This window comes from Rhipicephalus microplus, unplaced genomic scaffold, assembly GCF_043290135.1.
Source record: "Rhipicephalus microplus isolate Deutch F79 unplaced genomic scaffold, USDA_Rmic scaffold_44, whole genome shotgun sequence".
Classification (NCBI taxonomy): Eukaryota; Metazoa; Arthropoda; class Arachnida; order Ixodida; family Ixodidae; genus Rhipicephalus; species Rhipicephalus microplus.
In genome coordinates, this window is record NW_027464617.1 from 2,180,488 (window position 1) to 2,248,780 (window position 68,293).

The 68,293-nt window shown below is 53.2% G+C and overlaps 2 non-coding genes across 2 annotated transcripts; both read left to right on the forward strand.

Annotated features, from left to right (window-relative positions):
• The first annotated feature begins 23,363 nt into the window (after nt 1–23,363).
• On the forward strand, nt 23,364–23,437 carry TRNAN-GUU (transfer RNA asparagine (anticodon GUU)). The gene has a single exon. It is a non-coding gene; the product is annotated as a tRNA-Asn (tRNA).
• A 2,565-nt stretch (nt 23,438–26,002) lies between these two features.
• TRNAN-GUU (transfer RNA asparagine (anticodon GUU)) lies at nt 26,003–26,076 on the forward strand. The gene has a single exon. It is a non-coding gene; the product is annotated as a tRNA-Asn (tRNA).
• Nucleotides 26,077–68,293: the final 42,217 nt, after the last annotated feature.

Consider the following 68,293-nt stretch of genomic DNA (forward strand, 5'->3'; position numbering starts at 1 on the left):
CTTTGGGCTGATAGCTCTGAAGAAATGTTCTGACGGTGGTGAGAGCGGAGCACGACTGTCTCCGTGGCGCCATTGGCTAGCGCGACCGGCTGTTAACCGAAAGGTTTGAGGTTCGAGCCCACCCGGTGGTGGTGAAGCGTTTCTTTTTCATTGGGCTGATAGCTCTGAAGAAATGTTCTGACAGTGTGGTGAGAGTGGAGCACGACTGCCTCCGTGGCCCAATTGGCTAGCGCGATCGGCTGTTAACCGAAAGGTTGGAGGTTCGAGCCCACCCCGTGGTGGTGCGGCGCTTTTTCTTACTTGAGCTGATAGCTCTGAAGAAACGTTCTGACGGTGGTGAGAGTGGAGCACGACTGTCTCCGTGGCGCAATTGGCTAGCGCGTTCGGCTGTTAACCGAAAGATTGGAGGTTCGAGCCCACCCGGTGGTGGTGCGGCGCTTTTTTTCTTTGGGCTGATAGTCTGAAGAAATGTTCTGCGGTGGTGAGAGTGGTGCTCGACTGTCTCCGTGGCGCAATTGGCTAGCGCAATGGGCCCTTAACCGAAAGGTTAGAGGTTCGAGCCCACTCGGTGGAGGCGCGGCGCTTTTTTTTCCTTTGGGCTGATAGCTCTGAGGAAATGTTCTGACGGTGGTGAGAGTTTAGCACGACTGTCTCCGTGGCGCAATTGGCTAGCGCGATCGGCTGTTAACCGAAATGTTGGAGGTTCGATCCCTCCCGGGAGTGATGTGTTGCTTTTTTCTTTGCGCTGATAGCTTTGAAGATATGTTCTGATGGTGGTGAGAGTGGAGCACGACTGTCTCCGTGGCACAAATGGCTAGCGCGTTCGGCCGTTAACCGAAAGGCTGGAAGTTCGAGCCCACCCGGTGCTGGTGTGGCGCTTTTTTTTTCTTTGGGCTGATAGCTCTGAAGAAATGTACTGACGGTGGTGAGAGTGGTGCACGACTGTCCCCGTGGCGCAATTGGCTAGCGCAATGGGCCCTTAACCGAAAGGTTGGAGGTTCGAGACCACTTGGTGGAGGTGCGGCGCTTTTTTTTCTTTGGGCTGATAGCTCTAAGGAAATGTTCTGACGGTGGTGAGAGTGGAGCACGACTGTCTCCGTGGCGCAATTGGCTAGCGCGATCGGCTGTTAACCGAAAAGTTGGAGGTTCAATCCCTCCCGGAAGTGGTGTGTTGCTTTTTTTTTGCGCTGATAGCTTTGAAAATATGTTCTGATGGTGGGGAGATTGGAGCACGACTGTCTCCGTGGCGCAATTGGCTAGCGCGATCGGCTGTTAACCGAAAGGTTGGAATTTCGAGCCCTCCCGTGAGTGGTGTGTTGCTTTTTTTCTTTGCGCTGATTGCTTTGAAGATATGTTCTGATGGTGGTGAGAGTGGAGCACGACTGTCTCCGTGGCGCAATTGGCTAGCGCGTTCGGCCGTTAACCGAAAGGCTGGAGGTTCGAGCCCACCCGGTGGTGGTGTGGCGCTTTATTTTCTTTGGGCTGATAGCTCTGAAGAAATGTTGTGACGGTGGTGAGAGCGGAGCACGACTGTCTCCGTGGCGCCATTGGCTAGCGCGATCAGCTGTTAACCGAAAGGTTGGAGGTTCGAGCCCACCCGGTGGTGGTGCGGCGCTTTTTATTCTTTGAGCTGATAGCTCTGAAGAAATGTTCTGACGGTGGTGAGAGTGGAGCACGACTGTCTCCATGGCGCAATTGGCTAGCGCGATCGGCTGTTAACCGAAAGGTTGTAGTTTCGAGCCTTCCCGGGAGTGGTGTGTTGCTCTTTTCTTTTCGCTGATAGCTTTGGAGATATGTTCTGATGGTGGTGAGAGTGGAGCACGATTGTCTCCGTGGCGCAATTGGCTAGCGCGATCGGCTGTTAACCGAAAGGCTGGAGGTTCAAGCCCACCCGGTGGAGGTGCGACGCTTTTATTTTCTTTGGGCTGATAGCTCTGAAGAAATGTTCTGACGGTGGTGAGAGCGGAGCACGACTGTCTCCGTGGCGCCATTGGCTAGCGCGACCGGCTGTTAACCGAAAGGTTTGAGGTTCGAGCCCACCCGGTGGTGGTGAAGCGTTTCTTTTTCATTGGGCTGATAGCTCTGAAGAAATGTTCTGACAGTGTGGTGAGAGTGGAGCACGACTGCCTCCGTGGCCCAATTGGCTAGCGCGATCGGCTGTTAACCGAAAGGTTGGAGGTTCGAGCCCACCCCGTGGTGGTGCGGCGCTTTTTCTTACTTGAGCTGATAGCTCTGAAGAAACGTTCTGACGGTGGTGAGAGTGGAGCACGACTGTCTCCGTGGCGCAATTGGCTAGCGCGTTCGGCTGTTAACCGAAAGATTGGAGGTTCGAGCCCACCCGGTGGTGGTGCGGCGCTTTTTTTCTTTGGGCTGATAGTCTGAAGAAATGTTCTGCGGTGGTGAGAGTGGTGCTCGACTGTCTCCGTGGCGCAATTGGCTAGCGCAATGGGCCCTTAACCGAAAGGTTAGAGGTTCGAGCCCACTCGGTGGAGGCGCGGCGCTTTTTTTTCCTTTGGGCTGATAGCTCTGAGGAAATGTTCTGACGGTGGTGAGAGTTTAGCACGACTGTCTCCGTGGCGCAATTGGCTAGCGCGATCGGCTGTTAACCGAAAAGTTGGAGGTTCGATCCCTCCCGGGAGTGGTGTGTTGCTTATTTCTTTGCGCTGATAGCTTTGAAGATATGTTCTGATGGTGGGGAGATTGGAGCACGACTGTCTCCGTGGCGCTATTGGCTAGCGCAATCGGCTGTTAACCGAAAGGTTAGAATTTCGAGCCCTCCCGGGAGTGGTGTGTTGCTTTTTTCTTTGTGCTGATAGCTTTGAAGATATGTTCTGATGGTGGTGAGAGTGGAGCACGACTGTCTCCGTGGCACAATTGGCTAGCGCGTTCGGCCGTTAACCGAAAGGCTGGAAGTTCGAGCCCACCCGGTGGTGGTGTGGCGCTTTTTTTCTTTGGGCTGATAGCTCTGAAGAAATGTACTGACGGTGGTGAGAGCGGAGCACGACTGTCTCCGTGGCGCAATTGGCTAGCGCAACGGGCCCTTAACCGAAAGGTTGGAGGTTCGAGACCACTCGGTGGAGGTGCGGCGCTTTTTTTCCTTTGGGCTTATAGCTCTGAGGAAATGTTCTGACGGTGGTGAGAGTGGAGCACGACTGTCTCCGTGGCGCAATTGGCTAGCGCGTTCGGCTGTTGACCGAAAGGTTGGAGGTTCGAGCCCACCCGGTGGTGGTGCGGCGCTTTTTTTCTTTGGGCTGATAGTCTGAAGAAATGTTCTGCGGTGGTGAGAGTGGTGCACGACTGTCTCCGTTGCGCAATTGGCTAGCGCGTTCGGCCGTTAACCGAAAGGCTGGAGGTTCGAGCCCACCCGGTGGTGGTGTGGCGCTTTTTTTTCTTTGGGCTGATAGCTCTGAATAAATGTTCTGACAGTGTGGTGAGAGTGGAGCACGACTGCCTCCGTAGCCCAATTGGCTAGCGCGTTCGGCCGTTAACCGAAAGGCTGGAGGTTCGAACCCACCCGGTGGTGGTGTGGCGCTTTTTTTTCTTTGGGCTGATAGCTCTGAAGAAATGTTCTGACGGTGGCGAGAGCGGAGCACGACTGTCTCCGTGGCGCCATTGGCTAGCGCGACCGGCTGTTAACCGAGAGTTTTCAGGTTCGAGCCCACCCGATGGTGGTGCGGCGTTTCTTTTTCTTTGGGCTGATAGCTCTGAAGAAATGTTCTGACAGTGTGGTGAGAGTGGAGCACGACTGCCTCCGTGGCCCAATTGGCTAGCGCGATCGGCTGTTAACCGAAAGGTTCGAGGTTCAAGCGCTCCCGGGAGTGGTGTGTTGCTCTTTTCTTTTCGCTGATAGCTTTGGAGATATGTTCTGATGGTGGTGAGAGTGGAGCACGACTGTCTCCGTGGCGCAATTGGCTAGCGCGATCGGCTGTTAACCGAAAGGCTGGAGGTTCGAGCCCACCCGGTGGAGGTGCGGCGCTTTTTTTTTGTTTCGGCTGATAGCTCTGAAGAAATGTTCTGACGGTGGTGAGAGCGGAGCACGACTGTCTCCGTGGCGCCATTGGCTAGCGCGACCAGCTGTTAACCGAGAGGTTTGAGGTTCGAGCCCACCCGGTGGTGGTGCGGCGTTTCTTTTTCTTTGGGCTGATAGCTCTGAATAAATGTTCTGACAGTGTGGTGAGAGTGGAGCACGACTGCCTCCGTGGCCCAATTGGCTAGCGCGATCGGCTGTTAACCGAATGGTTGGAGGTTCGAGCCCACCCGGTGGTGGTGCGGCGCTTTTTCTTCTTTGAGCTGATAGCTCTGAAGAAATGTTCTGACGGTGGTGAGAGTGGAGCACGATTGTCTCCGTGGCGCGATTGGCTAGCGCGTTCGGCTGTTAACCGAAAGCTTGGAGGTTCGAGCCCACCCGGTGGTGGTGCGGCGCTTTATTTTCTTTGGGCTGATAGTCTGAAGAAATGTTCTGTGGTGGTTAGAGTGGTGCACGACTGTCTCCGTGGCGCAAATGGCTAGCTCAATGGGCCCTTAACCGAAAGGTTGGAGGATCGAGCCCACTCGGTGGGGGCGCGGCGCTTTTTTTCCTTTGGGCTGATAGCTCTGAGGAAATGTTCTGACGGTGGTGAGAGTGGAGCACGACTGTCTCCGTGGCGCAATTGGCTAGCGCGATCGGCTGTTAACCGAAATGTTGGAGGTTCGATCCCTCCCGGGAGTGATGTGTTGCTTTTTTCTTTGCGCTGATAGCTTGGAAGATATGTTCTGATGGTGGTGAGAGTGGAGCACGACTGTCTCCGTGGCACAAATGGCTAGCGCGTTCGGCCGTTAACCGAAAGGCTGGAAGTTCGAGCCCACCCGGTGCTGGTGTGGCGCTTTTTTTTCTTTGGGCTTATAGCTCTGAAGAAATGTACTGACGGTGGTGAGAGTGGTTCACGACTGTCCCCGTGGCGCAATTGGCTAGCGCAATGGGCCCTTAACCGAAAGGTTGGAGGTTCGAGACCACTCGGTGGAGGTGCGGCGCTTTTTTTCCTTTGGGCTGATAGCTCTAAGGAAATGTTCTGACGGTGGTGAGAGTGGAGCACGACTGTCTCCGTGGCGCAATTGGCTAGCGCGATCGGCTGTTAACCGAAAAGTTGGAGGTTCAATCCCTCCCTGAAGTGGTGTGTTGCTTTTTTCTTTGCGCTGATAGCTTTGAAGATATGTTCTGATGGTGGGGAGATTGGAGCACGACTGTCTCCGTGGCGCAATTGGCTAGCGCGATCGGCTGTTAACCGAAAGGTTGGAATTTCGAGCCCTCCCGTGAGTGGTGTGTTGCTTTTTTCTTTGCGCTGATTGCTTTTAAGATATGTTCTGATGGTGGTGAGAGTGGAGCACGACTGTCTCCGTGGCGCAATTGGCTAGCGCGTTCGGCCGTTAACCGAAAGGCTGGAGGTTCGAGCCCACCCGGTGGTGGTGTGGCGCTTTATTTTCTTTGGGCTGATAGCTCTGAAGAAATGTTCTGACGGTGGTGAGAGCGGAGCTCGACTGTCTCCGTGGCGCCATTGGCTAGCGCGATCGGCTGTTAACCGAAAGGTTGGAGGTTCGAGCCCACCCGGTGGAGGTGCGGCGCTTTTTATTCTTTGAGCTGATAGCTCTGAAGAAATGTTCTGACGGTGGTGAGAGTGGAGCACGACTGTCTCCGTGGCGCAATTGGCTAGCGCGATCGGCTGTTAACCGAAAGGTTGTAGTTTCGAGCCTTCCCGGGAGTGGTGTGTTGCTCTTTTCTTTTCGCTGATAGCTTTGGAGATATGTTCTGATGGTGGTGAGAGTGGAGTACGATTGTCTCCGTGGCGCGATTGGCTAGCGCGTTCGGCTGTTAACCGAAAGGTTGGAGGTTCGAGCCCACCCGGTGGTGGTGCGGCGCTTTTTTTTCTTTGGGCTGATAGTCTGAAGAAATGTTCTGTGGTGGTGAGAGTGGTGCACGACTGTCTCCGTGGCGCAAATGGCTAGCACAATGGGCCCTTAACCGAAAGGTTGGAGGATCGAGCCCACTCGGTGGAGGCGTGGCGCTTTTTTTCCTTTGGGCTGATAGCTCTGAGGAAATGTTCTGACGGTGGTGAGAGTGGAGCACGACTGTCTCCGTGGCGCAATTGGCTAGCGCGATCGGCTGTTAACCGAAATGTTGGAGGTTCGATCCCTCCCGGAAGTGGTATGTTGCTTTTTTCTTTGCGCTGATAGCTTTGAAAATATGTTCTGATGGTGGGGAGATTGGAGAACGACTGTCTCCGTGGCGCAATGGGCTAGCGCGATCGGCTGTTAACCGAAAGGTTGGAATTTCGAGCCCTCCCGTGAGTGGTGTGTTGCTTTTTTTCTTAGCGCTGATTGCTTTGAAGATATGTTCTGATGGTGGTGAGAGTGGAGCACGACTGTCTCCGTGGCGCAATTGGCTAGCGCGTTCGGCCGTTAACCGAAAGGCTGGAGGTTCGAGCCCACCCGGTGGTGGTGTGGCACTTTATTTTCTTTGGGCTGATAGCTCTGAAGAAATGTTCTGACGGTGGTGAGAGTGGAGCACGACTGTCTCCGTGGCGCCATTGGCTAGCGCGATCAGCTGTTAACCGAAAGGTTGGAGGTTCGAGCCCACCCGGTGGTGGTGCGGCGCTTTTTATTCTTTGAGCTGATAGCTCTGAAGAAATGTTCTGACGGTAGTGAGAGTGGAGCACGACTGTCTCCATGGCGCAATTGGCTAGCGCGATCGGCTGTTAACCGAAAGGTTGTAGTTTCGAGCCTTCCCGGGAGTGGTGTGTTGCTCTTTTCTTTTCGCTGATAGCTTTGGAGATATGTTCTGATGGTGGTGAGAGTGGAGCACGATTGTCTCCGTGGCGCAATTGGCTTGCGCGATCGGCTGTTAACCGAAAGGCTGGAGGTTCAAGCCCACCCGGTGGAGGTGCGACGCTTTTATTTTCTTTGGGCTGATAGCTCTGAAGAAATGTTCTGACGGTGGTGAGAGCGGAGCACGACTGTCTCCGTGGCGCCATTGGCTAGCGCGACCGGCTGTTAACCGAAAGGTTTGAGGTTCGAGCCCACCCGGTGGTGGTGCAGCGTTTCTTTTTCATTGGGCTGATAGCTCTGAAGAAATGTTCTGACAGTGTGGTGAGAGTGGAGCACGACTGCCTCCGTGGCCCAATTGGCTAGCGCGATCGGCTGTTAACCGAAAGGTTGGAGGTTCGAGCCCACCCCGTGGTGGTGCGGCGCTTTTTCTTACTTGAGCTGATAGCTCTGAAGAAACGTTCTGACGGTGGTGAGAGTGGAGCACGACTGTCTCCGTGGCACAATTGGCTAGCGCGTTCGGCCGTTAACCGAAAGGCTGGAAGTTCGAGCCCACCCGGTGGTGGTGTGGCGCTTTTTTTTCTTTGGGCTGATAGCTCTGAAGAAATGTACTGACGGTGGTGAGAGCGGAGCACGTCTGTCTCCGTGGCGCCATTGGCTAGCGCGATCGGCTGTTAACCGAGAGGTTGGAGGTTCGAGCCCACCCGGTGGTGGTGCGGCGTTTCTTTTTCTTCGGGCTGATAGCTCTGAAGAAATGTTCTGACAGTGGTCAGAGTGGAGCACGACTGTCTCCGTGGCGCAATTGGCTAGCGCAACGGGCCCTTAACCGAAAGGTTGGTGGTTCGAGACCACTCGGTGGAGGTGCGGCGCTTTTTTTCCTTTGGGCTTATAGCTCTGAGGAAATGTTCTGACGGTGGTGAGAGTGGAGCACGACTGTCTCCGTGGCGCAATTGGCTAGCGCGATCGGCTGTTAACCGAAAAGTTGGAGGTTCGATCCCTCCCGGGAGTGGTGTGTTGCTTTTTTCTTTGCGCTGATAGCTTTGAAGATACGTTCTGATGGTGGTGAGAGTGGAGCACGACTGTCTCCGTGGCGCAATTGGCTAGCGCGTTCGGCCGTTAACCGAAAGGCTGGTGGTTCGAGACCACTCGGTGGAGGTGCGGCGCTTTTTTTCCTTTGGGCTTATAGCTCTGAGGAAATGTTCTGAAGGTGGGGAGATTGGAGCACGACTGTCTCCGTGGCGCAATTGGCTAGCGCTATCGGCTGTTAACCAAAAGGTTGGAATTTCGAGCCCTCCCGTGAGTAGTGTGTTGCTTTTTTCTTTGCGCTGATAGCTTTGAAGATACGTTCTGATGGTGGTGAGAGTGGAGCACGACTGTCTCCGTGGCGCAATTGGCTAGCGCGTTCGGCCGTTAACCGAAAGGCTGGAGGTTCGAGCCCACCCGGTGGTGGTGTGGCGCTTTTTTTTCTTTGGGCTGATAGCTCTGAAGAAATGTTCTGACGGTGGTGAGAGCGGAGCACGACTGTCACCGTGGCGCCACTGGCTAGCGCGACCGGCTGTTAACCGAGAGTTTTCAGGTTCGAACCCACCCGGTGGTGGTGCGCCGTTTCTTTTTCTTTGGGCTGATAGCTCTGAAGAAATGTTCTGACAGTGTGGTGAGAGTGGAGCACGACTGCCTCCGTGGCCCAATTGGCTAGCGCGATCGGCTGTTAACCGAAAGGTTCGAGGTTCAAGCGCTCCCGGGAGTGGTGTGTTGCTCTTTTCTTTTCGCTGATAGCTTTGGAGATATGTTCTGATGGTGGTGAGAGTGGAGCACGACTGTCTCCGTGGCGCAATTGGCTAGCGCGATCGGCTGTTAACCGAAAGGCTGGAGGTTCGAGCCCACCCGGTGGAGGTGCGGCGCTTCTTTTTTCTTTCGGCTGGTAGCTCTGAAGAAATGTTCTGACGGTGGTGAGAGCGGAGCACGACTGTCTCCGTGGCGCCATTGGCTAGCGCGACCAGCTGTTAACCGAGAGGTTTGAGGTTCGAGCCCACCCGGTGGTGGTGCGGCGTTTCTTTTTCTTTGGGCTGATAGCTCTGAATAAATGTTCTGACAGTGTGGTGAGAGTGGAGCACGACTGCCTCCGTGGCCCAATTGGCTAGCGCGATCGGCTGTTAACCGAATGGTTGGAGGTTCGAGCCCACCCGGTGGTGGTGCGGCGCTTTTTCTTCTTTGAGCTGATAGCTCTGAAGAAATGTTCTGACGGTGGTGAGAGTGGAGCACGATTGTCTCCGTGGCGCGATTGGCTAGCGCGTTCGGCTGTTAACCGAAAGGTTGGAGGTTCGAGCCCACTCGGTGGTGGTGCGGCGCTTTTTTTTCTTTGGGCTGATAGTCTGAAGAAATGTTCTGTGGTGGTGAGAGTGGTGCACGACTGTCTCCGTGGCGCAAATGGCTTGCACAATGGGCCCTTAACCGAAAGGTTGGAGGATCGAGCCCACTCGGTGGAGGCGCGGCGCTTTTTTTCCTTTGGGCTGATAGCTCTGAGGAAATGTTCTGACGGTGGTGAGAGTGGAGCACGACTGTCTCCGTGGCGCAATTGGCTAGCGCGATCGGCTGTTAACCGAAATGTTGGAGGTTCGAGCCCACCCGGTGGTGGTGTGGCGCTTTTTTTTCTTTGGGCTGATAGCTCTGAAGAAATGTTCTGACGGTGGTGAGAGCGGAGCGCGACTGTCTCCGTGGCACCATTGGCTAGTGCGACCGGCTGTTAACCGAAAGGTTGGAGGTTCGAGCCCACCCGGTGGTGGTGCGGCGCTTTTTTTCTTTGGGCTGATAGTCTGAAGAAATGTTCTGGCGGTGGTGAGAGTGGAGCACGACTGTCTCCGTGGCGCAATTGGCTAGCGCATTCGGCTGTTAACCGAAAGGTTGGAGGTTCGAGCCCACCCGGTGTTGGTGCGGCGCTTTTTTTTTCTTTGGGCTGATAGCTCTGAAAAAATATCCTGACGGAGGTGGGAGTGCTGCGCTACTGTCTCCGTGGCGCAATTGGCTAGCGCGATCGGCTGTTAACCGAAAGGTTGTAGTTTCGAGCCTTCCCGGGAGTGGTGTGTATCTTTTTTCTTTGCGCTGATAGATTTGAAGATATGTTCTGTTGGTGGTGAGAGTGGAGCACGACTCTCTCCTTTGCGCAATTGGCTAGCGCGATCTGGTGTTAACCAAAATGTTGGAGGTTCAAGCCCACCCGGTGGTGGTGCGGCGCTTTTTTTCCTTTGGGCTGATAGCTCTGAAGAATTGTTCTGACGGTGGTGAGAGTGGAGCAGGACTGTCTCCGTGGCGCCATTGGCTAGCGCAATCGGCTGTTAATCGAAAGTTTAGAGGTTCGACCTCTCCCGGGAGTGGTGTGTTGCTTCTTTCTTTGCGCTGATAGCTTTGAAGCTATGTTCTGATGGTGGTGGGAGTGGAGCACGACTGTCTCCGTGGCGCAATTGGCTAGCGCGATCGGCTGTTAACCGAAAGGTTGGAGGTTCAAGCCCTCCCGGGAGTGGTGTGTTGCTTTTTTTTCTTTGCGCTGATAGCTTTGAAGATATGTTCTGACGATGGTGAGAGTGGAGCATGACTGTCTCCGTGGCGCAATTGGCTAGCGCGATGGGCTCTTAACCGAAAGGTTGGAGGTTCGAGCCCACCCGATGGTGGTGCGGCGATTTTTTTTCTTTGGGCTGATAGCTCTGAAGAAATGTTCTGAAGGTGGTGAGAGTGAAGCATGACTGTCTCCGTGGCGCAATTGGCTAGCGCGATCGGCTGTTAACCGAAAGGTTGGACGTTCGAGCCCTCCCGGGAGTGGTGTGTTGCTTTTTTCTTTGCGCTGATAGCTTTGAAGTTATGTTCTGATGGTAGTGAGAGTGGAGCACGACTGTCTCCGTGGCGTAATTGGCTAGCGCGATAGGCTATTAACCGAAAGGTTGGAGGCTAGAGCCCACCCGGTAGTGGTGCGGCGCTTTTTTTCCTTTGGGCTGATAGCTCTGAAGAAATGTTCTGACGGTGGTGAGAGTGGAGAAAGACTGTCTCCGTGGCGCAATTGGCTAGCGCGATCGGCTGTTAACTGAAAGGTTGGATGTTCGAGCCCTCCCGGGAGTGGTGTGTTGCTTTTTTTTCTTTGGGCTGATAGCTTTGAAGATATGTTCTGATGGTGATTAGAGTGGAGCAGGACTGTCTCCGTGGTGCCATTGGCTAGCGCGATCGGCTGTTAACCGAAAGGTTGGAGGTTTGAGCCCTCCCAGGAATGGTGTGTTGCTTTTTTTTCTTTGGGCTGATAGCTTTGAAGATATGTTCTGATGGTGGTGAGAGTGGAGCAGGACTGTCTTCATGGCGCAATTGGCTAGCGCGATCGGCTGTTAAGCGAAAGGTTGGAGGTTCGAGCCCACGCGGTGGTGGTGCGGCGCTTTTTTTTCTTTGGGCTGATAGCTTTGAAGATATGTTCTGATGGTGGTGAGAGTGGAGCAGGACTGTCTCCGTGGCGGAAGTGGCTAGCGCGATCGGCTGTTAACCGAAAGGTTGGAGGTTCGAGCCCACCCGAGAGTGGCGTGTTGCTTTTTTCTTTGCGCTGATAGCTTTGAAGATATGTTCTGATGGTGGTGAGAGTGGAGCACGACTGTCTCCGTGGCGTAATTGGCTAGCGCGATGGGCTATTAACCGAAAGGTTGGAGGTTCGAGCCCATACTGTGGTGGTGCGGCGCTTTTTTTTCTTTGGGCTGATAGCTCTGAAGAAATGTTCTGACGGTGGTGAGAGTGGAGAATGACTGTCTCCGTGGCGCAATTGGCTAGCGCGATGGGCTGTTAACCGAAAGGTTGGAGGTTCGAGCCCACCCGATGATGGTGCAGCGATTTTTTTCTTTGGGCTGATAGCTCTGAAGAAATGTTCTGACGGTGGTGAGAGTGGAGCATGACTGTCTCCGTGGCGCAATTGGCTAGCGCGATCGGCTGTTAACCGAAAGGTTGGAGGTTCGAGCCCTCCCGGGAGTGGTGTGTTGCTTTTTTTTGCGCTGATAGCTTTGAAGATATGTTCTCATGGTGGTGAGAGTGGAGCAGGACTGTCTCCGTGGCGCAATTTGCTAGCGCTATAGGCTGTTAACCGAAAGGTTGGAGGTTCGAGCCCACGCGGTGGTGGTGCGGTGCTTTCTTTTCTTTCGGCTGATAGCTTTGAAGATATGTTCTGATGGTGGTGAGAGTGGAGCAGGACTGTCTCCGTGGCGCAATTGGCTAGCGCGATCGGTTGTTAACGGAAAAGTTGGAGGTTCGAGCCCTCTCGGGAGTGGTGTGTTGCTTTTTTCTTTGCGCTTATAGCTTTTGTTCTGATGGTGGTGAGAGTGGAGCACGACTGTATGCGCAGCGCAATTGGCTAGCGTGATCGGCTGTTAACCGAAAGGTTCGAGGTTCAAGCGCTCCCGGGAGTGGTGTGTTGCTTTTTTCTTTGCGCTGATAGCTTTGAAGATATGTTCTGTTGGTGGTGAGAAAGGAACCCGACTATCTCCGTGGCGCCATTGGCTAGCGCGATCGGCTGTTAACCAAAAGGTTGGAGGTTCGAGCCCACACGGAGGTGGTGCGGCGCTTTTTTCCTTTAGGCTGATAGCTCTGAAGAATTCTTCTGACGGTGGTGAGAGTGGAGCAAGACTGTCTCCGTGGCGAAATTGGCTAGCACGTTGGGCTGTTAACCGAAAGGTTGGAGGTTCGAGCCCACCCGGAAGTGGTGTGATGATTTTTTTTCTTTGCGCTGATAGCTTTGAAGATATGTTCTGATGGTGATGAGAGCGGAACAGGACTGTCTCCGTGGCGCAATTGGCTAGCGCGATCGGCTGGTAACCGAAAGGTTGGAGGTTCGAGCCCTCCCAGGAGTCGTGTGTTGCTTTTTTTTCTTTGGGCTGATAGCTTTGAAGATATGTTCTCATGGTGGTGAGAGTGGAGCAGGACTGTCTCCGTGGTGCAATTGGCTAGCGCGATCGGCTGTTAACCGAAAGGTTCGAGGTTCAAGCCCTCCCGGGAGTGGTGTGTTGCTTTTTTCTTTGCGCTGATAGCATTGAAGATATGTTCTGTTGGTGGTGAGTGTGGAGCACGACTCTCTCCGTTGCGCAATTGGCTAGCGCGATCGGGTGTTAACCAAAAGGTTGGAGGTTCGAGCCCACCCGGTGGTGGTGCGGCGCTTTTTTTCCTTTGGGCTGATAGCTCTGAAAAATTGTTCTGACGGTGGTGAGAGTAAAGCAGGACTGTCTCCGTGGCGCAATTGGCTAGCGCAATCGGCTGTTAATCGAAAGGGTGGAGGTTCGACCTCTCCCGGGAGTGGTGTGTTGTTTTTTTTCTTTGCGCTGATAGCTTTGAAGATATGTTCTGATGGTGATGGGAGTGGAGCACGACTGTCTCCGTGGCGCAATTGGCTAGCGCGATCAGCTGTTAACCGAAAGGTTGGAGGTTCGAGCCCTCCCGGGAGTGGTGTGTTGCTTTTTTTTCTTTGCGCTGATAGCTTTGAAGATATGTTCTGATGGTGGTGAGAGTGGAGCACGACTGTCTCCGTGGCGTAATTGGCTAGCGCGATGGGCTATTAACCGAAAGGTTGGAGGTTCGAGCTCACCGGGTGGTGGTGCGGCGCTTTTTTTCTTTGGGCTGATAGCTCTGAAGAAATGTTCTGACGGTGGTGAGAGTGGAGCATGACTGTCTCCGTGGCGCAATTGGCTAGCGCGATGGGCTCTTAACTGAAAGGTTGGAGGTTCGAGCCCACCCGATGGTGGTGCGGCGATTTTTTTTCTTTGGGCTGATAGCTCCGAAGAAATGTTCTGACGGTGGTGAGAGTGGAGCACGACTGCCTCCGTGGCGCAATTGGCTAGCGCGATCGGCCTGTAACTAAAAAGTTGGAAATTCGAGCCCTCCCGGGAGTGGTGTGTTGCTTTTTTTTGGGCTGATAGCTTTGAAGATATGTTCTGATGGTGGTGAGAGCGGAGCAGGACTGTCTCCGTGGCGCTATTGGCTAGCGCGATCGGCTGGTAACCGAAAGGTTGGAGGTTCGAGCCCACGCGGTGGTGGTGCGGTGCTTTTTTTCTTTGGGCTGATAGCTTTGAAGATATGTTGTGATAGTGGTGAGAGTGGAGCACGACTGTCTCCGTGGCGCAATTGGCTAGCGCGATGGGCTGTTAACGGAAAAGTTGGAGGTTCGAGCCCTCTCGGGAGTGGTGTGTTGCTTTTTTCTTTGCGCTTATAGCTTTTGTTCTGATGGTGGTGAGAGTGGAGCAGGACTGTCTCCGTGGCGCAATTGGCTAGCGCGATCGGCTGTTAACCGAAAGGTTGGAGGTTCGAGCCCTCCCGGGAGTGGTGTGTTGCTTTTTTTTCTTTGCGCTGATAGCTTTGAAGTTATGTTCTGATGGTGGTGAGAGTGGAGCACGACTGTCTCCGTAGCGTAATTGGCTAGCGCGATAGGCTATTAACCGAAAGGTTGGAGGCTAGAGCCCACCCGGTAGTGGTGCGGCGCTTTTTTTTCCTTTGGGCTGATAGCTCTGAAGAAATGTTCTGACGGTGGTGAGAGTGGAGAAAGACTGTCTCCGTGGCGCAATTGGCTAGCGCGATCGGCTGTTAACTGAAAGGTTGGAGGTTCGAGCCCTCCCGGGAGTGGTGTGTTGCTTTTTTTCTTTGGGCTGATAGCTTTGAAGATATGTTCTGATGGTGGTGAGAGTGGAGGAGGACTGTCTCCGTGGCGCCATTGGCTAGCGCGATCGGCTGTTAACCGAAAGGTTGGAGGTTCGAGCCCTCCCAGGAGTGGTGTGTTGCTTTTTTTTCTTTGGGCTGATAGCTTTGAAGATATGTTCTTATGTTGGTGATTGTGGAGCAGGACTTTCTCCATGGCGCAATTGGCTAGCGCGATCGGCTGTTAAGCGAAAGGTTGGAGGTTCGAGCCCACGCGGTGGTGGTGCGGCGCTTTTTTTTCTTTGGGCTGATAGCTTTGAAGATATGTTCTGATGGTGGTGAGAGTGGAGCAGGACTGTCTCCGTGGCGGAAGTGGCTAGCGCGATCGGCTGTTAACCGAAAGGTTGGAGGTTCGAGCCCTCCCGGGAGTGGTGTGTTGCTTTTTTTTCTTTGGGCTGATAGCTTTGAAGATAGGTTCTGATGGTGGTGAGAGCGGAGCAGGACTGTCTCCGTGGCGCTATTGGCTAGCGCGATCGGGTGTTAACCAAAATGTTGGAGGTTCGAGCCCACACGGTGGTGGTGCGGCGCTTTTTTTCCTTTGGGCTGATAGCTCTGAAGAATTGTTCTGACGGTGGTGAGAGTGGAGCAGGACTGTCTCCGTGGCGCCATTGGCTAGCGCAATCGGCTGTTAATCGAAAAGTTGAAGGTTCGACCTCTCCCGGGAGTGGTGTGTTGCTTTTTCTTTGTGCTGATAGCTTTGAAGATATGTTCTGATGGTGGTGGTGTGAAGCACGACTGTCTCCGTGGCGCAATTGGCTGGCGCGATCGGCTGTTAACCGAAAGGTTGGAGGTTCGAGCCCTCCCGGGAGTGGTGTGTTGCTTTTTTTTCTTTGCGCTGATAGCTTTGAAGATATGTTCTGATGGTGGTGAGAGTGGAGCACGACCGTCTCCGTGGCGTAATTGGCTAGCGCGATGGGCTATTAACCAACAGGTTGGAGGTTCGAGCCCACCCGGTGGTGGTGCGGCGCTTTTTTTCTTTGGGCTGATAGCTCTGAAGAAATGTTCTGACGGTGGTGAGAGTGGAGCATGACTGTCTCCGTGGCACAATAGGCTAGCGCGATGGGCTCTTAACCGAAAGGTTGGAGGTTCGAGCCCACCCGATGGTGGTGCGGCGATTTTTTTCTTTGGGCTGATAGCTCTGAAGAAATGTTCTGGCGGTGGTGAGAGTGGAGCATGAATGTCTCCGTGGCGCAATTGGCTAGCGCGATCGGCTGTTAACCGAAAGGTTGGACGTTCGAGCCCTCCCGGGAGTGGTGTGTTGCTTTTTTCTTTGCGCTGATAGCTTTGAAGTTATGTTCTGATGGTGGTGAGAGTGGAGCACGACTGTCTTCGTAGCGTAATTGGCTAGCGCGATAGGCTATTAACCGAAAAGTTGGAGGCTAGAGCCCATCCAGTAGTGGTGAGGCGCTTTTTTTCCTTTGGGCTGATAGCTCTGAAGAAATGTTCTGACGGTGGTGAGAGTGGAGAAAGACTGTCTCCGTGGCGCAATCGGCTAGCGCGATCGGCTGTTAACTGAAAGGTTGGAGGTTCGAGCCCTCCCGGGAATGGTGTGTTGCTTTTTTTTCTTTGGGCTGATAGCTTTGAAGATATGTTCTGATGGTGGTGAGAGTGGAGCAGGACTGTCTCCGTGGCGCCATTGGCTAGCGCGATCGGCTGATAACCGAAAGGTTGGAGGTTCGAGCCCTCCCAGGAGTGGTGTGTTGCTTTTTTCTTTGCGCTGATAGCTTTGAAGATATGTTCTGATGGTGATGGGAGTGGAGCACGACTGTCTCCGTGGCGCAATTGGCTAGCGCGATCGGCTGTTAACCGAAAGGTTGGAGGTTCGAGCCCTCCCGGGAGTGGTGTGTTGCTTTTTTTTCTTTGCACTGATAGCTTTGAAGATATGTTCTGATGGTGGTGAGAGTGGAGCACGACTGTCTCCGTGGCGTAATTGGCTAGCGCGATGGGCTATTAACCGAAAGGTTGGAGGTTCGAGCTCACCGGGTGGTGGTGCGGCGCTTTTTTTCTTTGGGCTGATAGCTCTGAAGAAATGTTCTGACGGTGGTGAGAGTGGAGCATGACTGTCTCCGTGGCGCAATTGGCTAGCGCGATGGGCTCTTAACCGAAAGGTTGGAGGTTCGAGCCCACCCGTGGTGTGGCGATTTTTTTTCTTTGGGCTGATAGCTCCGAAGAAATGTTCTGACGGTGGTGAGAGTGGAGCACGACTGCCTCCGTGACGCAATTGGCTAGCGCGATCGGCTGGTAACTGAAAAGTTGGAGGTTCGAGCCTACCCGGTAGTGGTGGGGCGATGGGCTGGTAACTGAAGGTTGGATGTTCGAGCTCTCCCAGGAGTGGTGTGTTGCTTTTTTTTCTTTGGGCTGATAGCTTTGAAGATATGTTCTGATGGTGGTGAGAGTGGAGAATGACTGTCCACATGGCGCAATTGGCTAGCGCGATCGGCTGTTAACCGAAAGGTTGGAGGTTCGAGCCCACCCGGTGGTGGTGCGGCGCTTTTTTTTCCTTTGGGCTGATAGCTCTGAAGAAATGTTCTGACGGTGGTGAGAGTGGACCATGACTGTCTCCGTGGCGCAATTGGCTAGCGCGAGTGGCTGTTAACGGAAAAGTTGGAGGTTTAAGCCCTCTCGGGAGTGGTGTGTTGCTTTTTTCTTTGCGTTTATAGCTTTTGTTCTGATGGTGGTGAGAGTGGAGCAGGACTGTCTCCGTGGCGCAATTGGCTAGCGCGATCGGCTGTTAACCGAAAGGTTCGAGGTTCAAGCCCTCCCGGGAGTGGTGTGTTGCTTTTTTCTTTGCGCTGATAGCTTTGAAGATATGTTCTGTTGGTGGTGAGAGTGGAGCACGACTGTCTCCGTGGCGTAATTGGCTAGCGCGATAGGCTATTAACCGAAAGGTTGGAGGCTAGAGCCCACCCGGTAGTGGTGCGGCGCTTTTTTTCCTTTGGGCTGATAGCTCTGAAGAAATGTTCTGACGGTGGTGAGAGTGGAGAAAGACTGTCTCCGTGGCGCAATTGGCTAGCGCGATCGGCTGTTAACTGAAAGGTTGGATGTTCGAGCCCTCGCGGGTGTGGTGTGTTGCTTTTTTTTCTTTGGGCTGATAGCTTTGAAGATATGTTCTGATGGTGGTTAGAGTGGAGCAGGACTGTCTCCGTGGTGCCATTGGCTAGCGCGATCGGCTGTTAACCGAAAGGTCGGAGGTTCGAGCCCTCCCAGGAGTGGTGTGTTGCTTTTTTTTTCTTTGGGCTGATAGCTTTGAAGATATGTTCTGATGGTGGTGAGAGTGGAGCAGGACTGTCTTCATGGCGCAATTGGCTAGCGCGATCGGCTGTTAAGCGAAAGGTTGGAGGTTCGAGCCCACGCGGTGGTGGTGCGGCGCTTTTTTTTCTTTGGGCTGATAGCTTTGAAGATATGTTCTGATGGTGGTGAGAGTGGAGCAGGACTGTCTCCGTGGCGGAAGTGGCTAGCGCGATCGGCTGTTAACCGAAAGGTTGGAGGTTCGAGCCCACCCGAGAGTGGCGTGTTGCTTTTTTCTTTGCGCTGATAGCTTTGAAGATATGTTCTGATGGTGGTGAGAGTGGAGCACGACTGTCTCCGTGGCGTAATTGGCTAGCGCGATGGGCTATTAACCGAAAGGTTGGAGGTTCGAGCCCACCCTGTGGTGGTGCGGCGCTTTTTTTTCTTTGGGCTGATAGCTCTGAAGAAATGTTCTGACGGTGGTGAGAGTGGAGCATGACTGTCTCCGTGGCGCAATTGGCTAGCGCGATGGGCTCTTAACCGAAAGGTTGGAGGTTCGAGCCCACCCGATGATGGTGCAGCGATTTTTTTTTCTTTGGGCTGATAGCTCTGAAGAAATGTTCTGACGGTGGTGAGAGTGGAGCATGACTGTCTCCGTGGCGCAATTGGCTAGCGCGATCGGCTGTTAACCGAAAGGTTGGAGGTTCGAGCCCTCCCGGGAGTGGTGTGTTGCTTTTTTTTGCGCTGATAGCTTTGAAGTTATGTTCTGATGGTAGTGAGTGTGGAGCACGACTGTCTCCGTGGCGCAATTGGCTAGCGCGATGGGCTCTTAACCGAAAGGTTGGAGGTTCGAGCCCACCCGATGATGGTGCAGCGATTTTTTTTCTTTGGGCTGATAGCTCTGAAGAAATGTTCTGACGGTGGTGAGAGTGGAGAAAGACTGTCTTCCTGGCGCAATTGGCTAGCGCTATCGGCTGTTAACTGAAAGGTTGGAGGTTCGAGCCCTCCCGGGAGTGGTGTGTGGGTTTTTTTCTTTGGGCTGATAGCTTTGAAGATATGTTCTCATGGTGGTGAGAGTGGAGCAGGACTGTCTCCGTGGCGCAATTTGCTAGCGCTATCGGCTGTTAACCGAAAGGTTGGAGGTTCGAGCCCACGCGGTGGTGGTGCGGTGCTTTCTTTTTGGGGCTGATAGCTTTGAAGATATGTTGTGATGGTGGTGAGAGTGGAGCAGGACTGTCTCCGTGGCGGTGGTGGCTAGCGCGATCGGCTGTTACCCGAAAGGTTGGAGGTTCGAGCCCACCCGGAAGTGGTGTGTTGCTTTTTTCTTTGCGCTGATAGCTTTGAACATATGTTCTGGTGGTGGTGAGAGTGGAGCGGGACTGTCTCCGTGGCGCAATGGGCTAGCGCGATCGGCTGTTAACCGAAAGGTTGGAGGTTCGACCTCTCCCGGGAGTGGTGTGTTGCTTCTTTCTTTGCGCTGATAGCTTTGAAGCTATGTTCTGATGGTGGTGGGAGTGGAGCACGACTGTCTCCGTGGCGCAATTGGCTAGCGCGATCGGCTGTTAACCGAAAGGTTGGAGGTTCCAGCCCTTCCGGGAGTGGTGTGTTGCTTTTTTTTCTTTGCGCTGATAGCTTTGAAGATATGTTCTGACGATGGTGAGAGTGGAGCATGACTGTCTCCATGGCGCAATTGGCTAGCGCCATGGGCTCTTAACCGAAAGGTTGGAGGTTCGAGCCCACCCGATGGTGGTGCGGCGATTTTTTTTCTTTGGGCTGATAGCTCTGAAGAAATGTTCTGACGGTGGTGAGAGTGAAGCATGACTGTCTCCGTGGCGCAATTGGCTAGCGCGATCGGCTGTTAACCGAAAGGTTGGACGTTCGAGCCCTCCCGGGAGTGGTGTGTTGCTTTTTTCTTTGCGCTGATAGCTTTGAAGTTATGTTCTTATGGTGGTGAGAGTGGAGCACGACTGTCTCCGTGGCGTAATTGGCTAGCGCGATAGGCTATTAACCGAAAGGTTGGAGGCTAGAGCCCACCCGGTAGTGGTGCGGCGCTTTTTTTCCTTTGGGCTGATAGCTCTGAAGAAATGTTCTGACGGTGGTGAGAGTGGAGAAAGACTGTCTCCGTGGCGCAATTGGCTAGCGCGATCGGCTGTTAACTGAAAGGTTGGATGTTCGAGCCCTCGCGGGAGTGGTGTGTTGCTTTTTTTTCTTTGGGCTGATAGCTTTGAAGATATGTTGTGATGGTGGTTAGAGTGGAGCAGGACTGTCTCCGTGGTGCCATTGGCTAGCGCGATCGGCTGTTAACCGAAAGGTTGGAGGTTCGAACCCTCCCAGGAGTGGTGTGTTGCTTTTTTTTTTCTTTGGGCTGATAGCTTTGAAGATATGTTCTGATGGTGGTGAGAGTGGAGCAGGACTGTCTTCATGGCGCAATTGGCTAGCGCGATCGGCTGTTAAGCGAAAGGTTGGAGGTTCGAGCCCACGCGGTGGTGGTGCGGCGCTTTTTTTTCTTTGGGCTGATAGCTTTGAAGATATGTTCTGATGGTGGTGAGAGTGGAGCAGGACTGTCTCCGTGGCGGAAGTGGCTAGCGCGATCGGCTGTTAACCGAAAGGTTGGAGGTTCGAGCCCACCCGAGAGTGGCGTGTTGCTTTTTTCTTTGCGCTGATAGCTTTGAAGATATGTTCTGATGGTGGTGAGAGTGGAGCACGACTGTCTCCGTGGCGTAATTGGCTAGCGCGATGGGCTATTAACCGAAAGGTTGGAGGTTCGAGCCCACCCTGTGGTGGTGCGGCGCTTTTTTTTCTTTGGGCTGATAGCTCTGAAGAAATGTTCTGACGGTGGTGAGAGTGGAGCATGACTGTCTCCGTGGCGCAATTGGCTAGCGCGATGGGCTCTTAACCGAAAGGTTGGAGGTTCGAGCCCACCCGATGATGGTGCAGCGATTTTTTTTCTTTGGGCTGATAGCTCTGAAGAAATGTTCTGACGGTGGTGAGAGTGGAGCATGACTGTCTCCGTGGCGCAATTGGCTAGCGCTATCGGCTGTTAACTGAAAGGTTGGAGGTTCGAGCCCTCCCGGGAGTGGTGTGTGGGTTTTTTTCTTTGGGCTGATAGCCTTGAAGATATGTTCTCATGGTGGTGAGAGTGGAGCAGGACTGTCTCCGTGGCGCAATTGGCTAGCGCGATGGGCTCTTAACCGAAAGGTTGGAGGTTCGAGCCCACCCGATGATGGTGCAGCGATTTTTTTTCTTTGGGCTGATAGCTCTGAAGAAATGTTCTGACGGTGGTGAGAGTGGAGAAAGACTGTCTTCCTGGCGCAATTGGCTAGCGCTATCGGCTGTTAACTGAAAGGTTGGAGGTTCGAGCCCTCCCGGGAGTGGTGTGTGGGTTTTTTTCTTTGGGCTGATAGCTTTGAAGATATGTTCTCATGGTGGTGAGAGTGGAGCAGGACTGTCTCCGTGGCGCAATTTGCTAGCGCTATCGGCTGTTAACCGAAAGGTTGGAGGTTCGAGCCCACGCGGTGGTGGTGCGGTGCTTTCTTTTTGGGGCTGATAGCTTTGAAGATATGTTGTGATGGTGGTGAGAGTGGAGCAGGACTGTCTCCGTGGCGGTGGTGGCTAGCGCGATCGGCTGTTACCCGAAAGGTTGGAGGTTCGAGCCCACCCGGAAGTGGTGTGTTGCTTTTTTCTTTGCGCTGATAGCTTTGAACATATGTTCTGGTGGTGGTGAGAGTGGAGCGGGACTGTCTCCGTGGCGCAATGGGCTAGCGCGATCGGCTGTTAACCGAAAGGTTGGAGGTTCGAGCCCACCCGGTGGTGGTGCGGCGCTTTTTTTCTTTCGGCTGATAGCTTTGAAGATATGTTCTGATGGTGGTGAGAGTGGAGCAGGACTGTCTCCGTGGCGCAATTGGCTAGCGCGATCGGTTGTTAACGGAAAAGTTGGAGGTTCGAGCCCTCTCGGGAGTGGTGTGTTGCTTTTTTCTTTGCGCTTATAGCTTTTGTTCTGATGGTGGTGAGAGTGGAGCACGACTGTATGCGCAGCGCAATTGGATAGCGCGATCGGCTGTTAACCGAAAGGTTCGAGGTTCAAGCGCTCCCGGGAGTGGTGTGTTGCTTTTTTCTTTGCGCTGATAGCTTTGAAGATATGTTCTGCTGATGGTGAGAAAGGAACACGACTATCTCCGTGGCGCCATTGGCTAGCGCGATCGGCTGTTAACCAAAAGGTTGGAGGTTCGAGCCCACACGGAGGTGGTGCGGCGCTTTTTTCCTTTGGGCTGATAGCTCTGAAGAATTGTTCTGACGGTGGTGAGAGTGGAGCAAGACTGTCTCCGTGGCGAAATTGGCTAGCACGTTGGGCTGTTAACCAAAAGGTTGGAGGTTCGAGCCCACCCGGAAGTGGTGTGATGATTTTTTTTCTTTGCGCTGATAGCTTTGAAGATATGTTCTGATGGTGATGAGAGCGGAACAGGACTGTCTCCGTGGCGCAATTGGCTAGCGCGATCGGCTGGTAACCGAAAGGTTGGAGGTTCGAGCCCACGCGGTGGTGGTGCGGTGCTTTTCTTTCTTTGGGCTGATAGCTTTGAAGATATGTTGTGATGGTGGTGAGAGAGGAGCACGACTGTCTCCGTGGCGCAATTGGCTAGCGCGATGGGCTGGTAACTGAAAGGTTGGAGGTTCGAGCCCTCCCAGCAGTGGTGTGTTGCTTTTTTTTCTTTGGGCTGATAGCTTTGAAGATATGTTCTGATGGTGGTGAGAGTGGAGCAGGACTGTCTCCGTGGCGCAATTGGCTAGCGCGATCGGCTGTTAACCGAAAGGTTCGAGGTTCAAGCCCTCCCGGGAGTGGTGTGTTGCTTTTTTCTTTGCGCTGATAGCTTTGAAGATATGTTCTGTTGGTGGTGAGAGTGGAGCACGACTCTCTCCGTTGCGCAATTGGCTAGCGCGATCGGGTGTTAACCAAAAGGTTGGAGGTTCGAGCCCACCCGGTGGTGGTGCGGCGCTTTCTTTCCTTTGGGCTGATAGCTCTGAAAAATTGTTCTGACGGTGGTGAGAGTAAAGCAGGACTGTCTCCGTGGCGCAATTGGCTAGCGCAATCGGCTGTTAATCGAAAGGGTGGAGGTTCGACCTCTCCCGGGAGTGGTGTGTTGCTTTTTTCTTTGCGCTGATAGCTTTGAAGATATGTTCTGATGGTGATGGGAGTGGAGCACGACTGTCTCCGTGGCGCAATTGGCTAGCGCGATCGGCTGTTAACCGAAAGGTTGGAGGTTCGAGCCCTCCCGGGAGTGGTGTGTTGCTTTTTTTTCTTTGCGCTGATAGCTTTGAAGATATGTTCTGATGGTGGTGAGAGTGGAGCACGACTGTCTCCGTGGCGTAATTGGCTAGCGCAATGGGCTATTAACCGAAAGGTTGGAGGTTCGAGCTCACCGGGTGGTGGTGCGGTGCTTTTTTTCTTTGGGCTGATAGCTCTGAAGAAATGTTCTGACGGTGGTGAGAGTGGAGCATGACTGTCTCCTTGGCGCAATTGGCTAGCGCGACGGGCTCTTAACCGAAAGGTTGGAGGTTCGAGCCCACCCGATGGTGGTGCGGCGATTTTTTTTCTTTGGGCTGATAGCTCCGAAGAAATGTTCTGACGGTGGTGAGAGTGGAGCACGACAGCCTCCGTGGCGCAATTGGCTAGCGCGATCGGCTGTTAACCGAAAGGTTGGAGGTTCGAGCCCTCCCGGGAGTGGTGTGTGGGTTTTTTTCTTTGGGCTGATAGCCTTGAAGATATGTTCTCATGGTGGTGAGAGTGGAGCAGGACTGTCTCCGTGGCGCAATTGGCTAGCGCGATGGGCTCTTAACCGAAAGGTTGGAGGTTCGAGCCCACCCGATGATGGTGCAGCGATTTTTTTTCTTTGGGCTGATAGCTCTGAAGAAATGTTCTGACGGTGGTGAGAGTGGAGAAAGACTGTCTTCCTGGCGCAATTGGCTAGCGCTATCGGCTGTTAACTGAAAGGTTGGAGGTTCGAGCCCTCCCGGGAGTGGTGTGTGGGTTTTTTTCTTTGGGCTGATAGCTTTGAAGATATGTTCTCATGGTGGTGAGAGTGGAGCAGGACTGTCTCCGTGGCGCAATTTGCTAGCGCTATCGGCTGTTAACCGAAAGGTTGGAGGTTCGAGCCCACGCGGTGGTGGTGCGGTGCTTTCTTTTTGGGGCTGATAGCTTTGAAGATATGTTGTGATGGTGGTGAGAGTGGAGCAGGACTGTCTCCGTGGCGGTGGTGGCTAGCGCGATCGGCTGTTACCCGAAAGGTTGGAGGTTCGAGCCCACCCGGAAGTGGTGTGTTGCTTTTTTCTTTGCGCTGATAGCTTTGAACATATGTTCTGGTGGTGGTGAGAGTGGAGTGGGACTGTCTCCGTGGCGCAATGGGCTAGCGCGATCGGCTGTTAACCGAAAGGTTGGAGGTTCGAGCCCATCCGGTGGTGGTGCGGCGCTTTTTTTCTTTCGGCTGATAGCTTTGAAGATATGTTCTGATGGTGGTGAGAGTGGAGCAGGACTGTCTCCGTGGCGCAATTGGCTAGCGCGATCGGTTGTTAACGGAAAAGTTGGAGGTTCGAGCCCTCTCGGGAGTGGTGTGTTGCTTTTTTCTTTGCGCTTATAGCTTTTGTTCTGATGGTGGTGAGAGTGGAGCACGACTGTATGCGCAGCGCAATTGGATAGCGCGATCGGCTGTTAACCGAAAGGTTCGAGGTTCAAGCGCTCCCGGGAGTGGTGTGTTGCTTTTTTCTTTGCGCTGATAGCTTTGAAGATATGTTCTGCTGATGGTGAGAAAGGAACACGACTATCTCCGTGGCGCCATTGGCTAGCGCGATCGGCTGTTAACCAAAAGGTTGGAGGTTCGAGCCCACACGGAGGTGGTGCGGCGCTTTTTTCCTTTGGGCTGATAGCTCTGAAGAATTGTTCTGACGGTGGTGAGAGTGGAGCAAGACTGTCTCCGTGGCGAAATTGGCTAGCACGTTGGGCTGTTAACCAAAAGGTTGGAGGTTCGAGCCCACCCGGAAGTGGTGTGATGATTTTTTTCTTTGCGCTGATAGCTTTGAAGATATGTTCTGATGGTGATGAGAGCGGAACAGGACTGTCTCCGTGGCGCAATTGGCTAGCGCGATCGGCTGGTAACCGAAAGGTTGGAGGTTCGAGCCCACGCGGTGGTGGTGCGGTGCTTTTTTTTCTTTGGGCTGATAGCTTTGAAGATATGTTGTGATGGTGGTGAGAGAGGAGCACGACTGTCTCCGTGGCGCAATTGGCTAGCGCGATGGGCTGGTAACTGAAAGGTTGGAGGTTCGAGCCCTCCCAGCAGTGGTGTGTTGCTTTTTTTTCTTTGGGCTGATAGCTTTGAAGATATGTTCTGATGGTGGTGAGAGTGGAGCAGGACTGTCTTCGTGGCGCAATTGGCTAGCGCGATCGGCTGTTAACCGAAAGGTTCGAGGTTCAAGCCCTCCCGGGAGTGGTGTGTTGCTTTTTTCTTTGCGCTGATAGCTTTGAAGATATGTTCTGTTGGTGGTGAGAGTGGAGCACGACTCTCTCCGTTGCGCAATTGGCTAGCGCGATCGGGTGTTAACCAAAAGGTTGGAGGTTCGAGCCCACCCGGTGGTGGTGCGGCGCTTTCTTTCCTTTGGGCTGATAGCTCTGAAATATTGTTCTGACGGTGGTGAGAGTAAAGCAGGACTGTCTCCGTGGCGCAATTGGCTAGCGCAATCGGCTGTTAATCGAAAGGGTGGAGGTTCGACCTCTCCCGGGAGTGGTGTGTTGCTTTTTTCTTTGCGCTGATAGCTTTGAAGATATGTTCTGATGGTGATGGGAGTGGAGCACGACTGTCTCCGTGGCGCAATTGGCTAGCGCGATCGGCTGTTAACCGAAAGGTTGGAGGTTCGAGCCCTCCCGGGAGTGGTGTGTTGCTTTTTTTTCTTTGCGCTGATAGCTTTGAAGATATGTTCTGATGGTGGTGAGAGTGGAGCACGACTGTCTCCGTGGCGTAATTGGCTAGCGCAATGGGCTATTAACCGAAAGGTTGGAGGTTCGAGCTCACCGGGTGGTGGTGCGGTGCTTTTTTTCTTTGGGCTGATAGCTCTGAAGAAATGTTCTGACGGTGGTGAGAGTGGAGCATGACTGTCTCCTTGGCGCAATTGGCTAGCGCGACGGGCTCTTAACCGAAAGGTTGGAGGTTCGAGCCCACCCGATGGTGGTGCGGCGATTTTTTTTCTTTGGGCTGATAGCTCCGAAGAAATGTTCTGACGGTGGTGAGAGTGGAGCACGACAGCCTCCGTGGCGCAATTGGCTAGCGCGATCGGCTGTTAACCGAAAGGTTGGAGGTTCGAGCCCTCCCGGGAGTGGTGTGTTGCTTTTTTTTCTTTGCGCTGATAGCTTTGAAGATATGTTCTGATGGTGGTGAGAGTGGAGCACGACTGTCTCCGTGGCGTAATTGGCTAGCGCGATGGGCTGTTAACGAAAAAGTTGGAGGTTCGAGCCCTCTCGGGAGTGGTGTGTTGCTTTTTTCTTTGCGCTTATAGCTTTTGTTCTGATGGTGGTGAGAGTGGAGCAGGACTGTCTCCGTGGCGCAATTGGCTAGCGCGATCGGCTGTTAACCGAAAGGTTCGAGGTTCGAGCCCACGCGGTGGTGGTGCGGTGCTTTTTTTCTTTGGGATGATAGCTTTGAAGATATGTTGTGATAGTGGTGAGAGTGGAGCACAACTGTCTCCGTTGCGCAATTGGCTAGCGCGATCGGGTGTTAACCAAAAGGTTGGAGGTTCGAGCCCACCCGGTGGTGGTGCGGCGCTTTTTTCCTTTGGGCTGATAGCTCTGAAGAATTGTTCTGACGGTGGTGAGAGTGGAGCAGGACTGTCTCCGTGGCGCCATTGGCTAGCGCAATCGGCTGTTAATCGAAAAGTTGGAGGTTCGACCTCTCCCGGGAGTGGTGTGTTGCTTTTTTCTTTGCGCTGATAGCTTTGAAGATATGTTATGATGGTGGTGGTGTGGAGAACGACTGTCTCCGTGGCGCAATTGGCTGGCGCGATTGGCTGTTAACCGAAAGGTTGGAGGTTCGAGCCGTCCCGGGAGTGGTGTGTTGCTTTTTTTTCTTTGCGCTGATAGCTTTGAAGTTATGTTCTGATGGTGGTGAGAGTGGAGCACGACTGTCTCCGTAGCGTAATTGGCTAGCGCGATAGGCTATTAACCGAAAGGTTGGAGGCTAGAGCCCACCCGGTAGTGGTGCGGCGCTTTTTTTCCTTTGGGCTGATAGCTCTGAAGAAATGTTCTGACGGTGGTGAGAGTGGAGAAAGACTGTCTCCGTGGCGCAATTGGCTAGCGCGATCGGCTGTTAACTGAAAGGTTGGAGGTTCGAGCCCTCACGGGAGTGGTGTGTTGCTTTTTTTTCTTTGGGCTGATAGCTTTGAAGATATGTTCTGATGGTGGTGAGAGTGGAGCAGGACTGTCTCCGTGGCGCCATTGGCTAGCGCGATCGGCTGTTAACCGAAAGGTTGGAGGTTCGAGCCCTCCCAGGAGTGGTGTGTTGCTTTTTTTTTCTTTGGTCTGATAGCTTTGAAGATATGTTCTTATGTTGGTGATTGTGGAGCAGGACTGCCTTCATGGCGCAATTGGCTAGCGCGATCGGCTGTTAAGCGAAAGGTTGGAGGTTCGAGCCCACGCGGTGGTGGTGCGGCGCTTTTTTTTCTTTGGGCTGATAGCTTTGAAGATATGTTCTGATGGTGGTGAGAGTGGAGCAGGACTGTCTCCGTGGCGGAAGTGGCTAGCGCGATCGGCTGTTAACCGAAAGGTTGGAGGTTCGAGCCCTCCCGGGAGTGGTGTGTTGCTTTTTTTTCTTTGGGCTGATAGCTTTGAAGATATGTTCTGATGGTGGTGAGAGCGGAGCAGGACTGTCTCCGTGGCGCTGTTGGCTAGCGCGATCGGGTGTTAACCAAAAGGTTGGAGGTTCGAGCCCACACGGTGGTGGTGCGGAGCTTTTTTTTCTTTGGGCTGATAGCTCTGAAGAATTGTTCTGACGGTGGTGAGAGTGGAGCAGGACTGTCTCCGTGGCGCCATTGGCTAGCGCAATCGGCTGTTAATCGAAAAGTTGAAGGTTCGACCTCTCCCTGGAGTGGTGTGTTGCTTTTTTCTTTGTGCTGATAGCTTTGAAGATATGTTCTGATGGTGGTGTTGTGAAGCACGACTGTCTCCGTGGCGCAATTGGCTGGCGCGATCGGCTGTTAACCGAAAGGTTGGAGGTTCGAGCCCTCCCGGGAGTGGTGTGTTGCTTTTTTTTCTTTGCGCTGATAGCTTTGAAGATATGTTCTGATGGTGGTGAGAGTGGAGCACGACCGTCTCCGTGGCGTAATTGGCTAGCGCGATGGGCTATTAACCGAAAGGTTGGAGGTTCGAGCCCACGCGGTGGTGGTGCGGCGCTTTATTTTCTTTGGGCTGATAGCTTTGAAGATATGTTCTGATGGTGGTGAGAGTGGAGCAGGACTGTCTTCGTGGCGGAAGTGGCTAGCGCGATCGGCTGTTAACTGAAAGTTTGGAGGTTCGAGCCCTCTCGGGAGTGGTGTGTTGCTTTTTTTTCTTTGGGCTGATAGCTCTGAAGAAATGTTCTGACGGTGGTGAGAGTGGAGCATGACAATCTCCGTGGCACAATAGGCTAGCGCGATGGGCTCTTAACCGAAAGGTTGGAGGTTCGAGCCCACCCGATGGTGGTGCGGCGATTTTTTTCTTTGGGCTGATAGCTCTGAAGAAATGTTCTGGCGGTGGTGAGAGTGGAGCATGAATGTCTCCGTGGCGCAATTGGCTAGCGCGATAGGCTATTACCCGAAATGTTGGAGGCTAGAGCCCACCCGGTAGTGGTGAGGCGCTTTTTTTCCTTTGGCCTGATAGCTCTGAAGAAATGTTCTGACGGTGGTGAGAGTGGAGAAAGACTGTCTCCGTGGCGCAATTGGCTAGCGCGATGGGCTCTTAACCGAAAGGTTGGAGGTTCGAGCCCACCCGATGATGGTGCAGCGATTTTTTTTCTTTGGGCTGATAGCTCTGAAGAAATGTTCTGACGGTGGTGAGAGTGGAGAAAGACTGTCTTCCTGGCGCAATTGGCTAGCGCTATCGGCTGTTAACTGAAAGGTTGGAGGTTCGAGCCCTCCCGGGAGTGGTGTGTGGGTTTTTTTCTTTGGGCTGATAGCTTTGAAGATATGTTCTCATGGTGGTGAGAGTGGAGCAGGACTGTCTCCGTGGCGCAATTTGCTAGCGCTATCGGCTGTTAACCGAAAGGTTGGAGGTTCGAGCCCACGCGGTGGTGGTGCGGTGCTTTCTTTTTGGGGCTGATAGCTTTGAAGATATGTTGTGATGGTGGTGAGAGTGGAGCAGGACTGTCTCCGTGGCGGTGGTGGCTAGCGCGATCGGCTGTTACCCGAAAGGTTGGAGGTTCGAGCCCACCCGGAAGTTGTGCGTTGCTTTTTTCTTTGCGCTGATAGCTTTGAACATATGTTCTGGTGGTGGTGAGAGTGGAGCGGGACTGTCTCCGTGGCGCAATTGGCTAGCGCGATCGGCTGTTAACCGAAAGGTTGGAGGTTCGAGCCCACCCGGTGGTGGTGCGGCGCTTTTTTTCTTTCGGCTGATAGCTTTGAAGATATGTTCTGATGGTGGTGAGAGTGGAGCAGGACTGTCTCCGTGGCGCAATTGGCTAGCGTGATCGGTTGTTAACGGAAAAGTTGGAGGTTCGAGCCCTCTCAGGAGTGGTGTGTTGCTTTTTTCTTTGCGCTTATAGCTTTTGTTCTGATGGTGGTGAGAGTGGAGCACGACTGTATGCGCAGCGCAATTGGATAGCGCGATCGGCTGTTAACCGAAAGGTTCGAGGTTCAAGCGCTCCCGGGAGTGGTGTGTTGCTTTTTTCTTTGCGCTGATAGCTTTGAAGATATGTTCTGTTGGTGGTGAGAAAGGAACACGACTATCTCCGTGGCGCCATTGGCTAGCGCGATCGGCTGTTAACCAAAAGGTTGGAGGTTCGAGCCCACACGGAGGTGGTGCGGCGCTTTTTTCCTTTGGGCTGATAGCTCTGAAGAATTGTTCTGACGGTGGTGAGAGTGGAGCAAGACTGTCTCCGTGGCGAAATTGGCTAGCACGTTGGGCTGTTAACCGAAAGGTTGGAGGTTCGAGCCCACCCGGAAGTGGTGTGATGATTTTTTTTCTTTGCGCTGATAGCTTTGAAGATATGTTCTGATGGTGATGAGAGCGGAACAGGACTGTCTCCGCGGCGCTATTGGCTAGCGCGATCGGCTGGTAACCGAAAGGTTGGAGGTTCGAGCCCACGCGGTGGTGGTGCGGTGCTTTTTTTTCTTTGGGCTGATAGCTTTGAAGATATGTTGTGATGGTGGTGAGAGAGGAGCACGACTGTCTCCGTGGCGCAATTGGCTAGCGCGATGGGCTGGTAACTGAAAGGTTGGAGGTTCGAGCCCTCCCAGGAGTGGTGTGTTGCTTTTTCTTCTTTGGGCTGATAGCTTTGAAGATATGTTCTGATGGTGGTGAGAGTGGAGCAGGACTGTCTCCGTGGCGCAATTGGCTAGCGCGATCGGCTGTTAACCGAAAGGTTCGAGGTTCAAGCCCTCCCGGGAGTGGTGTGTTGCTTTTTTGTTTGCGCTGATAGCTTTGAAGATATGTTCTGTTGGTGGTGAGAGTGGAGCACGACTCTCTCCGTTGCGCAATTGGCTAGCGCGATCGGGTGTTAACCAAAAGGTTGGAGGTTCGAGCCCACCCGGTGGTGGTGCGGCGCTTTCTTTCCTTTGGGCTTATAGCTCTGAAAAATTGTTCTGACGGTGGTGAGAGTAAAGCAGGACTGTCTCCGTGGCGCAATTGGCTAGCGCAATCGGCTGTTAATCGCAACGGTGGAGGTTCGACCTCTCCCGGGAGTGGTGTGTTGCTTTTTTCTTTGCGCTGATAGCTTTGAAGATATGTTCTGATGGTGATGGGAGTGGAGCACGACTGTCTCCGTGGCGCAATTGGCTAGCGCGATCGGCTGTTGACCGAAAGGTTGGAGGTTCGAGTCCTGCCGGGAGTGGTGTGTTGCTTTTTTTTCTTTGCGCTGATAGCTTTGAAGATATGTTCTGATGGTGGTGAGAGTGGAGCACGACATTCTCCGTGGCGTAATTGGCTAGCGCGATGGGCTATTAACCGAAAGTTTGGAGGTTCGATCTCACCGGGTGGTGGTGCGGCGCTTTTTTTCTTTGGGCTGATAGCTCTGAAGAAATGTTCTGACGGTGGTGAGAGTGGAGCATGACTGTCTCCGTGGCGCAATTGGCTAGCGCGATGGGCTCTTAACCGAAAGGTTGGAGGTTCGAGCCCACCCGATGGTGGTGCGGCGATTTTTTTTCTTTGGGCTGATAGCTCCGAAGAAATGTTCTGACGGTGGTGAGAGTGGAGCACGACTGCCTCCGTGACGCAATTGGCTAGCGCGATCGGCTGGTAACTAAAAAGTTGGAGGTTCGAGCCCTCCCGGGAGTGGTGTGTTGCTTTTTTTTTCTTTGGGCTGATAGCTTTGAAGATATGTTCTGATGGTTGTGAGAGCGGAGCAGGACTGTCTCCGTGGCGCTATTGGCTAGCGCGATCGGCTGGTAACCGAAAGGTTGGAGGTTCGAGCCCACGCGGTGGTGGTGCGGCGCTTTTTTTCTTTGGGCTGATAGCTTTGAAGATATGTTGTGATAGTGGTGAGAGTGGAGCACGACTGTCTCCGTGGCGCAATTGGCTAGCGCGATGGGCTGTTAACGGAAAAGTTGGAGGTTCGAGCCCTCTCGGGAGTGGTGTGTTGCTTTTTCTTTGCGCTTATAGCTTTTGTTCTGATGGTGGTGAGAGTGGAGCAGGACTGTCTCCGTGGCGCAATTGGCTAGCGCGATCGGCTGTTAACCGAAAGGTTCGAGGTTCAAGCCCTCCCGGGAGTGGTGTGTTGCTTTTTACTTTGCGCTGATAGGTTTGAAGATATGTTCTGTTGGTGGTGAGAGTGGAGCACGACTCTCTCCGTTGCGCAATTGGCTAGCGCGATCGGGTGTTAACCAAAAGGTTGGAGGTTCGAGCCCACCCGGTGGTGGTGCGGCGCTTTTTTCCTTTGGGCTGATAGCTCTGAAGAATTGTTCTGACGGTGGTGAGAGTGGAGCAGGACTGTCTCCGTGGCGCCATTGGCTAGCGCAATCGGCTGTTAATCGAAAAGTTGGAGGTTCGACCTCTCCCGGGAGTGGTGTGTTGCTTTTTTCTTTGCGCTGATAGCTTTGAAGATATGTTCTGATGGTGGTGGTGTGGAGAACGACTGTCTCCGTGGCGCAATTGGCTGGCGCGATTGGCTGTTAACCGAAAGGTTGGAGGTTCGAGCCCTCCCGGGAGTGGTGTGTTGCTTTTTTTTCTTTGCGCTGATAGCTTTGAAGTTATGTTCTGATGGTGGTGAGAGTGGAGCACGACTGTCTCCGTAGCGTAATTGGCTAGCGCGATAGGCTATTAACCGAAAGGTTGGAGACTAGAGCCCACCCGGTAGTGGTGCGGCGCTTTTTTTCCTTTGGGCTGATAGCTCTGAAGAAATGTTCTGACGGTGGTGAGAGTGGAGAAAGACTGTCTCCGTGGCGCAATTGGCTAGCGCGATCGGCTGTTAACTGAAAGGTTGGAGGTTCGAGCCCTCCCGGGAGTGGTGTGTTGCTTTTTTTTCTTTGGGCTGATAGCTTTGAAGATATGTTCTGATGGTGGTGAGAGTGGAGCAGGACTGTCTCCGTGGCGCCATTGGCTAGCGCGATCGGCTGTTAACCGAAAGGTTGGAGGTTCGAGCCCTCCCAGGAGTGGTGTGTTGCTTTTTTTTCTTTGGGCTGATAGCTTTGAAGATATGTTCTTATGTTGGTGATTGTGGAGCAGGACTGTCTTCATGGCGCAATTGGCTAGCGCGATCGGCTGTTAAGCGAAAGGTTGGAGGTTCGAGCCCACGCGGTGGTGGTGCGGCGCTTTTTTTTCTTTGGGCTGATAGCTTTGAAGATATGTTCTGATGGTGGTGAGAGTGGAGCAGGACTGTCTCCGTGGCGGAAGTGGCTAGCGCGATCGGCTGTTAACCGAAAGGTTGGAGGTTCGAGCCCTCCCGGGAGTGGTGTGTTGCTTTTTTTTCTTTGGGCTGATAGCTTTGAAGATATGTTCTGATGGTGGTGAGAGCGGAGCAGGACTGTCTCCGTGGCGCTATTGGCTAGCGCGATCGGGTGTTAACCAAAAGGTTGGAGGTTCGAGCCCACACGGTGGTGGTGCGGAGCTTTTTTTCTTTGGGCTGATAGCTCTGAAGAATTGTTCTGACGGTGGTGAGAGTGGAGCAGGACTGTCTCCGTGGCGCCATTGGCTAGCGCAATCGGCTGTTAATCGAAAAGTTGAAGGTTCGACCTCTCCCTGGAGTGGTGTGTTGCTTTTTTCTTTGTGCTGATAGCTTTGAAGATATGTTCTGATGGTGGTGGTGTGAAGCACGACTGTCTCCGTGGCGCAATTGGCTGGCGCGATCGGCTGTTAACCGAAAGGTTGGAGGTTCGAGCCCTCCCGGGAGTGGTGTGTTGCTTTTTTTTCTTTGCGCTGATAGCTTTGAAGATATGTTCTGATGGTGGTGAGAGTGGAGCACGACCGTCTCCGTGGCGTAATTGGCTAGCGCGATGGGCTATTAACCGAAAGGTTGGAGGTTCGAGCCCACGCGGTGGTGGTGCGGCGCTTTTTATTCTTTGGGCTGATAGCTTTGAAGATATGTTCTGATGGTGGTGAGAGTGGAGCAGGACTGTCTCCGTGGCGGAAGTGGCTAGCGCGATCGGCTGTTAACCGAAAGATTGGAGGTTCGAGCCCTCTCGGGAGTGGTGTGTTGCTTTTTTTTCTTTGGGCTGATAGCTCTGAAGAAATGTTCTGACGGTGGTGAGAGTGGAGCATGACTGTCTCCGTGGCACAATAGGCTAGCGCGATGGGCTCTTAACCGAAAGGTTGGAGGTTCGAGCCCACCCGATGGTGGTGCGGCGATTTTTTTCTTTGGGCTGATAGCTCTGAAGAAATGTTCTGGCGGTGGTGAGAGTGGAGCATGAATGTCTCCGTGGCGCAATTGGCTAGCGCGATCGGCTGTTAACCGAAAGGTTGGACGTTCGAGCCCTCCCGGGATTGGTGTGTTGCTTTTTTCTTTGCGCTGATAGCTTTGAAGTTATGTTCTGATGGTGGTGAGAGTGGAGCACGACTGTCTCCGCAGCGTAATTGGCTAGCGCGATAGGCTATTACCCGAAATGTTGGAGGCTAGAGCCCACCCGGTAGTGGTGAGGCGCCTTTTTTCCTTTGGCCTGATAGCTCTGAACAAATGTTCTGACGGTGGTGAGAGTGGAGAAAGACTGTCTCCGTGGCGCAATTGGCTAGCGCGATCGGCTCATAACTGAAAGGTTGGAGGTTCGAGCCCTCCCGGGAGTGGTGTGTTGCTTTTTTTTTCTTTGGGCTGATAGCTTTGAAGATATGTTCTGATGGTGGTGAGAGTGGAGCAGGACTGTCTCCGTGGCGCCATTGGCTAGCGCGATCGGCTGTTACCGAAAGGTTGGAGGTTCGAGCCCTCCCAGGAGTGGTGTGTTGCTTTTTTCTTTGCGCTGATAGCTTTGAAGATATGTTCTGATGGTGATGGGAGTGGAGCACGACTGTCTCCGTGGCGCAATTGGCTAGCGCGATCGGCTGTTAACCGAAAGGTTGGAGGTTCGAGCCCTCCCGGGAGTGGTGTGTTGCTTTTTTTTCTTTGCGCTGATAGCTTTGAAGATATGTTCTGATGGTGGTGAGAGTGGAGCACGACTGTCTCCGTGGCGTAATTGGCTAGCGCGATGGGCTATTAACCGAAAGGTTGGAGGTTCGAGCTCACCGGGTGGTGGTGCGGCGCTTTTTTTCTTTGGGCTGATAGCTCTGAAGAAATGTTCTGACGGTGGTGAGAGTAGAGCATGACTGTCTCCGTGGCGCAATTGGCTAGCGCGATGGGCTCTTAACCGAAAGGTTGGAGGTTCGAGCCCACCCGATGGTGGTGCGGCGATTTTTTTTCTTTGGGCTGATAGCTCCGAAGAAATGTTCTTACGGTGGTGAGAGTGGAGCACGAATGCCTCCGTGGCGCAATTGGCTAGCGCGATCGGCTGGTAACTGAAAAGTTGGAGGTTCGAGCCCTCCCGGGAGTGGTGTGTTGCTTTTTTTTCTTTGGGCTGATAGCTTTGAAGATATGTTCTGATGGTGGTGAGAGTGGAGCAGGATTGTCTCCGTGGCGCTATTGGCTAGCGCGATCGGCTGGTAACCGAAAGGTTGGAGGTTCGAGCCCACGCGGTGGTGGTGCGGTGCTTTTTTTCTTTGGGCTGATAGCTTTGAAGATATGTTGTGATAGTGGTGAGAGTGGAGCACGACTGTCTCCGTGGCGCAATTGACTAGCGCGATGGGCTATTAACCGAAAGTTTGGAGGCTCGAGCCCACCTGGTGGTGGTGCGGCGCTTTTTTTCCTTTGGGCTGATAGCTCTGAAGAAATGTTCTGACGGTGGTGAGAGTGGAGAAAGACTGTCTCCGTGGCGGTGGTGGCTAGCGCGATCGGCTGTTACCCGAAAGGTTGGAGGTTCGAGCCCACCCGGAAGTGGTGTGTTGCTTTTTTCTTTGCGCTGAGAGCTTTGAACATATGTTCTGGTGGTGGTGAGAGTGGAGCGGGACTGTCTCCGTGGCGCAATTGGCTAGCGCGATCGGCTGTTATCCGAAAGGTTGGGGGTTCGAGCCCACCCGGTGGTGGTGCGGCGCTTTTTTTTCTTTCGGCTGATAGCTTTGAAGATATGTTCTGATGGTGGTGAGAGTGGAGCAGGACTGTCTCCGTGGCGCAATTGGCTAGCGCGATCGGTTGTTAGCGCAAACGTTGGAGGTTAGAGCCCTCTCGGGAGTGGTGTGTTGCTTTTTTCTTTGCGCTTATAGCTTTTGTTCTGATGGTGGTGAGAGTGGAGCACGACTGTATGCGCAGCGCAATTGACTAGCGCGATCGGCTGTTAACCGAAAGGTTCGTGGTTCAAGCGCTCCCGGGAGTGGTGTGTTGCTTTTTTCTTTGCGCTGATAGCTTTGAAGATATGTTCTGTTGGTGGTGAGAAAGGAACACGACTATCTCCGTGGCGCCATTGGCTAGCGCGATCGGCTGTTAACCGAAAGGTTGGAGGTTCGAGCCCACACGGAGGTGGTGCGGCGCTTTTTTCCTTTGGGCTGATAGCTCTGAAGAATTGTTCTGACGGTGGTGAGAGTGGAGCATGACTGTCTCCGTGGCACAATAGGCTAGCGCGATGGGCTCTTAACCGAAAGGTTGGAGGTTCGAGCCCACCCGATGGTGGTGCGGCGATTTTTTTCTTTGGGCTGATAGCTCTGTAGAAATGTTCTGGCGGTGGTGAGAGTGGAGCATGAATGTCTCCGTGGCGCAATTGGCTAGCGCGATCGGCTGTTAACCGAAAGGTTGGACGTTCGAGCCCTCCCGGGATTGGTATGTTGCTTTTTTCTTTGCGCTGATAGCTTTGAAGTTATGTTCTGACGGTGGTGAGAGTGGAGAAAGACTGTCTCCGTGGCGCAATTGGCTAGCGCGATCGGCTCATAACTGAAAGGTTGGAGGTTCGAGCCCTCCCGGGAGTGGTGTTTTGCTTTTTTTTTCTTTGGGCTGATAGCTTTGAAGATATGTTCTGATGGTGGTGAGATTGGAGCAGGACTGTCTCCGTGGCGCCATTGGCTAGCGCGATCGGCTGTTACCGAAAGGTTGGAGGTTCGAGCCCTCCCAGGAGTGGTGTGTTGCTTTTTTCTTTGCGCTGATAGCTTTGAAGATATGTTCTGATGGTGATGGGAGTAGAGCACGACTGTCTCCGTGGCGCAATTGGCTAGCGCGATGGGCTATTAACCGAAAGTTTGGAGGCTCGAGCCCACCTGGTGGTGGTGCGGCGCTTTTTTTCCTTTGGGCTGATAGCTCTGAAGAAATGTTCTGATGGTGGTGAGAGTGGAGAAAGACTGTCTCCGTGGCGGTGGTGGCTAGCGCGATCGGCTGTTACCCGAAAGGTTGGAGGTTCGAGCCCACCCGGAAGTGGTGTGTTGCTTTTTTCTTTGCGCTGAGAGCTTTGAACATATGTTCTGGTGGTGGTGAGAGTGGAGCGGGACTGTCTCCGTGGCGCAATTGGCTAGCGCGATCGGCTGTTAACCGAAAGGTTGGAGGTTCGAGCCCACGCGGTGGTGGTGCGGTGCTTTTTTTTCTTTGGGCTGATAGCTTTGAAGATATGTTGTGATGGTGATGAGAGAGGAGCACGACTGTCTCCGTGGCGCAATTAGCTCGCGCGATGGGCTGGTAACTGAAAGGTTGGAGGTTCGAGCCCTCCCAGGAGTGGTGTGTTGCTTTTTTTTTCTTTGGGCTGATAGCTTTGAAGATATGTTCTGTTGGTGGTGAGAGTGGAGCACGACTCTCTCCGTTGCGCAATTGGCTAGCGCGATCGGGTGTTAACCAAAAGGTTGGAGGTTCGAGCCCACCCGGTGGTGGTGCGGCGCTTTTTTTCCTTTGGGCTGATAGCTCTGAAAAATTGTTCTGACGGTGGTGAGAGTAAAGCAGGACTGTCTCCGTGGCGCAATTGGCTAGCGCAATCGGCTGTTAATCGAAAGAGTGGAGGTTCGACCTCTCCCGGGAGTGGTGTGTTGCTTTTTTCTTTGCGCTGATAGCTTTGAAGATATGTTCTGATGGTGATGGGAGTGGAGCACGACTGTCTCCGTGGCGCAATTGGCTAGCGCGATCGGCTGGTAACTGAAAAGTTGGAGGTTCGAGCCCTCCCGGGAGTGGTGTGTTGCTTTTTTTTCTTTGGGCTGATAGCTTTGAAGATATGTTCTGATGGTGGTGAGAGTGGAGCAGGATTGTCTCCGTGGCGCTATTGGCTAGCGCGATCGGCTGGTAACCGAAAGGTTGGAGGTTCGAGCCCACGCGGTGGTGGTGCGGTGCTTTTTTTCTTTGGGCTGATAGCTTTGAAGATATGTTGTGATAGTGGTGAGAGTGGAGCACGACTGTCTCCGTGGCGCAATTGACTAGCGCGATGGGCTATTAACCGAAAGTTTGGAGGCTCGAGCCCACCTGGTGGTGGTGCGGCGCTTTTTTTCCTTTGGGCTGATAGCTCTGAAGAAATGTTCTGACGGTGGTGAGAGTGGAGAAAGACTGTCTCCGTGGCGGTGGTGGCTAGCGCGATCGGCTGTTACCCGAAAGGTTGGAGGTTCGAGCCCACCCGGAAGTGGTGTGTTGCTTTTTTCTTTGCGCTGAGAGCTTTGAACATATGTTCTGGTGGTGGTGAGAGTGGAGCGGGACTGTCTCCGTGGCGCAATTGGCTAGCGCGATCGGCTGTTATCCGAAAGGTTGGGGGTTCGAGCCCACCCGGTGGTGGTGCGGCGCTTTTTTTTCTTTCGGCTGATAGCTTTGAAGATATGTTCTGATGGTGGTGAGAGTGGAGCAGGACTGTCTCCGTGGCGCAATTGGCTAGCGCGATCGGTTGTTAGCGCAAACGTTGGAGGTTAGAGCCCTCTCGGGAGTGGTGTGTTGCTTTTTTCTTTGCGCTTATAGCTTTTGTTCTGATGGTGGTGAGAGTGGAGCACGACTGTATGCGCAGCGCAATTGACTAGCGCGATCGGCTGTTAACCGAAAGGTTCGTGGTTCAAGCGCTCCCGGGAGTGGTGTGTTGCTTTTTTCTTTGCGCTGATAGCTTTGAAGATATGTTCTGTTGGTGGTGAGAAAGGAACACGACTATCTCCGTGGCGCCATTGGCTAGCGCGATCGGCTGTTAACCGAAAGGTTGGAGGTTCGAGCCCACACGGAGGTGGTGCGGCGCTTTTTTCCTTTGGGCTGATAGCTCTGAAGAATTGTTCTGACGGTGGTGAGAGTGGAGCATGACTGTCTCCGTGGCACAATAGGCTAGCGCGATGGGCTCTTAACCGAAAGGTTGGAGGTTCGAGCCCACCCGATGGTGGTGCGGCGATTTTTTTCTTTGGGCTGATAGCTCTGTAGAAATGTTCTGGCGGTGGTGAGAGTGGAGCATGAATGTCTCCGTGGCGCAATTGGCTAGCGCGATCGGCTGTTAACCGAAAGGTTGGACGTTCGAGCCCTCCCGGGATTGGTATGTTGCTTTTTTCTTTGCGCTGATAGCTTTGAAGTTATGTTCTGACGGTGGTGAGAGTGGAGAAAGACTGTCTCCGTGGCGCAATTGGCTAGCGCGATCGGCTCATAACTGAAAGGTTGGAGGTTCGAGCCCTCCCGGGAGTGGTGTTTTGCTTTTTTTTTCTTTGGGCTGATAGCTTTGAAGATATGTTCTGATGGTGGTGAGATTGGAGCAGGACTGTCTCCGTGGCGCCATTGGCTAGCGCGATCGGCTGTTACCGAAAGGTTGGAGGTTCGAGCCCTCCCAGGAGTGGTGTGTTGCTTTTTTCTTTGCGCTGATAGCTTTGAAGATATGTTCTGATGGTGATGGGAGTAGAGCACGACTGTCTCCGTGGCGCAATTGGCTAGCGCGATGGGCTATTAACCGAAAGTTTGGAGGCTCGAGCCCACCTGGTGGTGGTGCGGCGCTTTTTTTCCTTTGGGCTGATAGCTCTGAAGAAATGTTCTGATGGTGGTGAGAGTGGAGAAAGACTGTCTCCGTGGCGGTGGTGGCTAGCGCGATCGGCTGTTACCCGAAAGGTTGGAGGTTCGAGCCCACCCGGAAGTGGTGTGTTGCTTTTTTCTTTGCGCTGAGAGCTTTGAACATATGTTCTGGTGGTGGTGAGAGTGGAGCGGGACTGTCTCCGTGGCGCAATTGGCTAGCGCGATCGGCTGTTAACCGAAAGGTTGGAGGTTCGAGCCCACGCGGTGGTGGTGCGGTGCTTTTTTTTCTTTGGGCTGATAGCTTTGAAGATATGTTGTGATGGTGATGAGAGAGGAGCACGACTGTCTCCGTGGCGCAATTAGCTCGCGCGATGGGCTGGTAACTGAAAGGTTGGAGGTTCGAGCCCTCCCAGGAGTGGTGTGTTGCTTTTTTTTCTTTGGGCTGATAGCTTTGAAGATATGTTCTGTTGGTGGTGAGAGTGGAGCACGACTCTCTCCGTTGCGCAATTGGCTAGCGCGATCGGGTGTTAACCAAAAGGTTGGAGGTTCGAGCCCACCCGGTGGTGGTGCGGCGCTTTTTTTCCTTTGGGCTGATAGCTCTGAAAAATTGTTCTGACGGTGGTGAGAGTAAAGCAGGACTGTCTCCGTGGCGCAATTGGCTAGCGCAATCGGCTGTTAATCGAAAGAGTGGAGGTTCGACCTCTCCCGGGAGTGGTGTGTTGCTTTTTTCTTTGCGCTGATAGCTTTGAAGATATGTTCTGATGGTGATGGGAGTGGAGCACGACTGTCTCCGTGGCGCAATTGGCTAGAGCGATCGGCTGTTAACCGAAAGGTTGGAGGGTCGAGCCCTCCCGGGAGTGGTGTGTTGCTTTTTTTTCTTTGCGCTGATAGCTTTGAAGATATGTTCTGATGGTGGTGAGAGTGGAGCACGACTGTCTCCGTGGCGTAATTGGCTAGCGCGATGGGCTATTAACCGAAAGGTTGGAGGTTCGAGCTCACCGGGTGGTGGTGCGGCGCTTTTTTTCTTTGGGCTGATAGCTCTGAAGAAATGTTCTGACGGTGGTGAGAGTGGAGCATGACTGTCTCCGTGGCGCAATTGGCTAGCGCGATGGGCTCTTAACCGAAAGGTTGGAGGTTCGAGCCCACCCGATGGTGGTGCGGCGATTTTTTTTCTTTGGGCTGATAGCTCCGAAGAAATGTTCTGACGGTGGTGAGAGTGGAGCACGACTGCCTCCGTGGCGCAATTGTCTAGCGCGATCGGCTGGTAACTGAAACGTTGGAGGTTCGAGCCCTCCCGGGAGTGGTGTGTTGCTTTTTTTTTCTTTGGGCTGATAGCTTTGAAGATATGTTCTGATGGTGGTGAGAGCGGAGCAGGACTGTCTCCGTGGCGCTATTGGCTAGCGCGATCGGCTGGTAACCGAAAGGTTGGAGGTTCGAGCCCACGCGGTGGTGGTGCGGTGCTTTTTTTCTTTGGGCTGATAGCTTTGAAGATATGTTGTGATAGTGGTGAGAGTGGAGCACGACTGTCTCCGTGGCGCAATTGGCTAGCGCGATGGGCTGTTACCGGAAAAGTTGGAGGTTCGAGCCCTCTCGGGAGTGGTGTGTTGCTTTTTTCTTTGCGCTGATAGCTTTGAAGATATGTTCTGATGGTGATTGGGAGTGGAGCACGACTGTCTCCGTGGCGCAATTGGCTAGAGCGATCGGCTGTTAACCGAAAGGTTGGAGGTTCGAGCTCACCGGGTGGTGGTGCGGCGCTTTTTTTCTTTGGGCTGATAGCTCTGAAGAAATGTTCTGACGGTGGTGAGAGTGGAGCATGACTGTCTCCGTGGCGCAATTGGCTAGCGCGATGGGCTCTTAACCGAAAGGTTGGAGGTTCGAGCCCACCCGATGGTGGTGCGGCGATTTTTTTTCTTTGGGCGGATAGCTCCGAAGAAATGTTCTGACGGTGGTGAGAGTGCAGCACGACTGCCTCCGTGGCGCAATTGTCTAGCGCGATTCGCTGGTAACTGAAACGTTGGAGGTTCGAGCCCTCCCGGGAGTGGTGTGTTGCTTTTTTTTTTCTTTGGGCTGATAGCTTTGAAGATATGTTCTGATGGTGGTGAGAGCGGAGCAGGACTGTCTCCGTGGCGCTATTGGCTAGCGCGATCGGCTGGTAACCGAAAGGTTGGAGGTTCGAGCCCACGCGGTGGTGGTGCGGTGCTTTTTTTCTTTGGGCTGATAGCTTTGAAGATATGTTCTGATGGTGGTGAGAGTGGAACAGGACTGTCTCCGTGGCGCAATTGGCTAGCGCGATCGGTTGTTAGCGCAAAAGTTGGAGGTTAGAGCCCTCTCGGGAGTGGTGTGTTGCTTTTTTCTTTGCGCTTATAGCTTTTGTTCTGATGGTGGTGAGAGTGGAGCACGACTGTATGCGCAGCGCAATTGGCTAGCGCAATCGGCTGTTAACCGAAAGGTTCGTGGTTCAAGCGCTCCCGGGAGTGGTGTGTTGCTTTTTTCTTTGCGCTGATAGCTTTGAAGATATGTTCTGTTGGTGGTGAGAAAGGAACACGACTATCTCCGTGGCGCCATTGGCTAGCGCGATCGGCTGTTAACCGAAAGGTTGGAGGTTCGAGCCCACACGGAGGTGGTGCGGCGCTTTTTTCCTTTGGGCTGATAGCTCTGAAGAATTGTTCTGACGGTGGTGAGAGTGGAGCATGACTGTCTCCGTGGCACAATAGGCTAGCGCGATGGGCTCTTAACCGAAAGGTTGGAGGTTCGAGCCCACCCGATGGTGGTGCGGCGATTTTTTTCTTTGGGCTGATAGCTCTGAAAAAATGTTCTGGTGGTGGTGAGAGTGGAGCGGGACTGTCTCCGTGGCGCAATTGGCTAGCGCGATCGGCTGTTAACCGAAAGGTTGGAGGTTCGAGCCCACGCGGTGGTGGTGCGGTGCTTTTTTTTCTTTGGGCTGATAGCTTTGAAGATATGTTGTGATGGTGATGAGAGAGGAGCACGACAGTCTCCGTGGCGCAATTAGCTAGCGCGATGGGCTGGTAACTGAAAGGTTGGAGGTTCGAGCCCTCCCAGGAGTGGTGTGTTGCTTTTTTTTCTTTGGGCTGATAGCTTTGAAGATATGTTCTGTTGGTGGTGAGAGTGGAGCACGACTCTCTCCGTTGCGCAATTGGCTAGCGCGATCGGGTGTTAACCAAAAGGTTGGAGGTTCGAGCCCACCCGGTGGTGGTGCGGCGCTTTTTTTCCTTTGGGCTGATAGCTCTGAAAAATTGTTCTGACGGTGGTGAGAGTAAAGCAGGACTGTCTCCGTGGCGCAATTGGCTAGCGCAATCGGCTGTTAATCGAAAGGGTGGAGGTTCGACCTCTCCCGGGAGTGGTGTGTTGCTTTTTTCTTTGCGCTGATAGCTTTGAAGATATGTTCTGATGGTGATGGGAGTGGAGCACGACTGTCTCCGTGGCGCAATTGGCTAGAGCGTTCGGCTGTTAACCGAAAGGTTGGAGGTTCGAGCCCTCCCGGGAGTGGTGTGTTGCTTTTTTTTCTTTGCGCTGATAGCTTTGAAGATATGTTCTGATGGTGGTGAGAGTGGAGCACGACTGTCTCCGTGGCGTAATTGGCTAGCGCGATGGGCTATTAACCGAAAGGTTGGAGGTTCGAGCTCACCGGGTGGTGGTGCGGCGCTTTTTTTCTTTGGGCTGATAGCTCTGAAGTAATGTTCTGACGGTGGTGAGAGTGGAGCATGACTGTCTCCGTGGCGCAATTGGCTAGCGCGATGGGCTCTTAACCGAAAGGTTGGAGGTTCGAGCCCACCCGATGGTGGTGCGGCGATTTTTTTTCTTTGGGCTGATAGCTCCGAAGAAATGTTCTGACGGTGGTGAGAGTGGAACACGACTGCCTCCGTGGCGCAATTGTCTAGCGCGATCGGCTGGTAACTGAAACGTTGGAGGTTCGAGCCCTCCCGGGAGTGGTGTGTTGCTTTTTTTTTCTTTGGGCTGATAGCTTTGAAGATATGTTCTGATGGTGGTGAGAGCGGAGCAGGACTGTCTCCGTGGCGCTATTGGCTAGCGCGATCGGCTGGTAACCGAAAGGTTGGAGGTTCGAGCCCACGCGGTGGTGGTGCGGTGCTTTTTTTCTTTGGGCTGATAGCTTTGAAGATATGTTGTGATAGTGGTGAGAGTGGAGCACGACTGTCTCCGTGGCGCAATTGGCTAGCGCGATGGGCTGTTACCGGAAAAGTTGGAGGTTCGAGCCCTCTCGGGAGTGGTGTGTTGCTTTTTTCTTTGCGCTGATAGCTTTGAAGATATGTTCTGATGGTGATGGGAGTGGAGCACGACTGTCTCCGTGGCGCAATTGGCTAGAGTGATCGGCTGTTAACCGAAAGGTTGGAGGTTCGAGCTCACCGGGTGGTGGTGCGGCGCTTTTTTTCTTTGGGCTGATAGCTCTGAAGAAATGTTCTGACGGTGGTGAGAGTGGAGCATGACTGTCTCCGTGGCGCAATTGGCTAGCGCGATGGGCTCTTAACCGAAAGGTTGGAGGTTCGAGCCCACCCGATGGTGGTGCGGCGATTTTTTTTCTTTGGGCTGATAGCTCCGAAGAAATGTTCTGACGGTGGTGAGAGTGTAGCACGACTGCCTCCGTGGCGCAATTGGCTAGCGCGATCGGCTGGTAACTGAAAAGTTGGAGGTTCGAGCCCTCCCGGGAGTGGTGTGTTGCTTTTTTTTCTTTGGGCTGATAGCTTTGAAGATATGTTCTGATGGTGGTGAGAGCGGAGCAGGATTGTCTCCGTGGCGAAATTGGCTAGCACGTTGGGCTGTTAACCGAAAGGTTGGAGGTTCGAGCCCACCCGGAAGTGGTGTGATGATTTTTTTTTCTTTGCGCTGATAGCTTTGAAGATACGTTCTGATGGTGGTGAGCGCGGAACAGGACTGTCTCCGTGGCGCAATTGGCTAGCGCGATGGGCTATTAACCGAAAGTTTGGAGGCTCGAGCCCACCTGGTGGTGGTGCGGCGCTTTTTTTCCTTTGGGCTGATAGCTCTGAAGAAATGTTCTGATGGTGGTGAGAGTGGAGAAAGACTGTCTCCGTGGCGGTGGTGGCTAGCGCGATCGGCTGTTACCCGAAAGGTTGGAGGTTCGAGCCCACCCGGAAGTGGTGTGTTGCTTTTTTCTTTGCGCTGAGAGCTTTGAACATATGTTCTGGTGGTGGTGAGAGTGGAGCGGGACTGTCTCCGTGGCGCAATTGGCTAGCGCGATCGGCTGTTAACCGAAAGGTTGGAGGTTCGAGCCCACGCGGTGGTGGTGCGGTGCTTTTTTTTCTTTGGGCTGATAGCTTTGAAGATATGTTGTGATGGTGATGAGAGAGGAGCACGACTGTCTCCGTGGCGCAATTAGCTAGCGCGATGGGCTGGTAACTGAAAGGTTGGAGGTTCGAGCCCTCCCAGGAGTGGTGTGTTGCTTTTTTTTCTTTGGGCTGATAGCTTTGAAGATATGTTCTGATGGTGGTGAGAGTGGAGCACGACTCTCTCCGTTGCGCAATTGGCTAGCGTGATCGGGTGTTAACCAAAAGGTTGGAGGTTCGAGCCCACCCGGTGGTGGTGCGGCGCTTTTTTTCCTTTGGGCTGATAGCTCTGAAAAATTGTTCTGACGGTGGTGAGAGTAAAGCAGGACTGTCTCCGTGGCGCAATTGGCTAGCGCAATCGGCTGTTAATTGAAAGGGTGGAGGTTCGACCTCTCCCGGGAGTGGTGTGTTGCTTTTTTCTTTGCGCTGATAGCTTTGAAGATATGTTCTGATGGTGATGGGAGTGGAGCACGACTGTCTCCGTGGCGCAATTGGCTAGAGCGATCGGCTGTTAACCGAAAGGTTGGAGGTTCGAGCCCTCCCGGGAGTGGTGTGTTGCTTTTTTTTCTTTGCGCTGATAGCTTTGAAGATATGTTCTGATGGTGGTGAGAGTGGAGCACGACTGTCTCCGTGGCGTAATTGGCTAGCGCGATGGGCTATTAACCGAAAGGTTGGAGGTTCGAGCTCACCGGGTGGTGGTGCGGCGCTTTTTTTCTTTGGGCTGATAGCTCTGAAGAAATGTTCTGACGGTGGTGAGAGTGGAGCATGACTGTCTCCGTGGCGCAATCGGCTAGCGCGATGGGCTCTTAACCGAAAGGTTGGAGGTTCGAGCCCACCCGATGGGGGTGCGGCGATTTTTTTTCTTTGGGCTGATAGCTCCGAAGAAATGTTCTGACGGTGGTGAGAGTGGAGCACGACTGCCTCCGTGGCGCAATTGTCTAGCGCGATCGGCTGGTAACTGAAACGTTGGAGGTTCGAGCCCTCCCGGGAGTGGTGTGTTGCTTTTTTTTTCTTTGGGCTGATAGCTTTGAAGATATGTTCTGATGGTGGTGAGAGCGGAGCAGGACTGTCTCCGTGGCGCTATTGGCTAGCGCGATCGGCTGGTAACCGAAAGGTTGGAGGTTCGAGCCCACGCGGTGGTGGTGCGGTGCTTTTTTTCTTTGGGCTGATAGCTTTGAAGATATGTTGTGATAGTGGTGAGAGTGGAGCACGACTGTCTCCGTGGCGCAATTGGCTAGCGCGATGGGCTGTTACCGGAAAAGTTGGAGGTTCGAGCCCTCTCGGGAGTGGTGTGTTGCTTTTTTCTTTGCGCTGATAGCTTTGAAGATATGTTCTGATGGTGATGGGAGTGGAGCACGACTGTCTCCGTGGCGCAATTGGCTAGAGCGATCGGCTGTTAACCGAAAGGTTGGAGGTTCGAGCTCACCGGGTGGTGGTGCGGCGCTTTTTTTCTTTGGGCTGATAGCTCTGAAGAAATGTTCTGACGGTGGTGAGAGTGGAGCATGACTGTCTCCGTGGCGCAATTGGCTAGCGCGATGGGCTCTTCACCGAAAGGTTGGAGGTTCGAGCCCACCCGATGGTGGTGCGGCGATTTTTTTTCTTTGGGCTGATAGCTCCGAAGAAATGTTCTGACGGTGGTGAGAGTGGAGCACGACTGCCTCCGTGGCGCAATTGTCTAGCGCGATTGGCTGGTAACTGAAACGTTGGAGGTTCGAGCCCTCCCGGGAGTGGTGTGTTGCTTTTTTTTTCTTTGGGCTGATAGCTTTGAAGATATGTTCTGATGGTGGTGAGAGCGGGGCAGGACTGTCTCCGTGGCGCTATTGGCTAGCGCGATCGGCTGGTAACCGAAAGGTTGGAGGTTCGAGCCCACGCGGTGGTGGTGCGGTGCTTTTTTTCTTTGGGCTGATAGCTTTGAAGATATGTTGTGATAGTGGTGAGAGTGGAGCACGACTCTCTCCGTTGCGCAATTGGCTAGCGCGATCGGGTGTTAACCAAAAGGTTGGAGGTTCGAGCCCGCCCGGTGGTGGTGCGGCGCTTTTTTTCCTTTGGGCTGATAGCTCTGAAGAATTGTTCTGACGGTGGTGAGAGTGGAGCAGGACTGTCTCCGTGGCGCCATTGGCTAGCGCAATCGGCTGTTAATCGAAAAGTTGGAGGTTCGACCTCTCCCGGGAGTGGTGTGTTGCTTTTTTCTTTGCGCTGATAGCTTTGAAGTTATTTCTGATGGTGAAGGTGTGGAGCACGACTGTCTCCGTGGCGCAGTTGGCTGGCGCGATTGGCTGTTAACCGAAAGGTTGGAGGTTCGAGCCCTCCCGGGAGTGGTGTGTTGCTTTTTTTTCTTTGCGCTGATAGCTTTGAAGTTATGTTCTGATGGTGGTGAGAGTGGAGCACGACTGTCTCCGTAGCGTAATTGGCTAGCGCGATAGGCTATTAACCGAAAGGTTGGAGGCTAGAGCCCACCCGGTAGTGGTGCGGCGCTTTTTTTCCTTTGGGCTGATAGCTCTGAAGAAATGTTCTGACGGTGGTGAGAGTGGAGAAAGACTGTCTCCGTGGCGCAATTGGCTAGCGCGATCGGCTGTTAACTAAAAGGTTGGAGGTTCGAGCCCACCCGATGGTGGTGCGGCGATTTTTTTCTTTGGGCTGATAGCTCTGAAGAAATGTTCTGGCGGTGGTGAGAGTGGAGCATGAATGTCTCCGTGGCGCAATTGGCTAGCGCGATCGGCTGTTAACCGAAAGGTTGGACGTTCGAGCCCTCCCGGGAGTGGTGTGTTGCTTTTTTCTTTGCGCTGATAGCTTTGAAGTTATGTTCTGATGGTGGTGAGAGTGGAGCACGACTGTCTCCGTAGCGTAATTGGCTAGCGCGATAGGCTATTAACCGAAAGGTTGGAGGCTAGAGCCCACCCGGTAGTGGTGAGGCGCTTTTTTTCCTTTGGGCTGATAGCTCTGAAGAAATGTTCTGACGGTGGTGAGAGTGGAGAAAGACTGTCTCCGTGGCGCAATTGGCTAGCGAGATCGGCTGTTAACTGAAAGGTTGGAGGTTCGAGCCCTCCCGGGAGTGGTGTGTTGCTTTTTTTCTTTGGGCTGATAGCTTTGAAGATATGTTCTGTAGGTGGTGAGGGTGGAGCAGGACTGTCTCCGTGGCGCCATTGGCTAGCGCGATCGGCTGTTAACCGAAAGGTTGGAGGTTCGAGCCCACCCGGTGGTGGTGCGGCGCTTTTTTTCCTTTGGGCTGATAGCTCTGAAAAATTGTTCTGACGGTGGTGAGAGTAAAGCAGGACTGTCTCCGTGGCGCAATTGGCTAGCGCAATCGGCTGTTAATCGAAAGGGTGGAGGTTCGACCTGTCCCGGGAGTGGTGTGTTGCTTTTTTCTTTGCGCTGATAGCTTTGAAGATATGTTCTGATGGTGATGGGAGTGGAGCACGACTGTCTCCGTGGCGCAATTGGCTAGCGCGATCGGCTGTTAACCGAAAGGTTGGAGGTTCGAGCCCTCCCGGGAGTGGTGTGTTGCTTTTTTTTCTTTGCGCTGATAGCTTTGAAGATATGTTCTGATGGTGGTGAGAGTGGAGCACGACTGTCTCCGTGGCGTAATTGGCTAGCGCGATGGGCTATTAACCGAAAGGTTGGAGGTTCGAGCTCACCGGGTGGTGGTGCGGCGCTTTTTTTCTTTGGGCTGATAGCTCTGAAGAAATGTTCTGACGGTGGTGAGAGTGGAGCATGACCGTCTCCGTGGCGCAATTGGCTAGCGCGATGGGCTCTTAACTGAAAGGTTGGAGGTTCGAGCCCACCCGATGGTGGTGCGGCGATTTTTTTTCTTTGGGCTGATAGCTCCGAAGAAATGTTCTGACGGTGGTGAGAGTGGAGCACGACTGCCTCCGTGGCGCAATTGTCTAGAGCGATCGGCTGGTAACTGAAAAGTTGGAGGTTCGAGCCCTCCCGGGAGTGGTGTGTTGCTTTTTTTTTCTTTGGGCTGATAGCTTTGAAGATATGTTCTGATGGTGGTGAGAGCGGAGCAGGACTGTCTCCGTGGCGCTATCGGCTAGCGCGATCGGCTGGTAACCGAAAGGTTGGAGGTTCAAGCCCACGCGGTGGTGGTGCGGTGCTTTTTTTCTTTGGGCTGATAGCTTTGAAGATATGTTGTGATAGTGGTGAGAGTGGAGCACGACTGTCTCCGTGGCGCAATTGGCTAGCGCGATGGGCTGTTACCGGAAAAGTTGGAGGTTCGAGCCCTCTCGGGAGTGGTGTGTTGCTTTTTTCTTTGCGCTGATAGCTTTGAAGATATGTTCTGATGGTGATGGGAGTGGAGCACGACTGTCTCCGTGGCGCAATTGGCTAGAGCGATCGGCTGTTAACCGAAAGGTTGGAGGTTTGAGCTCACCGGGTGGTGGTGCGGCGCTTTTTTTCTTTGGGCTGATAGCTCTGAAGAAATGTTCTGACGGTGGTGAGAGTGGAGCATGACTGTCTCCGTGGCGCAATTGGCTAGCGCGATGGGCTCTTAACCGAAAGGTTGGAGGTTCGAGCCCACCCGATCGTGGTGCGGCGATTTTTTTTCTTTGGGCTGATGCTCCGAAGAAATGTTCTGACGGTGGTGAGAGTGGAGCACGACTGCCTCCGTGGCGCAATTGTCTAGCGCGGTCGGCTGGTAACTGAAACGTTGGAGGTTCGAGCCCTCCCGGGAGTGGTGTGTTGCTTTTTTTTTCTTTGGGCTGATAGCTTTGAAGATATGTTCTGATGGTGGTGAGAGCGGAGCAGGACTGTCTCCGTGGCGCTATTGGCTAGCGCGATCGGCTGGTAACCGAAAGGTTGGAGGTTCGAGCCCACGCGGTGGTTGTGCGGTGCTTTTTTTCTTTGGGCTGATAGCTTTGAAGATATGTTGTGATAGTGGTGAGAGTGGAGCACGACTCTCTCCGTTGCGCAATTGGCTAGCGCGATCGGGTGTTAACCAAAAGGTTGGAGGTTCGAGCCCGCCCGGTGGTGGTGCGGCGCTTTTTTTCCTTTGGGCTGATAGCTCTGAAGAATTGTTCTGACGGTGGTGAGAGTGGAGCAGGACTGTCTCCGTGGCGCCATTGGCTAGCGCAATCGGCTGTTAATCGAAAAGTTGGAGGTTCGACCTCTCCCGGGAGTGGTGTGTTGCTTTTTTCTTTGCGCTGATAGCTTTGAAGATATGTTCTGATGGTGAAGGTGTGGAGCACGACTGTCTACGTGGCGCAATTGGCTGGCGCGATTGGCTGTTAACCGAAAGGTTGGAGGTTCGAGCCCTCCCGGGAGTGGTGTGTTGCTTTTTTTTCTTTGCGCTGATAGCTTTGAAGTTATGTTCTGATGGTGGTGAGAGTGGAGCACGACTGTCTCCGTAGCGTAATTGGCTAGCGCGATAGGCTATTAACCGAAAGGTTGGAGGCTAGAGCCCACCCGGTAGTGGTGCGGCGCTTTTTTTCCTTTGGGCTGATAGCTCTGAAGAAATGTTCTGACGGTGGTGAGAGTGGAGAAAGACTGTCTCCGTGGCGCAATTGGCTAGCGCGATCGGCTGTTAACTAAAAGGTTGGAGGTTCGAGCCCACCCGATGGTGGTGCGGCGATTTTTTTCTTTGGGCTGATAGCTCTGAAGAAATGTTCTGGCCGTGGTGAGAGTGGAGCATGAATGTCTCCGTGGCGCAATTGGCTAGCGCGATCGGCTGTTAACCGAAAGGTTGGACGTTCGAGCCCTCCCGGGAGTGGTGTGTTGCTTTTTTCTTTGCGCTGATAGCTTTGAAGTTATGTTCTGATGGTGGTGAGAGTGGAGCACGACTGTCTCCGTAGCGTAATTGGCTAGCGCGATAGGCTATTAACCGAAAGGTTGGAGGCTAGAGCCCACCCGGTAGTGGTGAGGCGCTTTTTTTCCTTTGGGCTGATAGCTCTGAAGAAATGTTCTGACGGTGGTGAGAGTGGAGAAAGACTGTCTCCGTGGCGCAATTGGCTAGCGAGATCGGCTGTTAACTGAAAGGTTGGAGGTTCGAGCCCTCCCGGGAGTGGTGTGTTGCTTTTTTTTTCTTTGGGCTGATAGCTTTGAAGATATGTTCTGATGGTGGTGAGAGCGGGGCAGGACTGTCTCCGTGGCGCTATTGGCTAGCGCGATCGGCTGGTAACCGAAAGGTTGGAGGTTCGAGCCCACGCGGTGGTGGTGCGGTGCTTTTTTTCTTTGGGCTGATAGCTTTGAAGATATGTTGTGATAGTGGTGAGAGTGGAGCACGACTCTCTCCGTTGCGCAATTGGCTAGCGCGATCGGGTGTTAACCAAAAGGTTGGAGGTTCGAGCCCGCCCGGTGGTGGTGCGGCGCTTTTTTTCCTTTGGGCTGATAGCTCTGAAGAATTGTTCTGACGGTGGTGAGAGTGGAGCAGGACTGTCTCCGTGGCGCCATTGGCTAGCGCAATCGGCTGTTAATCGAAAAGTTGGAGGTTCGACCTCTCCCGGGAGTGGTGTGTTGCTTTTTTCTTTGCGCTGATAGCTTTGAAGTTATTTCTGATGGTGAAGGTGTGGAGCACGACTGTCTCCGTGGCGCAATTGGCTGGCGCGATTGGCTGTTAACCGAAAGGTTGGAGGTTCGAGCCCTCCCGGGAGTGGTGTGTTGCTTTTTTTTCTTTGCGCTGATAGCTTTGAAGTTATGTTCTGATGGTGGTGAGAGTGGAGCACGACTGTCTCCGTAGCGTAATTGGCTAGCGCGATAGGCTATTAACCGAAAGGTTGGAGGCTAGAGCCCACCCGGTAGTGGTGCGGCGCTTTTTTTCCTTTGGGCTGATAGCTCTGAAGAAATGTTCTGACGGTGGTGAGAGTGGAGAAAGACTGTCTCCGTGGCGCAATTGGCTAGCGCGATCGGCTGTTAACTAAAAGGTTGGAGGTTCGAGCCCACCCGATGGTGGTGCGGCGATTTTTTTCTTTGGGCTGATAGCTCTGAAGAAATGTTCTGGCGGTGGTGAGAGTGGAGCATGAATGTCTCCGTGGCGCAATTGGCTAGCGCGATCGGCTGTTAACCGAAAGGTTGGACGTTCGAGCCCTCCCGGGAGTGGTGTGTTGCTTTTTTCTTTGCGCTGATAGCTTTGAAGTTATGTTCTGATGGTGGTGAGAGTGGAGCACGACTGTCTCCGTAGCGTAATTGGCTAGCGCGATAGGCTATTAACCGAAAGGTTGGAGGCTAGAGCCCACCCGGTAGTGGTGAGGCGCTTTTTTTCCTTTGGGCTGATAGCTCTGAAGAAATGTTCTGACGGTGGTGAGAGTGGAGAAAGACTGTCTCCGTGGCGCAATTGGCTAGCGAGATCGGCTGTTAACTGAAAGGTTGGAGGTTCGAGCCCTCCCGGGAGTGGTGTGTTGCTTTTTTTCTTTGGGCTGATAGCTTTGAAGATATGTTCTGTAGGTGGTGAGGGTGGAGCAGGACTGTCTCCGTGGCGCCATTGGCTAGCGCGATCGGCTGTTAACCGAAAGGTTGGAGGTTCGAGCCCACCCGGTGGTGGTGCGGCGCTTTTTTTCCTTTGGGCTGATAGCTCTGAAAAATTGTTCTGACGGTGGTGAGAGTAAAGCAGGACTGTCTCCGTGGCGCAATTGGCTAGCGCAATCGGCTGTTAATCGAAAGGGTGGAGGTTCGACCTGTCCCGGGAGTGGTGTGTTGCTTTTTTCTTTGCGCTGATAGCTTTGAAGATATGTTCTGATGGTGATGGGAGTGGAGCACGACTGTCTCCGTGGCGCAATTGGCTAGCGCGATCGGCTGTTAACCGAAAGGTTGGAGGTTCGAGCCCTCCCGGGAGTGGTGTGTTGCTTTTTTTTCTTTGCGCTGATAGCTTTGAAGATATGTTCTGATGGTGGTGAGAGTGGAGCACGACTGTCTCCGTGGCGTAATTGGCTAGCGCGATGGGCTATTAACCGAAAGGTTGGAGGTTCGAGCTCACCGGGTGGTGGTGCGGCGCTTTTTTTCTTTGGGCTGATAGCTCTGAAGAAATGTTCTGACGGTGGTGAGAGTGGAGCATGACCGTCTCCGTGGCGCAATTGGCTAGCGCGATGGGCTCTTAACTGAAAGGTTGGAGGTTCGAGCCCACCCGATGGTGGTGCGGCGATTTTTTTTCTTTGGGCTGATAGCTCCGAAGAAATGTTCTGACGGTGGTGAGAGTGGAGCACGACTGCCTCCGTGGCGCAATTGTCTAGAGCGATCGGCTGGTAACTGAAAAGTTGGAGGTTCGAGCCCTCCCGGGAGTGGTGTGTTGCTTTTTTTTTTCTTTGGGCTGATAGCTTTGAAGATATGTTCTGATGGTGGTGAGAGCGGAGCAGGACTGTCTCCGTGGCGCTATCGGCTAGCGCGATCGGCTGGTAACCGAAAGGTTGGAGGTTCAAGCCCACGCGGTGGTGGTGCGGTGCTTTTTTTCTTTGGGCTGATAGCTTTGAAGATATGTTGTGATAGTGGTGAGAGTGGAGCACGACTGTCTCCGTGGCGCAATTGGCTAGCGCGATGGGCTGTTACCGGAAAAGTTGGAGGTTCGAGCCCTCTCGGGAGTGGTGTGTTGCTTTTTTCTTTGCGCTGATAGCTTTGAAGATATGTTCTGATGGTGATGGGAGTGGAGCACGACTGTCTCCGTGGCGCAATTGGCTAGAGCGATCGGCTGTTAACCGAAAGGTTGGAGGTTTGAGCTCACCGGGTGGTGGTGCGGCGCTTTTTTTCTTTGGGCTGATAGCTCTGAAGAAATGTTCTGACGGTGGTGAGAGTGGAGCATGACTGTCTCCGTGGCGCAATTGGCTAGCGCGATGGGCTCTTAACCGAAAGGTTGGAGGTTCGAGCCCACCCGATCGTGGTGCGGCGATTTTTTTTCTTTGGGCTGATGCTCCGAAGAAATGTTCTGACGGTGGTGAGAGTGGAGCACGACTGCCTCCGTGGCGCAATTGTCTAGCGCGATCGGCTGGTAACTGAAACGTTGGAGGTTCGAGCCCTCCCGGGAGTGGTGTGTTGCTTTTTTTTTCTTTGGGCTGATAGCTTTGAAGATATGTTCTGATGGTGGTGAGAGCGGAGCAGGACTGTCTCCGTGGCGCTATTGGCTAGCGCGATCGGCTGGTAACCGAAAGGTTGGAGGTTCGAGCCCACGCGGTGGTTGTGCGGTGCTTTTTTTCTTTGGGCTGATAGCTTTGAAGATATGTTGTGATAGTGGTGAGAGTGGAGCACGACTCTCTCCGTTGCGCAATTGGCTAGCGCGATCGGGTGTTAACCAAAAGGTTGGAGGTTCGAGCCCGCCCGGTGGTGGTGCGGCGCTTTTTTTCCTTTGGGCTGATAGCTCTGAAGAATTGTTCTGACGGTGGTGAGAGTGGAGCAGGACTGTCTCCGTGGCGCCATTGGCTAGCGCAATCGGCTGTTAATCGAAAAGTTGGAGGTTCGACCTCTCCCGGGAGTGGTGTGTTGCTTTTTTCTTTGCGCTGATAGCTTTGAAGATATGTTCTGATGGTGAAGGTGTGGAGCACGACTGTCTCCGTGGCGCAATTGGCTGGCGCGATTGGCTGTTAACCGAAAGGTTGGAGGTTCGAGCCCTCCCGGGAGTGGTGTGTTGCTTTTTTTTCTTTGCGCTGATAGCTTTGAAGTTATGTTCTGATGGTGGTGAGAGTGGAGCACGACTGTCTCCGTAGCGTAATTGGCTAGCGCGATAGGCTATTAACCGAAAGGTTGGAGGCTAGAGCCCACCCGGTAGTGGTGCGGCGCTTTTTTTCCTTTGGGCTGATAGCTCTGAAGAAATGTTCTGACGGTGGTGAGAGTGGAGAAAGACTGTCTCCGTGGCGCAATTGGCTAGCGCGATCGGCTGTTAACTAAAAGGTTGGAGGTTCGAGCCCACCCGATGGTGGTGCGGCGATTTTTTTCTTTGGGCTGATAGCTCTGAAGAAATGTTCTGGCCGTGGTGAGAGTGGAGCATGAATGTCTCCGTGGCGCAATTGGCTAGCGCGATCGGCTGTTAACCGAAAGGTTGGACGTTCGAGCCCTCCCGGGAGTGGTGTGTTGCTTTTTTCTTTGCGCTGATAGCTTTGAAGTTATGTTCTGATGGTGGTGAGAGTGGAGCACGACTGTCTCCGTAGCGTAATTGGCTAGCGCGATAGGCTATTAACCGAAAGGTTGGAGGCTAGAGCCCACCCGGTAGTGGTGAGGCGCTTTTTTTCCTTTGGGCTGATAGCTCTGAAGAAATGTTCTGACGGTGGTGAGAGTGGAGAAAGACTGTCTCCGTGGCGCAATTGGCTAGCGAGATCGGCTGTTAACTGAAAGGTTGGAGGTTCGAGCCCTCCCGGGAGTGGTGTGTTGCTTTTTTTCTTTGGGCTGATAGCTTTGAAGATATGTTCTGTAGGTGGTGAGGGTGGAGCAGGACTGTCTCCGTGGCGCCATTGGCTAGCGCGATCGGCTGTTAACCGAAAGGTTGGAGGTTCGAGCCCACCCGGTGGTGGTGCGGCGCTTTTTTTCCTTTGGGCTGATAGCTCTGAAAAATTGTTCTGACGGTGGTGAGAGTAAAGCAGGACTGTCTCCGTGGCGCAATTGGCTAGCGCAATCGGCTGTTAATCGAAAGGGTGGAGGTTCGACCTCTCCCGGGAGTGGTGTGTTGCTTTTTTCTTTGCGCTGATAGCTTTGAAGATATGTTCTGATGGTGATGGGAGTGGAGCACGACTGTCTCCGTGGCGCAATTGGCTAGCGCGATCGGCTGTTAACCGAAAGGTTGGAGGTTCGAGCCCTCCCGGGAGTGGTGTGTTGCTTTTTTTTCTTTGCGCTGATAGCTTTGAAGATATGTTCTGATGGTGGTGAGAGTGGAGCACGACTGTCTCCGTGGCGTAATTGGCTAGCGCGATGGGCTATTAACCGAAAGGTTGGAGGTTCGAGCTCACCGGGTGGTGGTGCGGCGCTTTTTTTCTTTGGGCTGATAGCTCTGAAGAAATGTTCTGACGGTGGTGAGAGTGGAGCATGACCGTCTCCGTGGCGCAATTGGCTAGCGCGATGGGCTCTTAACCGAAAGGTTGGAGGTTCGAGCCCACCCGATGGTGGTGCGGCGATTTTTTTTCTTTGGGCTGATAGCTCCGAAGAAATGTTCTGACGGTGGTGAGAGTGGAGCACGACTGCCTCCGTGGCGCAATTGTCTAGCGCGATTGGCTGGTAACTGAAAAGTTGCAGGTTCGAGCCCTCCCGGGAGTGGTGTGTTGCTTTTTTTTTCTTTGGGCTGATAGCTTTGAAGATATGTTCTGATGGTGGTGAGAGCGGAGCAGGACTGTCTCCGTGGCGCTATTGGCTAGCGCGATCGGCTGGTAACCGAAAGGTTGGAGGTTCGAGCCCACGCGGTGGTGGTGCGGTGCTTTTTTTCTTTGGGCTGATAGCTTTGAAGATATGTTGTGATAGTGGTGAGAGTGGAGCAGGACTGTCTCCGTGGCGCAATTGGCTAGCGCGATGGGCTGTTACCGGAAAAGTTGGAGGTTCGAGCCCTCTCGGGAGCGGTGTGTTGCTTTTTTCTTTGCGCTTATAGCTTTTGTTCTGATGGTGGTGACAGTGGAGCAGGACTGTCTCCGTGGCGCAATTGGCTAGCACGATCGGCTGTTAACCGAAAGGTTCGAGGTTCAAGCCCTCCCGGGAGTGGTGTGTTGCTTTTTTCTTTGCGCTGATAGGTTTGAAGATATGTTCTGTTGGTGGTGAGAGTGGAGCACGACTCTCTCCGTTGCGCAATTGGCTAGCGCGATCGGGTGTTAACCAAAAGGTTGGAGGTTCGAGCCCGCCCGGTGGTGGTGCGGCGCTTTTTTTCCTTTGGGCTGATAGCTCTGAAGAATTGTTCTGACGGTGGTGAGAGTGGAGCAGGACTGTCTCCGTGGCGCCATTGGCTAGCGCAATCGGCTGTAAATCGAAAAGTTGGAGGTTCGACCTCTCCCGGGAGTGGTGTGTTGCTTTTTTCTTTGCGCTGATAGCTTTGAAGATATGTTCTGATGGTGAAGGTGTGGAGCACGACTGTCTCCGTGGCGCAATTGGCTGGCGCGATTGGCTGTTAACCGAAAGGTTGGAGGTTCGAGCCCTCCAGGGAGTGGTGTGTTGCTTTTTTTTCTTTGCGCTGATAGCTTTAAAGTTATGTTCTGATGGTGGTGAGAGTGGAGCACGACTGTCTCCGTAGCGTAATTGGCTAGCGCGATAGGCTATTAACCGAAAGGTTGGAGGCTAGAGCCCACCCGGTAGTGGTGCGGCGCTTTTTTTCCTTTGGGCTGATAGCTTTGAAGATATGTTCTGATGGTGGTGAGAGTGGAGCTGGACTGTCTCCGTGGCGGAAGTGGCTAGCGCGATCGGCTGTTAACCGAAAGGTTGGAGGTTCGAGCCCTCCCGGGAGTGGTGTGTTGCTTTTTTTCTTTGGACTGATAGATTTGAAGATATGTTCTGATGGTGGTGAGAGCGGAGCAGGACTGTCTCCGTGGCGCTATTGGATAGCGCGATCGGGTGTTAACCAAAAGGTATGAGGTTCGAGCCCACCCGGTGGTGGCTCGGCGCTTTTTTTCCTTTGGGCTGACAGCTCTGACGAATTGTTCTGACGGTGGTGAGAGTGGAGCAGGACTGTCTCCGTGGCGCCATTGGCTAGCGCAATCGGCTGTTAATCGAAAAGTTGAAGGTTCGACCTCTCCCGGGAGTGGTGTGTTGCTTTTTTCTTTGTGCTGATAGCTTTGAAGATATGTTCTGATGGTGGTGGTGTGAAGCACGACTGTCTCCGTGGCGCAATTGGCTGGCGCGATCGGCTGTTAACCGAAAGATTGGAGGTTCGAGCCCTCCCGGGAGTGGTGTGTTGCTTTTTTTTCTTTGCGCTGATAGCTTTGAAGATATGTTCTGATGGTGGTGAGAGTGGAGCACGACCGTCTCCATGGCGTAATTGGCTAGCGCGATGGGCTATTAACCGAAAGGTTGGAGGTTCGAGCCCACCCGGTGGTGGTGCGGCGCTTTTTTTCTTTGGGCTGATAGCTGTAAAGAAATGTTCTGACGGTGGTGAGAGAGGAGCATGACTGTCTCCGTGGCACAATAGGCTAGCGCGATGGGCTCTTAACCGAAAGGTTGGAGGTTCGAGCCCACCCGATGGTGGTGCGGCGATTTTTTTTCTTTGGGCTGATAGCTCTGAAGAAATGTTCTGGCGGTGGTGAGAGTGGAGCATGAATGTCTCCGTGGCGCAATTGGCTAGCGCGATCGGCTGTTAACCGAAAGGTTGGACGTTCGAGCCCTCCCGGGAGTGGTGTGTTGCTTTTTTCTTTGCGCTGATAGCTTTGAAGTTATGTTCTGATGGTGGTGAGAGTGGAGCACGACTGTCTCCGTAGCGTAATTGGCTAGCGCGATAGGCTATTAACCGAAAGGTTGGAGGCTAGAGCCCACCCGGTAGTGGTGAGGCGCTTTTTTTTCTTTGGGCTGATAGCTCTGAAGAAATGTTCTGACGGTGGTGAGAGTGGAGAAAGACTGTCTCCGTGGCGCAATTGGCTAGCGCGATCGGCTGTTAACTGAAAGGTTGGAGGTTCGAGCCCTCCCGGGAGTGGTGTGTTGCTTTTTTTCTTTGGGCTGATAGCTTTGAAGATATGTTCTGTTGGTGGTGAGAGTGGAGCAGGACTGTCTCCGTGGCGCCATTGGCTAGCGCGATCGGCTGTTAACCGAAAGGTTGGAGGTTCGAGCCCTCCCAAAAGTGGTGTGTTGCTTTTTTCTTTGCGCTGATAGCTTTGAAGATATGTTCTGATGGTGATGGGAGTGGAGCACGACTGTCTCCGTGGCGCAATTGGCTAGCGCGATCGGCTGTTAACCGAAAGGTTGGAGGTTCGAGCCCTCCCGGGAGTGGTGTGTTGCTTTTTTTTCTTTGCGCTGATAGCTTTGAAGATATGTTCTGATGGTGGTGAGAGTGGAGCACGACTGTCTCCGTGGCGTAATTGGCTAGCGCGATGGGCTATTAACCGAAAGGTTGGAGGTTCGAGCTCACCGGGTGGTGGTGCGGCGCTTTTTTTCTTTAGGCTGATAGCTCTGAAGAAATGTTCTGACGGTGGTGAGAGTGGAGCATGACTGTCTCCGTGGCGCAATTGGCTAGCGCGATGGGCTCTTAACCGAAAGGTTGGAGGTTCGAGCCCACCCGATGGTGGTGCGGCGATTTTTTTTCTTTGGGCTGATAGCTCCGAAGAAATGTTCTGACGGTGGTGAGAGTGGAGCACGACTGCCTCCCTGGCGCAATTGGCTAGCGCGATCGGCTGGTAACTGAAAAGTTGGAGGTTCGAGCCCTCCCGGGAGTGGTGTGTTGCTTTTTTTTTCTTTGGGCTGATAGCTTTGAAGATATGTTCTGATGGTGGTGAGAGTGGAGCAGGACTGTCTCCGTGGCGCTATTGGCTAGCGCGATCGGCTGGTAACCGAAAGGTTGGAGGTTCGAGCCCTCCCGGGAGTGGTGTGTTGCTTTTTTTTCTTTGCGCTGATAGCTTTGAAGATATGTTCTGATGGTGGTGAGAGTGGAGCACGACCGTCTCCGTGGCGTAATTGGCTAGCGCGATGGGCTATTAACCGAAAGGTTGGAGGTTCGAGCCCACCCGGTGGTGGTGCGGCGCTTTTTTTCTTTGGGTTGATAGCTCTGAAGAGATGTTCTGACGGTGGTGAGAGTGGAGCATGACTGTCTCCGTGGCACAATAGGCTAGCGCGATGGGCTCTTAACCGAAAGGTTGGAGGTTCGAGCCCACCCGATGGTGGTGCGGCGATTTTTTTCTTTGGGCTGATAGCTCCGAAGAAATGTTCTGGCGGTGGTGAGAGTGGAGCATGAATGTCTCCGTGGCGCAATTGGCTAGCGTGATCGGCTGTTAACCGAAAGGTTGGACGTTCGAGCCCTCCCGGGATTGGTGTGTTGCTTTTTTCTTTGCGCTGATAGCTTTGAAGTTATGTTCTGATGGTGGTGAGAGTGGAGCACGACTGTCTCCGTAGCGTAATTGGCTAGCGCGATAGGCTATTAACCGAAAGGTTGGAGGCTAGAGCCCACCCGGTAGTGGTGAGGCGCTTTTTTTCCTTTGGGCTGATAGCTCTGAAGAAATGTTCTGACGGTGGTGAGAGTGGAGAAAGACTGTCTCCGTGGCGCAATTGGCTAGCGCGATCGGCTGTTAACTGAAAGGTTGGAGGTTCGAGCCCTCCCGGGAGTGGTGTGTTGCTTTTTTTCTTTGGGCTGATAGCTTTGAAGATATGTTCTGATGGTGGTGAGAGTGGAGCAGGACTGTCTCCGTGGCGCCATTGGCTAGCGCGATCGGCTGTTAACCGAAAGGTTGGAGGTTCGAGCCCTCCCAAGAGTGGTGTGTTTCTTTTTTTTCTTTGGGCTGATAGCTTTGAAGATATGTTCTGATGGTGGTGAGAGCGGAGCAGGACTGTCTCCGTGGCGCTATTGGCTAGCGCGATCGGCTGGTAACCGAAAGGTTGGAGGTTCGAGCCCACGCGGTGGTGGTGTGGTGCTTTTTTTCTTTGGGCTGATAGCTTTGAAGATATGTTGTGATGGTGGTGAGAGTGGAGCACGACTGTCTCCGTGGCGCAATTGGCTAGCGCGATGGGCTGTTAACGGAAAAGTTGGAGGTTCGAGCCCTCTCGGGAGTGGTGTGTTGCTTTTTTCTTTGCGCTTATAGCTTTTGTTCTGATGGTGGTGAGAGTGGAGCAGGACTGTCTCCGTGGCGCAATTGGCTAGCGCGATCGGCTGTTAACCGAAAGGTTCGAGGTTCAAGCCCTCCCGGGAGTGGTGTGTTGCTTTTTTCTTTGCGCTGATAGGTTTGAAGATATGTTCTGTTGGTGGTGAGAGTGGAGCACGACTCTCTCCGTTGCGCAATTGGCTAGCGCGATCGGGTGTTAACCAAAAGGTTGGAGGTTCGAGCCCACCCGGTGGTGGTGCGGCGCTTTTTTTCCTTTGGGCTGATAGCTCTGAAGAATTGTTCTGACGGTGGTGAGAGTGGAGCAGGACTGTCTCCGTGGCGCCATTAGCTAGCGCAATCGGCTGTTAATCGAAAAGTTGGAGGTTCGACGGTTCGACCTCTCCCGGGAGTGGTGTGTTGCTTTTTTCTTTGCGCTGATAGCTTTGAAGATATGTTCTGATGGTGGTGGTGTGGAGCACGACTGTCTCCGTGGCGCAATTGGCTGGCGCGATTGGCTGTTAACCGAAAGGTTGGAGGTTCGAGCCCTCCCGGGAGTGGTGTGTTGCTTTTTTTTTCTTTGCGCTGATAGCTTTGAAGTTATGTTCTGATGGTGGTGAGAGTGGAGCACGACTGTCTCCGTAGCGTAATTGGCTAGCGCGATAGGCTATTAACCGAAAGGGTGGAGGTTCGACCTCTCCCGGGAGTGGTGTGTTGTTTTTTTTCTTTGCGCTGATAGCTTTGAAGATATGTTCTGATGGTGATGGGAGTGGAGCACGACTGTCTCCGTGGCGCAATTGGCTAGCGCGATCGGCTGTTAACCGAAAGGTTGGAGGTTCGAGCCCTCCCGGGAGTGGTGTGTTGCTTTTTTTTCTTTGGGCTGATAGCTTTGAAGATATGTTCTGATGGTGGTGATTGTGGAGCAGGACTGTCTCCATGGCGTAATTGGCTAGCGCGATGGGCTATTAACCGAAAGGTTGGAGGTTCGAGCCCACGCGGTGGTGGTGCGGTGCTTTTTTTCTTTGGGCTGATAGCTTTGAAGATATGTTGTGATAGTGGTGAGAGTGGAGCACGACTGTCTCCGTGGCGCAATTGGCTAGCGCGATGGGCTGTTAACGGAAAAGTTGGAGGTTCGAGCCCTCTCGGGAGTGGTGTGTTGCTTTTTTCTTTGCGCTTATAGCTTTTGTTCTGATGGTGGTGAGAGTGGAGCAGGACTGTCTCCGTGGCGCAATTGGCTAGCGCGATCGGCTGTTAACCGAAAGGTTGGAGGTTCGAGCCCTCCCGGGAGTGGTGTGTTGCTTTTTTTTCTTTGCGCTGATAGCTTTGAAGTTATGTTCTGATGGTGGTGAGAGTGGAGCACGACTGTCTCCGTAGCGTAATTGGCTAGCGCGATAGGCTATTAACCGAAAGGTTGGAGGCTAGAGCCCACCCGGTAGTGGTGCGGCGCTTTTTTTTCCTTTGGGCTGATAGCTCTGAAGAAATGTTCTGACGGTGGTGAGAGTGGAGAAAGACTGTCTCCGTGGCGCAATTGGCTAGCGCGATCGGCTGTTAACTGAAAGGTTGGAGGTTCGAGCCCTCCCGGGAGTGGTGTGTTGCTTTTTATTCTTTGGGCTGATAGCTTTGAAGATATGTTCTGATGGTGGTGAGAGTGGAGGAGGACTGTCTCCGTGGCGCCATTGGCTAGCGCGATCGGCTGTTAACCGAAAGGTTGGAGGTTCGAGCCCTCCCAGGAGTGGTGTGTTGCTTTTTTTTCTTTGGGCTGATAGCTTTGAAGATATGTTCTTATGTTGGTGATTGTGGAGCAGGACTTTCTCCATGGCGCAATTGGCTAGCGCGATCGGCTGTTAAGCGAAAGGTTGGAGGTTCGAGCCCACGCGGTGGTGGTGCGGCGCTTTTTTTTCTTTGGGCTGATAGCTTTGAAGATATGTTCTGATGGTGGTGAGAGTGGAGCAGGACTGTCTCCGTGGCGGAAGTGGCTAGCGCGATCGGCTGTTAACCGAAAGGTTGGAGGTTCGAGCCCTCCCGGGAGTGGTGTTTTGCTTTTTTTTCTTTGGGCTGATAGCTTTGAAGATAGGTTCTGATGGTGGTGAGAGCGGAGCAGGACTGTCTCCGTGGCGCTATTGGCTAGCGCGATCGGGTGTTAACCAAAATGTTGGAGGTTCGAGCCCACACGGTGGTGGTGCGGCGCTTTTTTTCCTTTGGGCTGATAGCTCTGAAGAATTGTTCTGACGGTGGTGAGAGTGGAGCAGGACTGTCTCCGTGGCGCCATTGGCTAGCGCAATCGGCTGTTAATCGAAAAGTTGAAGGTTCGACCTCTCCCGGGAGTGGTGTGTTGCTTTTTCTTTGTGCTGATAGCTTTGAAGATATGTTCTGATGGTGGTGGTGTGAAGCACGACTGTCTCCGTGGCGCAATCGGCTGGCGCGATCGGCTGTTAACCGAAAGGTTGGAGGTTCGAGCCCACCCGGTGGTGGTGCGGCGCTTTTTTTCCTTTGGGCTGATAGCTCTGAAGAATTGTTCTGACGGTGGTGAGAGTGGAGCAGGACTGTCTCCGTGGCGCCATTAGCTAGCGCAATCGGCTGTTAATCGAAAAGTTGGAGGTTCGACGGTTCGACCTCTCCCGGGAGTGGTGTGTTGCTTTTTTTTTCTTTGGGCTGATAGCTTTGAAGATATGTTCTGATGGTGGTGAGAGTGGAGCAGGACTGTCTCCGTGGCGCTATTGGCTAGCGCGATCGGCTGGTAACCGAAAGGTTGGAGGTTCGAGCCCTCCCGGGAGTGGTGTGTTGCTTTTTTTTCTTTGCGCTGATAGCTTTGAAGATATGTTCTGATGGTGGTGAGAGTGGAGCACGACCGTCTCCGTGGCGTAATTGGCTAGCGCGATGGGCTATTAACCGAAAGGTTGGAGGTTCGAGCCCACCCGGTGGTGGTGCGGCGCTTTTTTTCTTTGGGTTGATAACTCTGAAGAGATGTTCTGACGGTGGTGAGAGTGGAGCATGACTGTCTCCGTGGCACAATAGGCTAGCGCGATGGGCTCTTAACCGAAAGGTTGGAGGTTCGAGCCCACCCGATGGTGGTGCGGCGATTTTTTTCTTTGGGCTGATAGCTCCGAAGAAATGTTCTGGCGGTGGTGAGAGTGGAGCATGAATGTCTCCGTGGCGCAATTGGCTAGCGTGATCGGCTGTTAACCGAAAGGTTGGACGTTCGAGCCCTCCCGGGATTGGTGTGTTGCTTTTTTCTTTGCGCTGATAGCTTTGAAGTTATGTTCTGATGGTGGTGAGAGTGGAGCACGACTGTCTCCGTAGCGTAATTGGCTAGCGCGATAGGCTATTAACCGAAAGGTTGGAGGCTAGAGCCCACCCGGTAGTGGTGAGGCGCTTTTTTTCCTTTGGGCTGATAGCTCTGAAGAAATGTTCTGACGGTGGTGAGAGTGGAGAAAGACTGTCTCCGTGGCGCAATTGGCTAGCGCGATCGGCTGTTAACTGAAAGGTTGGAGGTTCGAGCCCTCCCGGGAGTGGTGTGTTGCTTTTTTTCTTTGGGCTGATAGCTTTGAAGATATGTTCTGATGGTGGTGAGAGTGGAGCAGGACTGTCTCCGTGGCGCCATTGGCTAGCGCGATCGGCTGTTAACCGAAAGGTTGGAGGTTCGAGCCCTCCCAGGAGTGGTGTGTTTCTTTTTTTTCTTTGGGCTGATAGCTTTGAAGATATGTTCTGATGGTGGTGAGCGCGGAGCAGGACTGTCTCCGTGGCGCTATTGGCTAGCGCGATCGGCTGGTAACCGAAAGGTTGGAGGTTCGAGCCCACGCGGTGGTGGTGTGGTGCTTTTTTTCTTTGGGCTGATAGCTTTGAAGATATGTTGTGATGGTGGTGAGAGTGGAGCACGACTGTCTCCGTGGCGCAATTGGCTAGCGCGATGGGCTGTTAACGGAAAAGTTGGAGGTTCGAGCCCTCTCGGGAGTGGTGTGTTGCTTTTTTCTTTGCGCTTATAGCTTTTGTTCTGATGGTGGTGAGAGTGGAGCAGGACTGTCTCCGTGGCGCAATTGGCTAGCGCGATCGGCTGTTAACCGAAAGGTTCGAGGTTCAAGCCCTCCCGGGAGTGGTGTGTTGCTTTTTTCTTTGCGCTGATAGGTTTGAAGATATGTTCTGTTGGTGGTGAGAGTGGAGCACGACTCTCTCCGTTGCGCAATTGGCTAGCGCGATCGGGTGTTAACCAAAAGGTTGGAGGTTCGAGCCCACCCGGTGGTGGTGCGGCGCTTTTTTTCCTTTGGGCTGATAGCTCTGAAGAATTGTTCTGACGGTGGTGAGAGTGGAGCAGGACTGTCTCCGTGGCGCCATTAGCTAGCGCAATCGGCTGTTAATCGAAAAGTTGGAGGTTCGACGGTTCGACCTCTCCCGGGAGTGGTGTGTTGCTTTTTTCTTTGCGCTGATAGCTTTGAAGATATGTTCTGATGGTGGTGGTGTGGAGCACGACTGTCTCCGTGGCGCAATTGGCTGGCGCGATTGGCTGTTAACCGAAAGGTTGAAGGTTCGAGCCCTCCCGGGAGTGGTGTGTTGCTTTTTTTTTCTTTGCGCTGATAGCTTTGAAGTTATGTTCTGATGGTGGTGAGAGTGGAGCACGACTGTCTCCGTAGCGTAATTGGCTAGCGCGATAGGCTATTAACCGAAAGGGTGGAGGTTCGACCTCTCCCGGGAGTGGTGTGTTGTTTTTTTTCTTTGCGCTGATAGCTTTGAAGATATGTTCTGATGGTGATGGGAGTGGAGCACGACTGTCTCCGTGGCGCAATTGGCTAGCGCGATCGGCTGTTAACCGAAAGGTTGGAGGTTCGAGCCCTCCCGGGAGTGGTGTGTTGCTTTTTTTTCTTTGGGCTGATAGCTTTGAAGATATGTTCTGATGGTGGTGATTGTGGAGCAGGACTGTCTCCATGGCGTAATTGGCTAGCGCGATGGGCTATTAACCGAAAGGTTGGAGGTTCGAGCCCACGCGGTGGTGGTGCGGTGCTTTTTTTCTTTGGGCTGATAGCTTTGAAGATATGTTGTGATAGTGGTGAGAGTGGAGCACGACTGTCTCCGTGGCGCAATTGGCTAGCGCGATGGGCTGTTAACGGAAAAGTTGGAGGTTCGAGCCCTCTCGGGAGTGGTGTGTTGCTTTTTTCTTTGCGCTTATAGCTTTTGTTCTGATGGTGGTGAGAGTGGAGCAGGACTGTCTCCGTGGCGCAATTGGCTAGCGCGATCGGCTGTTAACCGAAAGGTTGGAGGTTCGAGCCCTCCCGGGAGTGGTGTGTTGCTTTTTTTTCTTTGCGCTGATAGCTTTGAAGTTATGTTCTGATGGTGGTGAGAGTGGAGCACGACTGTCTCCGTAGCGTAATTGGCTAGCGCGATAGGCTATTAACCGAAAGGTTGGAGGCTAGAGCCCACCCGGTAGTGGTGCGGCGCTTTTTTTTCCTTTGGGCTGATAGCTCTGAAGAAATGTTCTGACGGTGGTGAGAGTGGAGAAAGACTGTCTCCGTGGCGCAATTGGCTAGCGCGATCGGCTGTTAACTGAAAGGTTGGAGGTTCGAGCCCTCCCGGGAGTGGTGTGTTGCTTTTTATTCTTTGGGCTGATAGCTTTGAAGATATGTTCTGATGGTGGTGAGAGTGGAGGAGGACTGTCTCCGTGGCGCCATTGGCTAGCGCGATCGGCTGTTAACCGAAAGGTTGGAGGTTCGAGCCCTCCCAGGAGTGGTGTGTTGCTTTTTTTTCTTTGGGCTGATAGCTTTGAAGATATGTTCTTATGTTGGTGATTGTGGAGCAGGACTTTCTCCATGGCGCAATTGGCTAGCGCGATCGGCTGTTAAGCGAAAGGTTGGAGGTTCGAGCCCACGCGGTGGTGGTGCGGCGCTTTTTTTTCTTTGGGCTGATAGCTTTGAAGATATGTTCTGATGGTGGTGAGAGTGGAGCAGGACTGTCTCCGTGGCGGAAGTGGCTAGCGCGATCGGCTGTTAACCGAAAGGTTGGAGGTTCGAGCCCTCCCGGGAGTGGTGTGTTGCTTTTTTTTCTTTGGGCTGATAGCTTTGAAGATAGGTTCTGATGGTGGTGAGAGCGGAGCAGGACTGTCTCCGTGGCGCTATTGGCTAGCGCGATCGGGTGTTAACCAAAATGTTGGAGGTTCGAGCCCACACGGTGGTGGTGCGGCGCTTTTTTTCCTTTGGGCTGATAGCTCTGAAGAATTGTTCTGACGGTGGTGAGAGTGGAGCAGGACTGTCTCCGTGGCGCCATTGGCTAGCGCAATCGGCTGTTAATCGAAAAGTTGAAGGTTCGACCTCTCCCGGGAGTGGTGTGTTGCTTTTTCTTTGTGCTGATAGCTTTGAAGATATGTTCTGATGGTGGTGGTGTGAAGCACGACTGTCTCCGTGGCGCAATTGGCTGGCGCGATCGGCTGTTAACCGAAAGGTTGGAGGTTCGAGCCCTCCCGGGAGTGGTGTGTTGCTTTTTTTTCTTTGCGCTGATAGCTTTGAAGATATGTTCTGATGGTGGTGAGAGTGGAGCACGACCGTCTCCGTGGCGTAATTGGCTAGCGCGATGGGCTATTAACCAATAGGTTGGAGGTTCGAGCCCACCCGGTGGTGGTGCGGCGCTTTTTTCCTTTGGGCTGATAGCTCTGAAGAAATGTTCTGACGGTGGTGAGAGTGGAGCATGACTGTCTCCGTGGCACAATAGGCTAGCGCGATGGGCTCTTAACCGAAAGGTTGGAGGTTCGAGCCCACCCGATGGTGGTGCGGCGATTTTTTTCTTTGGGCTGATAGCTCTGAAGAAATGTTCTGGCGGTGGTGAGAGTGGAGCATGAATGTCTCCGTGGCGCAATTGGCTAGCGCGATCGGCTGTTAACCGAAAGGTTGGACGTTCGAGCCCTCCCGGGAGTGGTGTGTTGCTTTTTTCTTTGCGCTGATAGCTTTGAAGTTATGTTCTGATGGTGGTGAGAGTGGAGCACGACTGTCTCCGTAGCGTAATTGGCTAGCGCGATAGGCTATTAACCGAAAAGTTGGAGGCTAGAGCCCATCCAGTAGTGGTGAGGCGCTTTTTTTCCTTTGGGCTGATAGCTCTGAAGAAATGTTCTGACGGTGGTGAGAGTGGAGAAAGACTGTCTCCGTGGCGCAATTGGCTAGCGCGATCGGCTGTTAACTGAAAGGTTGGAGGTTCGAGCCCTCCCGGGAATGGTGTGTTGCTTTTTTTTCTTTGGGCTGATAGCTTTGAAGATATGTTCTGATGGTGGTGAGAGTGGAGCAGGACTGTCTCCGTGGCGCCATTGGCTAGCGCGATCGGCTGTTAACCGAAAGGTTGGAGGTTCGAGCCCTCCCAGGAGTGGTGTGTTGCTTTTTTCTTTGCGCTGATAGCTTTGAAGATATGTTCTGATGGTGATGGGAGTGGAGCACGACTGTCTCCGTGGCGCAATTGGCTAGCGCGATCGGCTGTTAACCGAAAGGTTGGAGGTTCGAGCACTCCCGGGAGTGGTGTGTTGCTTTTTTTTCTTTGCACTGATAGCTTTGAAGATATGTTCTGATGGTGGTGAGAGTGGAGCACGACTGTCTCCGTGGCGTAATTGGCTAGCGCGATGGGCTATTAACCGAAAGGTTGGAGGTTCGAGCTCACCGGGTGGTGGTGCGGCGCTTTTTTTCTTTGGGCTGATAGCTCTGAAGAAATGTTCTGACGGTGGTGAGAGTGGAGCATGACTGTCTCCGTGGCGCAATTGGCTAGCGCGATGGGCTCTTAACCGAAAGGTTGGAGGTTCGAGCCCACCCGTGGTGTGGCGATTTTTTTTCTTTGGGCTGATAGCTCCGAAGAAATGTTCTGACGGTGGTGAGAGTGGAGCACGACTGCCTCCGTGGCGCAATTGGCTAGCGCGATCGGCTGGTAACTGAAAAGTTGGAGGTTCGAGCCCACCCGGTAGTGGTGGGGCGATGGGCTGGTAACTGAAGGTTGGATGTTCGAGCTCTCCCAGGAGTGGTGTGTTGCTTTTTTTTCTTTGGGCTGATAGCTTTGAAGATATGTTCTGATGGTGGTGAGAGTGGAGAATGACTGTCCACATGGCGCAATTGGCTAG